This window comes from Oncorhynchus nerka, linkage group LG22 (genome assembly GCF_034236695.1).
Source record: "Oncorhynchus nerka isolate Pitt River linkage group LG22, Oner_Uvic_2.0, whole genome shotgun sequence".
NCBI classification, from domain to species: Eukaryota; Metazoa; Chordata; class Actinopteri; order Salmoniformes; family Salmonidae; genus Oncorhynchus; species Oncorhynchus nerka.
This window is the reverse complement of record NC_088417.1, coordinates 36,726,829-36,798,917: the sequence shown is the minus strand read 5'-3', so window position 1 is coordinate 36,798,917 and position 72,089 is coordinate 36,726,829. Positions and strand designations below refer to the sequence as shown.

The following is a 72,089-nucleotide window of genomic DNA, read 5'->3' as shown; positions in this document are numbered from 1 at the left end:
ATATGGGAGAGGTGAATGTCGAGAGCCATGCGTCCTCTGAAACACAACCATGCCAAGCCGCCTTGTTTAACCCGGAAGCCAGCCGCAGCAATGTGTTGGAGAAAACACTGTACAACTGGTGACCAAAGTTTTTGCACACGGCCCACCACAAGTACTCGCTAGAGCGTGATTGGACAAGAACTCCCCCAGCTGGCCAACCCCTCTCCTAACCCAGATGACTTGTGTGTACCCCTAATGGGTCTCCCAGTCACAGCCTGCTGCGACACAGCCGGGGATTGAACCCGGGTCTGTAGTGACACCTTAAGCACTGTGATGCAGTGCCTTAGACCATTGCGCAGCTCAGGAGGCCATTTATTTATTTGAATAATTTTCTAGATCAAGGATATCCACCTGTAATCCACCAACACATTTGAAAATACATTACAATCCTAATCAAAGTATTATTTAATTTTTTTAAACCTTTTTCTGAATATTGTAATAACATGATGTTCTACTAGACACATGCCTTTCTCTATGTACATGGGTGTGTGTAATAATGTGTACATCACCCGACCAATATGACACCCCCAGGTGCGATCCCCACATTGAGAAGGTTCTGGAGGCGGTGACCCACTACACCCCTTGCTATATGTAGGAGACAGAGTTTATCTTTGACCAATCACAGGAGGAGAGGAAGAGGATCAGCAATCAAATCATATCAAACTTTATTTGTCACAATACTGTGAAATGCTTACTTACAAGCCCCTTTCTAGGGCTAGGCATCCTGCTAGCGGGACAACTTCCGGTGAAACTGGAGGGCGCGCAATTCAAATAAATAATAATACAAATTATGGATATTAAACATTTAGGTACATATAAGTGTCTTATATCAGTTAAAAGCTGAGAAAAAAAAGAAAAGAAAAAGCCATTGCTTAAAGAAAAAAAAAGTAAGCAAACACGTTTGGTGTTCGCCAAAAGGCATATGGGAGACTCCCCAAACACATGGAAGAAGGTACTCTGGTTAGATGAGACTAAAATTGAGCATTTTGGCCATCAAGGAAAATGCTATGTCTGGCGCAAACCCAACACCTCTCATCACCCCTGGACCCACCATCCCCACAGTGAAGCATGATGCTGCCACCACCATGCTGTGGGAATGTTTTTCATCGGCAGGGACTGGGAAACTGGTTAGAATTTAAGGAATGATGGATGATGCTAAATACAGGGAAATTCTTGAGGGAAACCTGTTCCAGTCTTCCAGAGATTGGAGACTGGGACGAAGGTTCACCTTCCAGCAGGACAATGACCTTAAGAATATTGCTAAAGCAACACTCAAGTGGTTTAAGGGGAACATTTAAATGTATTGGAATGGCCAAGACAACGCCCAGACCTCAGTCAAATTGAGAATCCGTGGTATGACTTAAAGATTGCTGTACACCAGCGGAACCCATCCAACTTGAAGGAGCTGGAGCAGTTTTGCCTTGAAGAATGGGAAAAATCGCAGTGGCTAGATGTGCCAAGCTTATAGAAACATACCCCAAGAAACTTGCAGCTGTAATTGCTGCAAAAGGTGGCTCTAGTCTTATTTCTTGTTTGTTTCACCAAAAAATATTTTGCAAATATGAATGGCTGAACTCAAATGTGCTGGTTAATGAAATACCTGTATTTATGGGAAAATTGTATTTTGTTCTTAAATTATATTATAAAATGGAATGGTAGAGTTACAGTTGAAGTCAGAAGTTTACATACACCTTAGCCAAATACATTTAAACTCAGTTTTTCACAATTCCTGACATTTAATCCTACTAAAAATTCCCTGTCTTAGGTCAGTTAGGATCACCACTTTATTTTAAGAATGTGAAATGTCAGAATAATAATAGAGAATGATTTATTTCAGCTTTAATTTCTTCATCACATTCCCAGTGGGTTAGAAGTTTACATACACTCAATTAGAATTTGGTAGAATTGGGTGAATTTTGGCCCATTCCTCCTGACAGAGCTGGTATAACTGAGTCAGGTTTGTAGGCCTCCTTGCTCGCACACGCTTTTTCAGTTCTGCCCACACATTTTCTATAGGATTGAGGTCAGGGCTTTGTGATGGCCACTCCAATACCTTGACTTTGTTGTCCTTAAGCCATTTTGCCACAACTCTGGAAGTATGCTTGGGGTCATTGTCCATTTGGAATACCCATTTGCGACCAAGCTTTAACTTCCTGACTGATGCCATCTATTTTGTGAAATGCACTAGTTCCTTCCACAGCAAAGTACCCGCACAACATGATGCTGCAACCCTCGTGCTTCACGGTTGGAATGGTGTTCTCTGGCCCCCTTTTTCCTCCAAACATGACGATGGTAATTATGGCCAAACAGTTGTATTTTTGTTTCATCAGACCAGAGGACATTTCTCCAAACAGTATGATCTTTGTCCCCATGTGCAGTTGCAAACCGTAGTCTGTCTTTTTTTACGGCGGATATGGAGCAGTGGCTTCTTCCTTGCTGAGCAGCCTTTCAGGTTATGTTGATATGGGACTTGTTTTACTGTGGAAATAGATACTTTTGTACCTGTTTCCTCCAGCATCTTCACAAGGTCCATTGCTGTTGTTTTGGGATTGATTTACACTTTTCACACCACAGTACATTCATCTCTAGGAGACAGAATGTGTCTCCTGCCTGAGTTATATGACGACTGCGTGGTCCCATGGTGTTTAAACTTGTGTACTATTGTTTGTACAGATGAAGGTGTTACCTTCAGGCATTTGGAAATTGCTCCCAAGGATGAACCAGTCTTGTGGAGGTCTGCAATTGTTTTTCTGAGGTCTTGGCTGACTTCTTTTGATTTTCCCATGATGTCAAGCAAAGAGGCACTGAGTTTGAAGGTAGACCTTGAAATACATCCACAGGTACACCGCCAATTGATTCAAATGATGTCAATTAGCCTATCAGAAGCTTCTAAAGCCATGACATAATTTTCTGTAATTTCCAAGCTGTTTATTAAAGGCACAGTCAACTTAGTGTATGTAAACGTCTGACCCACTGGAATTGTGATACAGTGAATTATAAGTCTGTAAACAATTGTTAGAAAAATTACTTGTGTCATGCACAAATTAGATGTCCTAACCGACTTGCCAAAACTATAGTTTGTTTAACAATAAATTTGTGGAGTGGTTGAGAACTGAGTTTTAATGACTCCAACCTAAGTGTATGTAAACTTCCGACTTCAACTGTATGTGTAGTATCGTTGGAGAAAGTTGTGAGTGTTAGATGTGTGGGTGCCCATGGGGCCAGATATTAGAGGTCTCCAGTGAGAGAAAGGCAGGTTGAGTTTGCCAGGGTTAGACTAGTACAGAAAGTGTCATATGCCGAAGCAGTGAAAAGACTGTGAGAGAAAGATGGATACAGGGTGAGGGATACTGAGTGTATTCCTGTGAGTAGGCAGAGAGCAAGTGAGAGTAATGGGAAGAATATGTGCTTCGGTAAGGTGGGCTTTTTAGCATTCATAGCCATGGTTGTCAAATGTACTGCGGAAATGGATCAGAAGTCACAGAAAATATAGGTTGTGGTGGCAGCGACTGAGAAGAACTTGGGATTAGTTTTTGCCAAACCAGCAGCATACCACCCTGCATACCACTGCTAGCTTGCTTCTGAAGCTAAGCAGTGTTGGTCCTGGTCTGTCCTTGGATGGGTGATCAGGTACTGCTGGAAGTGGTGTTGGAGGGCCAGTAGGAGGCACCCTTTCCTCTGGTCTAAAAAATATCCCAATCCCCCAGGGAAGTGATTGGGGACACTTCCCTGTGTATGGTGCTGTCTTTCGGATGGGGTGTTAACTTCTTGGCGCACGCATCCCGTTAGCAGGATTATTTTCGTCAACATCCGCTGAATTGCAGAGCGTAAAATTCAAATTGAATTAAAAAAACATTTAATTTTCATGAAATCACAAGTACAATATAGCAAAACACAGCTTAGCTTGTTGTTAATCCACCTGGCATGTCAGATTTCAAAAAAGCTTTTCGGCGAAAGCTATCCAAGCGTTTATGTTAGGACATCTCTCTCAGCAGACAAAACATTACAAACAGCTAGCAGCAAAGTAGATTGGTCACGAAAGTCAGAAAAGCAATAAAATTAATAGCTTACCTTTGATGATCTTCGGATGTTTCCACTCACAAGACTCCCAATTACACAATAAATGTTCCTTTTGTTCCATAAAGATGATTTTTAAATCCAAAAACCTCAATTTGGTTGGCGCGTTACGTTCAGAAATCCACAGGCTTGAGCGGTCATGATGGGGCAGACAAAAATTCCAAATAGTATCCATAAAGTTCTTAGAAACATGTCAAACGTTTTCCATAATCAATCCTCAGGTTGTTTTTACAATAAATAATTGATAATATTTCAACCGGACCGTAGCTTTTTCAAATGGAGTGAGAGAGAAAATATCTGCTCCAAGCTGCTCGCGCATGCAAAACTCTACTGGCACCCAATCATCCACTGACGCAATGTTATTTTCTCTCTCATTTTTCAGAATATAAACCTGAAACTATGTCTAAAGACTGTTCACACCATGTGGAAGCCATAGGAAAAGGAATCTGGTTGATATCCCTTTAAATGGAGGGAAGGCATGGAATGAAACAGAGAGGTTTCAGGAAAAACAGCACTTCCTGGTTTGATTTTCCTCAGGTTTTCATCTGCAATATCAGTTCTGTTATACTCACAGACAATATTTTGACAGTTTTGGAAACTTTAGAGTGTTTTCTATCCTAATCCGACAAATATATGCATATTCTAGATTCTGGGCCTGAGAAATAGGCAGTTTCATTTGGGTACGTTTTTGATCCAAACATCAAAATACTGCCACCTACACTCAAGAGGTTAAACGGGTGTCCTGACTCTCTGAGGTCATTAAAGATCCCATGGCACTTGTCGTAAGAGTAGGGGTGTTAACCCTGGTGTCCTGGCTAAATTTTTTATCTGGCCCTCAAAACATCATGGTCACCTAATAATCCCCAGTTTACACTTGGCTCATTCATCCCCCTCCTATACCCTGTAAATATTCCCCAGGTTGTTGCTGTAAATGAGAATGTGTTCTCAGTCTACTTACATGAAAAATTTAAAAATTACTAGGATTTACTGTAGAACAGTTGCAGGGGGTGTTGAGTGGTAGTGTTCTGTCCTCTCAGACAGTTGGTCTGGAGTAGGGTTATATAGTGGAATGGGGTGTTGTTGTTATTATTATAAAAAAAATAGAGAGGGTTAATAGTTGCCTGTGAGAGCCGGAATTCTTACTGGTTGGGAGGTGATCAAATACTTATGTCAAACAATAAAATGAAAATGAATTACTTAAAAATCATACAATGTGATTTTCTGGATTTTTGTTCTGATTCTGTCTCTCACAGTTGAAGTGTACCTATGATAAAAATGACAGATCTCTACATGCTTTGTAAGTAGGAAAACCTGCAAAATCTACAGTTCTCCCCACTGTATGTTCTTGGTAACAATAACCACCTGGCACTGCTGAAACATTGATGCACTTCAAATAAAAAAATACAGCCTCGAGTACCCAAAGGTCCCGAGGTTGAGAACCACTGAACTGACATCATGCTGACTTGTCTTGTTAGTGACATGGCACTTTTCTCACACTACCGCGTTGTCTCCGTACTGCTGTGCTGTATGTTGCTACTTGGCTACTTGTAAGCTCTAAAAAATAATGAGTCTCACACTCTACATATAAAATCATCAATAAAAGAAATGTTCCTCTCACTTTCAACTGCGTTTATTTTCAGCAAACTTAACAGGTGTAAATATTTGTATGAACATAACAAGATTCAACAACTGAGACATAAACTGAACAAGTTCCACAGACATGTGACTAACAGAAATGTATTAATGTGTCCCTGAACAAAGGGGCGGTCACAATCAAATGTAACAGTCAGTAGCTGGTGTCGCCACCAGCTGTATTAAGTACTGCAGTGCATCTCCTCCTCATGGACTGCACCAGGTTTGCCAGTTCTTGCTGTGAGATGTTACCCCACTCTTCCACCAAGGCACCTGCAAGTTCCCGGAAATTTCTGGGGGGGGATTTGCCCTAGCCCTCACCCTCTGATCCAACAGGTCCCAGACGTGCTCAATGGGATTGAGATCCGGGCTCTTCGCTGGCCATGGCAGAATACTGACAATCCTGTCTTGCAGGAAATCAGCCATACTGCTCGTTCTGTGAGTGGTGAAATTGTCATTCTAGAGAGTCGGATGGTTTGGTGTCGTGGAGGGCAGGTAGTTTGACCCCGGTGATGCGTTGTGCAGACCTCACTGCCCTCTGGAGAGCCTTACGGTTATGGGCGGAGCAGTTGCCGTACCAGGTGGTGATACAGCCGACAGGATGTTCTCGATTGTGCATCTGTAAAAGTTTGAGAGTGTTTTTGGTGACAAGCTGAATTTCTTCAGCGACGCTGCTGCGCCTTCTTCACCATGCTGTCTGTGTGGGTGGACCATTTCAGTTTGTCCGTGATGTGTACGCCAAAGGGACTTAAAACTTTCTACCCTCTCCACTACTGTCCGGTGTATGTGGATAGGGGGGTGCTCCCTCTGCTGTTTCCTGAAGTCCACGATAATTCGACGATAAACGCGAATCCAACCATCACCCCTGGTGAGACAAAACCACGACTCGTCAGTGAAGAGCACTTTTTGCCAGTCCTGTCTGGTCCAGCGACGGTGGGTTTGTGCCCATAGTCAATGTTGTTGCTGGTGATGTCTGGTGAGGACCTGCCTTACAACAGGCCTGCAAGCCCTCAGTCCAGCCTCTCTCAGCCTATTGTGGAGAGCCTGAGCACTGATGGAGGGATTGTGCGTTCCTGGTGTAACTCGGGCAGTTGTTATTGCCATCCTGTACCTGTCCCGCAGGTGTGATGTTCGGTGAACCGATCCTGTGCAGGTGTTGTTACACATGGTCTGACACTGCGAGGACGATCAGCTGTCTGTCCTGTCTCCCTGTAGCACTGTCTTTGGCGTCTCACAGTACGGACATTGCAATTTATTGCCCTGGCCACATCTCCAGTCCTCATGCCTCCTTGCAGCATGCCTAAGGTACGTTCACGCAGATGAGCAGTGACTCTGGGCATCTTTCTTTTGGCGTTTTTCAGAGTCAGTAGATAGGCTTCTTTAGTGTCCTAAGTTTTCATTGTCATTGTCATTATTGGATAAAAAAACGTGCCCGTTTTAAGCACAATATTTCGTCACGAAAAGATGCTCGACTATGCATATAATTGGCAGCTTTGGAAAGAAAACACTCTGACGTTTTCAAAACTGCAAAGATATTATCTGTGAGTGCCCCAGAAATGATGCTACAGGCGAAACCAAGATGTAACCTCAAACAGGAAATGAGCTGAATTTTTGAAGCTCTGTTTTACTATCGTCTCCTTATATGGCTGTGAATGTGCTCTGAACGAGCTTATGCTCTCTGCCGTTCGTCCAAGATGTCTGCAGCATTGTGACGTATTTGTAGGCATATCATTGGAAGATTGGCCATAAGAGACTACATTTGCCAGGGGCCCGTCCGGTGTCCTTTGTCTATGTTGGTGCGTAATTCTCAGTGGCAATCATTTTACCATGCGATACAGACGGAGAAGCACACTTCCAGGAACGATACATCATTGAAGAGATATGTAGAAAAACACCTTGAGGATTGATTCTAAACAACGTTTGCCATGTTTCAGTCGATATTATGGAGTTTGGCGTTTTTATAACTGAATTTTCATTTTTTTTTGGTAGCCAAACATGACGCAGAAAACGGACCGATTTCTCCTGCACAAATAATTTTTCAGGAAAACTGAACATTTGCTATCTAACCTCTTCAGTCGACCCTCTACTTTTTTGAACATTTTGTTAAAAATCGCGCAACATTTCAGCGCCCTGCTACTCATGCCAGGAATATAGTACGTTCATATGGTTAGAATGTGTGGATAGGAAACCCTCGGACGTTTTTAAAACTGGTTAAATCACGACTGTGGCTATTACATAACATGCGTTACATCGGAAAGCGCAGGAAAACCTGATCACAGAAAATGGAAATAAATATCCTTGCGCCACTTCCAGCAATTGTTAACAGTGAGCCGAATTAGATAAGACCGAGCATTCAACTCCCACAGCATCCCCATGTTGTCTAGAGTCTTGTGAATTGAATCATCTTTGATTCTTGGTTGAACCGAAAGAGGGGCACGACTTACCTCCGGTCTCCGCCCAGATCATTCCGGAAGAGCTCTCTCCTGAAATTTTTTCCAAGACGACAGCTAATGATTTCTACATCGCCTATGGATGATTTTTATCGCTTATTAACGTTTACTAATACCTAAAGTAGCATTACAAACGTATTTCGAAGTGTTTTGTGAAAGTTTATCGTCTACTTTTTGAATTTTAAAAAATTACGTTACGTTGTGAAATCGCTGTTTTTTTAGTTTATCACAGAGGCTACATATAACGATATCTTGGCTTTATATGGCCCGATTTAATCGAAATAAAGACCCAATAGTGTTTATGGGACATCTAGGAGTGCCAACAAAGAAGATGGTGAAAGGTAATGACTGTTTTCTATTTTATTGTGCGGTTTGTGTAACGCCGAAATGCTAATTATTTTGTTTACGTCCCCTGCTGTGCTTTTCTGTTGTAGTGTATTGGTGCATGCTATCAGATAATAGCTTCTCATGCTGTTGCCGAAAAGCATTTTAAAAATCTGACTTGTTGCCTGGATTCACAACGAGTGTAGCTTTAATTTGATACCCTGCATGTGTATTTTAATGAACTTTTGAGTTTTAACTAATACTATTAGCATTTAGCGTAGCGCATTTGCATTTCCAGAGCTCTAGTTGGGACGCAAGCGTCCCAAGTAGAGGCAAGAGGCTAACTGAGAGTCTCCTCATTGAAAACATCCGAAGTTCTTCAAAGGTAAATGATTTATTGAATGTTTTTGCTGGTTTTTGTGAAAATGTTGCCTGGTGATGCTAACGCTAAATGCTAATGCCTAATGCTAACGCTAAATGCTAAATGCTAGTTTTGCTATGGTAGAGAAGCATATTTTTGAAAATCTGAGATGACAGTGTTGTTAACAAAAGGCTAAGCATGAGAGCTAGCATATTGATTTCATTTCATTTGCGATTTTCATGAATAGTTAACGTCGCGTTATGGTAATGGACTTGAGGCTGTAGTCATGATCCCGGATCCGGGTTGGCTCGACGCAAGAAGTTAATTGCCTACCGTCTGTAAGCTGTTTGTGTCTTAACGACCGTTCCATGTTCATTAGTTGTTTATGGTTCATTGAACAAGCAAGGGAAACAGTGCTTAAACCCTTTACAATGAAGATCTATGAAGTTATTTGGATTTCTACGAATTATCTTTGAAAGACAGGGTCCTGAAAAAGGGATGTTTCTTTATTTGCCAAGTTTGTAAACTGTTAAGGCGGCACAGTGATGCTGAAACTTTGGTGATTTATCCAGTAAAATAATGGAGTTTATATACAGTATATAGTGTTCGACTCTATTTTTACAGCTTACAGTTTATTCGTCTTATGTCAGCACCTCTCCACTGATAAATTTGCTCTGGGTGTAGGCCAGCTCATGTTTTTATTAGGCTACTTGGCTACCTGCCAACATTTTGCTTTTTACTTTTAATAACAGATTAATAAAACTATGTATTCACCAATGTCTTAGTTTTGTCCTCACTCAACCTTTTTCATTAAACTTTTTCATCCCAGTTGCTTTATCTGGACGTGGATCTGCAGAACCTCCACCAGTCGAAAATACTTTTTTGTCTTTTGAAGTTCTAGTTATGAAATCTATACAGCCTACTCAATTTTATTAAATTTTATAGCTACTGTTTACAGGCTCAGCTATCCCCATTGAGACGTGTCCGTGCCTCGATCTAGGTTGGGCAAAACTAAACATGGCGGTGTTCGCCTTAGCAATCTCACTGGAATAAAGACCTCCTCGATCCCTGCCATTATTGAAAGAGATTGTGATACCTCACATCTCAAAATAGGGCTACTTAATGTTAGATCCCTCACTTCCAAAGCAGTTACAGTCAATGAGCTAATCACTGATCATAATCTTGATGTGTTTGGCCTGACTGAAACATGGCTTAAGCCTGATGAACTTACTGTGTTAAATGAGGCCTCACCTCCTGGGTACACTAGTGACCATATCCCCCGCGTATTCCGCAAAGGTGGAGGTGTTGCTAACATTTACGATAGCAAATTTCAATTTACCAAAAAATTGAAAACAGACATTTTTGTCTTTTGAGATTCTAGTCATGAAATCTATGCAGCCTACTCAATCACTTTTTAAAGCTACTGTTTACAGGCCTCCTGGGCCGTATACAGCGTTCCTCACTGAGTTCCCTGAATTCCTATCGGACCTTGTAGTCATGGCAGATAATATTCAAATGTTTGGTGACTTTAATATTCACATGGAAAAGTCCACAGACCCACTCCAAAAGGCTTTTGAAACCATCATCAACTCAGTGGGTTTTGTCCAACATGTCTCCGGACCTACTCACTGCCACAGTCATACCCTGGACCTAGTTTTGTCCCATGGAATAAATGTTGTGGATCTTAATGTTTTTCCTCATAATTCTTGGCTATTGGAAAACCATTTTATTACGTTTGCAATCGCAACAAATAATCTGCTCAGACCCCAACCAACGATCATCAAAAGCCGTGCTATAAATTCTCAGACAATGCAAAGATTCCTAGATGCCCTTCCAGACTCCCTCCAACTAACCAAGGACATCAGCATACAAAATTCAGTTAACCACCTAACCGAGGAACTCAATTTAACCTAGCATCATACCCTAGATGCAGTCGCACCCCTAAAAACAAAAAATATTTGTCATAAGAAACTTGCTCCCTGGTATACAGAAAGTACCCGAGCTCTGAAGCAAGCTTGGAAAGACAGTACCGTGCAGTATGAAGAGCCCTCACTGCTAATTGATCATCATCCAAAATGTATTTTTGATACTGTCGCAAAGCTAACTAAAAAGCAGCATTCCCCAAGAGAGGGTGGCTTTCACTTCAGCAGTGATAAATTATTTGACGAAAATAACTTATTTGACGAAAAGATCATGATCATTAGAAAGCAAATTACTGACTCCTCTTTAATTCTGCATATTCTTCCAAAGCTCAGTTGTCCTGAGTCTGCACAACTCTGCCAGGATCAAGGGAGACACTCAAGTTTTTTAATACTTTAATACTATATCTCTTGACACATTGATGAAAATAATCATGGCCTCTAAACCTACAAGCTGCATACTGGACCCTATTCCAACTAAACTACTGAAAGAGCTGTTTCATGTGCTTGGCCCTCCTATGTTGAAAATAATAAACGGCTCTCTATCCACCCGATGTGTACCAAAGTCACTAAAAGTGTCAGTAATAAAGCCTCTCTTGAAAAAGCCAAACCTTGACCCAGAAAATATAAAAATGATCAGCCTATATCGAATCTCCCATTCCTCTCTAAAAAAAAAAAAAAAAAGCTGTTGCACAGCAACTCATTGCCTTCCTGAAGACAAACAATGTATACGAAACGCTTTAGTCTGGTTTAGACCCCATCATAGCACTGAGACTGAACTTGAAGGTGGTAAGTGACCTTTTAATAATGGCATCAGACCGAGGCTCTGCAACTGTCCTCGCACTCCTAGACCTTAGTGCTGCTTTTGATACCATTGATCACCACATTCTTTTGGAGAGATTGGAAACCCAAATTGGTCTACATGGACAAGTTCTGGCCTGGTTTAGATCTTATCTGTTTTTACCTCTTAGTGATGTCGTTTGGAAACATAACGTTAACTTTCACTGCTGTGTGGACAACCCACAGCTGTACATTTGGATAAAACATGGTGAAGCCCCAAAATTGCCCTCCCTGGAAGCCTGTGTTTCAGACATAAGTAAGTGGAAGGCGTCAAATGTTCTACTTTTAAACTCGGACAAAACAGAGATGCTTGTTCTAGGTCCCAAGAAACAAAGAGATCTTCTCAAATAAAACTGTGAAGGACCTCGGCATTACTCTGCACCATGATCTCTCTTTTGACGAACATACCAAGACTGTTTCAAGGACAGCTCTTTTCCAAATACGTAACATTGCAAAAATCAGAAACTTTCTGTCCAAAAATTATGCAGAAAAATGTATACATTTTTGTCACTCCTAGGTTAGACTACTGCAATGCTCTACTTTCCGGCTACCCGGATAAAGCATCAAATAAACTTCAGTTAGTGCTAAACACGGCTGCTAGAATCTTGATTTGAACCAAAACATTTTTTGATCATATTACTCCAGTGCTAGCCTCTCTACACTGGCTTCCTGTTAAGGCAAGGGCTGATTTCAAAGTTTTACTGCTGACCTACAAAGCATTACATGGGCTTGCTCCTACCTATCTTTCCGATTTGGTCCTGCCGTACATACCTACACGTACGTACGCTACGGTCACAAGACACAGTCCTCTTTACTGTCCCTAGAATTTCTAAGAAAACAGCTGGAGGCAGGGCTTTCTCCTATAGAGCACCATTGTTATGGAATGCCTATCCATGTGAGAGACGCAGACTCTGTCTCGACCTTTACCTCTTTATTGAATACTCATCTCTTCAGTAGGTCCTATGATTGAGTGTAGTCTGGCCCAGGAATGTGAAGGTGAACAGAAAGGCATTGGAGCAACGAACCACCCTTGCTGTCTCTGCTTGGATGGTTCCCCTCTCTCCACTGGGATTCTCTGCCTCAAACCCTATTATAGTCACTGGCTTACTGTTGCTCCTCCATGCCGTCCCTAGGAGGTGTGCGTCCTCCTACACACTTCTCACATCTAGGAATCTCCCTCCTACACTGCTGCTACAACGTGCCCATAAACAAAACCTCTCACTGGATAACTTACACTTCCTAACTTGACCTTGTCGGGCAAAGAATCTCCAAACAGCAGGCATCACAGACACCGGGAATCTTCAATTTCAACGGATCCTCCTCAACACTTAAAGCCACACCTGTTATCACTCCTTTCAAAGGCACCCTTTTCACTCCTTTCAAAGGCACCCATTTCTTGTCCCTAATCGCATGATCCAAAGCACCCTTTCCTTCTGAACTGAAGTGTGGTTTATACTACAGGTGTGTTCGTAAATTTAATCAGGAGTGCCATAGTATGCTCTGGGTGTTCGTCAACTCAGATGTACCTTTCGTAAATTTAGAGCGTTTAGAGAGCTCAATGGACACTCTGGTCGAGGAGTAGAGTTGATCCGAGCATTCTGTGCTTACAACAGCAGCCAAGCACCCAAGCTACCTGGCTAACGTTGGCTAGCTTGCTAGCTGCTTCCAGACGCATATGAGAGAACAGCTCACTCTGACCATTTTACTCACTCTAGCAGAGCTGATTAGGCTGTTTTTATGTTATCCAGAGCATTGGTGACTGCAGCTGTGCTGCTAGCAACAATTTAACCATGCTTTTTTTGCCAACGTTTACTGACACACTGACACTGACATAGTCAATGGGTCTTGAGCGTTCATATATTTACAAGTTATTCTGAACTCTGGCACACTCAGAGGAGAGTGCTCTAAAATCGGAGTAGATAGCCAGAGCGAATTTACCAGCTATGTCAATCAACAATTGTCGCAGTGACATCATGAATATTCTATTGAAATGGTTACTTGCATAATGGAGTCTTTTTTTTTTATTGTTAAGACATCTAGCTAGATAAACAATGAACCATAATCCCAACTCATGATGTTACTACCCTGCATGAATCTGCAGGTAGCAAATAATCCAGGTTCAATGTTGGCTAGCTAACATTAGGCTATAACTAGCAAAGGAAATTGCTCTGAGATACGAATAATATTACTACACAGATTATACAATTAACGTTAGCTAGCTGACCTAACAACAGCAGTCAAGCACCAAAGCTAACTGGATAACATTGGCTAGCTTTCTAGCTACTTCTAGACACAAATGAGAGAACATCTCACCCTGACAATTTTACTCGCTCTAGTAGAGCTGATTCTTACATCGGCATAACCATCAAACAGGCCTCCTGAGTGGTGCAGCGGCGGTCTAAGGAGCTACATCGCAGTGCTCCAATTTGTAAGTCGCTCTGGATAAGAGCGTCTGCTAAATGACTTAAATGTAAATGTAAATGCTTGAGGCATCACTACAGACATGGGTTCGATCCTGGGCTGTGTCGCAGCCGGCCGCGATTGCGAGACCCATGAGGCGGAGCACAATTGGCCTTACGTCCTCCAGGTTAGGGGAGGGTTTGACCTGCAGGGATGTCCTTGTCCCATCGCGCTCTAGCGACTCCTGTGGCGGGCCGGGCCGGGCACTGACACAATCGCCAGTTGTACAGTGTTTACTCCAACACATTGGTGCAGCTGGGTTCTGGGTTAAGCAAGCAGGTTTTCGAGAAGCATTGCAGCTTGGCAGGGTTGTGTTTCAGGGGGGACGCGTGGCTCTCGACCTTCGCCTCTCCCAAGTCCGTTCGGGAGTTGCATATACAGTTCCAGTCAAATGTTTGGACACACCTCCTCATTCCAGAGTTTTTCTTTAAAACATTTTTTTTAAATGACTTTAGTCTTTCTTTTTTTTTACTACAATACTTGTTTCATGTGTTATTTCATAGTTTTGATGTCTTCACTATTATTCTACAATGTAGAAAATAGTCAAAATAAAGAAAAACCCTTGAATGAGGTGTGTCCAAACTTTTGAATGGTACTGTAAGCAATTCAAAAGAGAACATTCTCCACATTAAACAATAGGGAAAAAAAGAGAAGGCAAAACACTCCATGTCCTTCGCCAACATGACTAGCCAAATATTTGAATCTCATACGTCAAGTCTGCCAGTAAGAGGCAGGGGGACTTTTCCAAGGAACTTAACATAGCAACAGTTAAAGTCACAGGCCGATCCAAGTAAGAAACAAAGTTACTAATATTGTACAGGCTGCTTTATGGGCTTGAACACGCAGCATGGTCAGCATCTGGCCTGACCGTCTGTCTAACACTCTTAGTGAGAGAAGGGTGCTGCCGTATTCTTCCCAGTTCTAACCGGATCCTGACTCAGCGACTACAAAGGCAGTGAGAGTAATGGGTGGGCACCTGATTCACATATAATCTGGCCCCTCCAAGTAGCCATAGGCCCCTTGAATCAGCCGGACCTTTGAGGTGTCATGAGTCTGGGGCTAGTGATGCGTCTGGTCTGGGTGAGGGGGGCAAGAGCCTGGTTTTATAGAGTGTGAGTCGAGTTTAGGGGGTAAACACTGTGTGTGTGTGTGAGGTTTAGGGGCAGGGGGTAGGGCTGGTTGACTTACGCATGGAAAATACAGTTATGATGTGTTCTCCTTTCCAATATGTATTTTAGTCAAAGGGTAGCCTTAACCTTAAGGGACACTCAAGTAAGAACAGACACACACTCCTGGTCCACCCTCACACATGCACCCACACAGGCATATCAAAACAAAGAACAGTTTATTAACATAAGACTGCATATGGGGCGTAGAAATCCCCTGATTGTGTGTGTGTGGAAGAAGCTTGTCATGAAGCCACCGGCTTTCGGAAACAGTTTTTAAAGCTGTCTGGGTTCCCTGCCCCGTCACACACCACATCCAGCTGTGCAACAGAACGTTGCTTCCACCCTCCCCCACCCATCCCCTCTTACTCCCCACCCGCTGCCTCTCCTCTGCTCCACTCTCTCAATCCTCCACTCGGAAACAATGAGGCTACGCTAGTTTCGGGGCTGCGCTGGCCTTTCCAGCAGATCTTATCCTTCCACTGCGTCTACAGTAAAGTGAAGTCATCTCGGTGTGGTCACCATCGCTAAAAGGTCAGGGATTTAACAGGTTGGATAGATGGGTCATAAGGCTCTGTCTCTCTCATTCTCCACTCTGTATGCATTTGCATTAGTTCAGCCTGACTTTGTGTGCCCGTTTGTTTATACTGTAACTAACATTCCGCACTACTCTCAGACAGACCATATACCCCATCCATCCCTTTCCTTATTTGACGTTAATAGCTCATCTTAGGACAGAAGAGATTTAGATGATGACATTTGTACAATTAATGAACAAATCAAGTGTTTGTGTTTGTTCATCGAGGAGATTTACCGAACAGTCCAGGGTGACTCACATAGCTCACATTTTTGAAGAGCGTTGCATAAATACCAAGAAGCAATTTCAGTCTACAGAATTGTTGGTAACTAGCACGTCTCCCAAACCGCTTAACCGCACCCCTGTCCGAGTTATACACTTAACTCTGCTTAGAAATAAACATTTAGCTGAAAAACATTCATTATGATGTTTCTCCATTTGGGTGGGGTTTCATCTGTGTTAAACGGCCAGTCAGACACACATTAGACGCGCCTCTCACTTTTCCAACAGAGTGGGAGTCTGAGAATACAATGTCTATTTAGGTCAGGTGTATCCTAAACGGACTGCGAAATATAATCACGGCTAGTTTAAACGGATGGCCCGTGGGCCATGACACCCTGTACATATAAACACACTGACGCCTCAGAAGAACAACTAATACAGTTGGCAAAGGTAATAATTGTTACTATTCCACAAATGTACACTAGGTGGACTTAAAGTTTTAATATAGTCAGTGTACATTTCCACAGCGAGGCTCATAAAGGACATTGAGGTGACCCTGGAGATTCAGAACTTGAGTTCAAGTTCAAGTCCAAATTACATCCACATATCAGTTAATACAAACTGAAATCCAGTATATTCATAAATTGGACAGCCACGGGACCTATACTGAGCCTGAACCTACATCTTGCTTCAACAAACCTCTGCTCCACACTCACACTCAACATGCCCTGACTTTCTCTGTCCAGCTACCTCTTCCCATTTATGTCTCTCTCAGGATGGAGAGATTGCCTGGTCCCAGATCTGTTTGTGCTGTATAGCCAACTCCTAAGGTTGTGGTCATGCGAACAACCATGGGAGTTGGCTATACAGCACAAACAGGTCTGGGACCAGGCTAGTGGAGAGAGAGGGGAAACTTAGACACTGTCTGGCTAGGCCCAGTGACGGTCAAACCTTAGCCACGGGCTCTCCCATGCGTCTGGATGGAGGAAGGAAAAATTATGCCGCACTAGAGGAGCACACATCTGGTAAAAGACTTACTCATCACTTTCTCAGGGTGAATAAAACTCCAACCCCCCCAGGTGAATAAAACTCCAACCCCCCCCATGCCACTGTCACCACCACCTCATCCCAGTTCGTTGGGGATTTGATTTTAATTGGGTCTGCTCAACGCCCCCGCCGCGACGGTGAGGAATGCCGTAACTTGAGTGTTGCTGGACTCTCGGCATCCTTCTCCCGGTTATATCTCCCCTGGCGTGGAGACGGAGTGAACCAATCCATCACACATGGCCGTGGCCCCTCCGTGCCATCACACACAAGCTGAGCATAATAATAATGATAATAATAAAAATCGTCATCATTCAACTCTGTACTGTTTCTACTCCATCTTGTACAAAGTACAATACAAGGTGTTATGGGAACTATAACAGATACCTCACCTCCACATAACCTGCTGTCTCCCCGTGCTCTCTCTCTCTCTCTCTCACACACACACACACACACACACATACACATACACATACACACACACACACACACACACACACACACACACACACACACACACACACACACACACACACACACACACACACACACACACACACACACACACACAAGCCACCATCCTTCTCACCCCCACCCTCCTCTCAGCAACAGGGTGTCACACACAGGCAGCTGTAGCCCCTGGCTGGCTTGAGGACCTCCTGTCTTTTGCCATCTGACATGATACGGCCAGCGCTACGTTGAGCTGCTCTATTGGCCCATCACTGTCCGCGGAGGACGAAGTCTCTTCTCAAGACTCTGAGGCAGTAAATTTGTCAGGAGCGGAACGATGTGCTGAATTCACCTATTACGTGTTTCATAAAGTTGCAGAGGTCCTGCTGCTACAGCTCAGAGTGGAAGGAAATGACCCCTAACCTTTACGAGAGACAGTGGCGGACAGCAGCCAAACTGCGAGAGAGACAGAGAGAGAGGGGGGGGGGTTAGAAAAAGTGAGGGAAGTAAAGAACGAGGCAGGAGGGGGAGAAAGAGGACAGACAGGTTGATGGAGAGGGAGAAATATAGAGAGGGGGAGAAGGAGTGGATACATAGAGGGGGAGAGTAAACTTAAAGGAGAAGGAATGAGTATGTGGTTGAAGGTACATCATATGTCCACAAGAGGGAGTAGTGCCATATATAGTGATCCTTCAGTTAGTTTAGAAGTTATATATTATAATACACACTGTAGATTAGGATATTAAAGTGTTCAACTGTAATGTAACACTAAACACATACAAATGTTTACCTGCACACAATTTTCCACATAGTATAGAGCTGTGTAAAGGTCTAGAACTACAATTAAATTGAATGCAGTACATGTAATCAAAGTCTTTGATTTGGAGCATACTGTTAGCTCCCCAAATGCTCCAAAAACAGTTTATTTAGAGTTTTCACATAGCCTTAGTTAACATGAACAATTCAGATGCTAATTTGAGCATAACACAAGATGGTGAGTCATCGTAGCCAGTCACTTTCCAGAGCTGTTACAACTGCAAGTAAATTTCCATTGATCAAGATCAATGTCTTATTTGATAATATACTAGGGATGACTTTGCATGACTTGGAGTAGATTTTTTGATACACGGACGACTCACACTAGCCTTCTGCTTTGCCTTTGATGATGTCACTCCGAAGAGTCGGAGTCTGTCTATGTCACTGAGAATCCCAGACGTCTGACCTCAACTTATTAAAACAGGACGTTGACCCTGCGGTCACTTCCTGGTGAATCGGCAGATGGGGCGAATGTCATACAGTTGTAAGGAAAAAAACTGAACCTGGGATGATGAGATGATTATCCCATTCACGTCAAACTGACGAGAAATACATGAAATACAATGACACAACATACAGCCATCTAAAACATGGATTGATGCATTGTGGGGTTTGAGTGTTTTGCCTGGGGCTTACCAGTGACCACAAATGTACATTCCTTTAAACAAAGCCCTAATATGGTACGCTATCTAACCCTTGCAACCAGACAAGGCAATCATGTCCATCTTCAAAATGAGTTGAATGTTTCAACTTAAATCTTTAGAGTCTAAGATGTTGGGAGAGGGGGGGGGCTAAGCTGACAAATGGAATTGTTTTAAGCTCATACTATGGATCAGTTAGCTATTTGATTAAGAATCTTATGGGATGAATCGACTCTAGTTTTTATTATACATGTAAAAAAATATATTTATATATTTACTGATCTTTCTAATATCTCTCTGATATAGGACAGACACTTCAGAACAAACTTATTTTTATCAGTTGTTCCATGTAGTGAATCTGTTATTCAATGCGTTTGTATGGGCGCGTATAAGTAAGACCAAATAAACATTTAATCAAATCAATTTTTATATATTTTTTGATACATCAAGGTATATTACAATTCAAAATCAAATAGCTAAATGATCCTTGGTATGACCTTCTTAAAACAATTCCATATAGCTTAGTAGAACCCCCCCCATCCCCGACTTAGCCAGGGCTTAGACTATAATGGGTTAAAGAGTTTCAACTTGTCACACACTCTAAACACATGCATACAAGCAAGCCATATCAGAACTTCTTATTGTACATCACTACAAACCAATGTCTACAATTCTATAAGACAAATTATTCAACAACCACGTGGTTGAATTTAACAGAAGTGAGAGGGGAATGAGCAACAAAGGATAAAACACATGTTCAAAAGTAGTTCATCAAATGTGATAGAAAAGGTTTGCAAGCCTTCCACTGTGAGGCACACAGCACAACCCCAAATAAATAAATAAAGGCAAAGTTAGTGAAACACATGAGTCAGAAGTAGTGAGTTAGTAAAGGGTGGGATCAGGAGGGAGGAGGGAGGTATAATTACGGTAAGACACAGGGAGAGGTACAGAAGGAGAGAGAGAAAGAGAGAGAGAGAGACAGCAAAGAGAGCCCTGCCCACTCTCACAAAACCATTCAACTTGTGCACAGTGAGCACTCACAGACTCCTACAGAGACCTACTCTTCCCTGGGGTAACCTTCTGAGGACGACTGACATTCCCACACAAAACCTCCCAAGGATCAGACATCATCTCCACTCCAGCACCGGCAGGACCATCTTCGGTCCACACCTCTCCTTCTTCAGCCATCTCTCCTTTTTAAACACAAGGATTATTCTTTTTCGTTCTCACTTTTAGGTGTCACTTTTTAAACTTTTATTCCAAGTCTTACAGCACTGCTGACTAAATTTATTTTTCCAGAGCTTACCTTGTCTGGAGGAGTTTTTAAAATCTCTTTTGGCAGAAGGACTGATATTTTTCCCCCACTCTCATCATTTCGCCTAGTAGTTGGTGCTCGCTGCGCTGCTCTCTACGTTGTCCCGGCAGCAGACCTGTCTAGTCCAGGATGTCTCCTTTGCCCCTGCTGAGTGGGATGTTGCTACTCTTTGCCCATAGCTGTGGCGGGGCCGGCTCTTTGTCCGTGGCGATGGGTGGTGGCCAGACGCCACCACAGACCCAGTCCCAGCTGGTGCCGGAGGTTACCGACTGCCCTTCCTGCGCCCTGGCGCGGCTCAACGAGGAGGAGGATGGCAGCAAACCCGAGGTGGTGGAGGCAGTGAAGAGGCACATCCTCAACATGCTGCACCTACAGGTGCGGCCCAATGTTACGCACCCGGTGCCCCGCGCTGCTCTGCTCAATGCCATCCGCAAGCTGCACGTGGGAAGAGTGGCCGAGGACGGCAGCGTCCAGATCGAGGATGGGGGCCACGGGCGCCCAGATGCCGCCGACATGGTCGAGACGACTGAGATCCTTACCTTCGCAGAGGCCGGTGAGTGCCACAGGTGTGTGTGTGTGTGTGTGTGTGGGGGGGGTGATCGAGCATGAACGTGTGTGAAAAGAGAAAAGGAGAGAGAGCGATAGACAGAGCAACATGGAAGGTCCTTGTCTAAGGAGGCAAAAACAGAAAAGCAGCCTTGCTAAACGCTACAAAGGCTATAGGACTGTAACCCAGTTCGGCAGGTTTGCAGACCTAATTCTTTGAAACGACAGGCTCTCGACCTGCTTAATTCCACCTGTGTGAAAGAACAGTTTAACCTGTTGACTCTACCCAGAGAGCTGCTCCCACCCCCACACCTTCCCCTGCCACCCCTCCCTTAAGGTCCCTAATGACCCCCTGCTGCTTTTAAGAATACACAATTATCTGCTTAGAAAGCTCCCAGGCTTGTGTTCCTTAGCTCCCGTGTGAAGTTATTCAGAGTAGTGCAGTAGCAGTCGCCGGGAGACCGAATGAGTGTTTTTCTTAGAAATGGCAGCGACAGCGAGAATAGAGAGAGAGAGAGAGAGAGAGAGAGAGAGAGAGAGAGAGAGAGAGATTAAAAATAAATGTAAAAAAGGCTCCTCAGGTTAAAGAAAAATAAACTCTTATCCAGGTACTGACTCTACTCGGTTTTCTTCTTCCACAGGCGGGTTTAAAGCCTGCTGTCGGGTGTAGAGTGGTGTGTTCAAAGGTGCTGTCAAACCTATGATGTGTAGGGAGATCTGAGTCTGCTCTGACTTAGATAGCCCAGGAGGGGAACATGGAGTATAGAAAAAGCTGAACTGTGTCGGGCACAAGAACCATGTTCCTTTTCCTCCCATAGCAAATTATGACTGCCATTGGAGATGTGGAACATTTTACAGTACAGTATTTTGGAAAGGGCTATTCGGTTCGGAAATACAGTACTGTGCAATTGGTGAGGTGATCTTGAGTGCTCATGAATCTCTGTTGGAGCAAGGGGGGAGTGCTTCAATGAGAGTGTAAAGGATGTGTACTCCAAGTCATGACTGGCATTTGCAGTGAGTTCACAAGGACTTGACAGATTACATTTAGCGAACTACTGCAGTAGGCCTACACACACGCACACAACTTATGTTTAAAACCAATGGTCCGACACACAATGAAGAAAATGAGAATGTCCTTCATTTTGTGAAGTTGCTGTTCCTGTTATGTGATAAAAACAAACAAACAAGAAGGTAAAAGCAAAGAATTCTAGAAAAACGATGTATATTTTCAACGTAGTCTCTTCCCCTATATGGGTAGTTAGACCCAACTTTCCAACCTGTCCATTAGGAATTCTCTAAATATTCATTTTAGAATATGCAATTTGAAAGAGTTCTCAAGTAGCTATAACATGGCATTGAAAACAACATTTTTCATGTCAGAATTGGGGGAAATAACCATTATTTATTTATTGATTGATTAATGCATGTATTGAGGTTGAGAAAACAGAGTCAAGTTAAAAAATAAAACAGTTTACCTCACTTCATTAGAAAATGCTAGCATGCTGATTACTGGAGCCAGGTTCCCTCCCTGATGTTCTCAACAGCATACACTTGAAATAAATGAACAGTTGAACCATTTAGGAAAACCTAAGTGAGAGTATGCACTATGATTAAACAAATGTTGATGAATTACACATGCAATTGTAAGGCATCTGCAATAGGATTATGAGTTTGCTCAATTAAAATGTCAACACACAAACTTTCTGTTGTGAGCATCAACATATTTTTCGAACAGTGTGTCACCATAAATACCACGCCTCAAGCTTACATCAATATGACAAAGACAGACCTAATATTATTATACCAAAGCCTTAGCATAATGATCAGGAAGCCGACAAAAATATACACTACCGGTCAAAAGTTTAGAACACCTACTCATTCAAGGGTTTTTCTTTATTTGTACTATTTTTCTACATTGTAGAATAATAGTGAAGACATCAAAACTATGAAATAACACATATGGAATCATGTAGTAACCAAAAAAAGTGTAAAAAAAAAAAAAAAACATGTTATATTTGAGATTCTTCAAATAGACACCCTTTGCCTTGACTACAGCTTTGTACACTCTTGGCATTCTCTCAACCAGCTTCACCTGGAATGCTTTTTCAACAGTCTTGAAGGAGTTCCCACATATGCTGAGCACTTGTTGGCTGCTTTTCCTTCACTCTTTGAGGTTCGACTCATCCCAAACCATCTCAATTTGGTTGAGGTCTTTGGATTGTGGAGGCCAGGTCATCTGATGCAGCACTCCATCACTCTCCTTCTTGGTAAAATAGCCCTTGCACAGCCTGGGTTTGTGTTGGGTCATTGTCCTGTTGAAAACCAAATGATTGTCCCACTAAGCCCAAACCAGATAGGATGGCGTATCACTGCAGAATTCTGTGGTAGCCATGCTAGTTAAGTGTGCCTTGAAATCTTAATAAATCACTGACTGTGTCACCAGCAAAGCACCCCCACACCATAACACCTCCTTACAGTGGGAAATACACATGCACATCCATACACATCCATTCACACACACATTCTCACAAAGACCCTGCAGTTGGAACCAAAAATCTCCAATTTGTTTCTTGGCCCAAGCAAGTCTCTTCTTGTTATTTGTGTCCTTTGGTAATGGTTTCTTTGCAGCAATTCGGCCATGAAAGCCTGATTCACACAGTCTCATCTGACTTGAACTCTGTGAAGCATTTATTTGGGCTGGTAACTCTAATGAACGTATCTTCTGCAGTAGAGGTAACTCTGGGTCTTCCATTCCATTCCTCATGAGAGCCAGTTTCATCATAGCGCTTGATGGTTTTTGCAACTGCACTTGAAGAAACTTTCAAAGTTCTTGAAATGTTCCGTATTGACTGACCTTCATGTCTTAAAGTAATGATGGACTGTCGTTCGCTTTGATTTTTTTGAGCTGTTATTGCCATAATTTGGACTTGGTCTTTTACCAAATAGGGCTATCTTCTGTATACCCCCCTACCTTGTCGCAACACAACTGATTGGCTCAAACGCATTAAGAAGGAAAGAAATTCCACAAATGAACTTTTAACAAGGCACACCTGTTAATTAAAATGCATTCCAGGTAATTACCTCATGAAGCTGGTTGAGAGAATGCCAAGGGTGTGCAAAGCTGCCGTCAAGGCAAAGGTTGGCTATTTGAAGAATCTCAAATATAAATTCGATTTTGATTTGTTTATCACTTTTTGGTTACTACGTGATTCCATATGTACTATTTTATAGTTTTGATGTCTTCACTATTGAAAATAAAGAAAAACCCTTGAATGAGTAGGTGTTCTAAAACATTTGACCGGTAGTGTATGTGACATTTGTAATTGAAAACATATCTCACATTTTTTGGTTATGCTTATGCCTACATTTGTCATTGATACATCTCTTGGCTATGCTTTCCCTAGGTTTGCAAAGCTACCGTTAACTTACCAAAGTTACCAGAATATTTGGTCACTTTGGTCATTATAATTGAATAACTTTTACAAAATGTATTCATTTATAGTATTACTATATATATATATATATATATATATATATATATATATATATATGTGCCCATAGTGTTCATGAGTTTCTAGTGCATAGACCACATGGTTCAATAGAAAATATCCCAGTTAAAAATAAAAGCATCTTATCAACAGTAGTATTATTTTCAAATAACTTTGCAAGTCTTCCAACTCTTCCAACTGCTGTTTTCAGTACTGCCACCGCTTTGGCACCAAAAGATTTACAACAAAGGCATATTGACATAAGAGAGTCAATAATTTTAATTAACATGAATACAGTCATAATGATCATAGCCTGTAAGTCACCTTAAGAAAAGAGGGTTCCTCAAGGGCTCTTTGGGAAGAGTGAGGGTTCTATGTTTAACCATAACACCTCAAAGAACCCATTGAGCCCTTCAATAGTTCTTTGCAGTTCAGAAAAGGGTTCTTTCCTCTTTTAGTAATTATAATATAAATGTAGGGGCGGTGGCTCATTTTAATATTTTGTGGCATGGTTTTCTCACAGCTCCATTTGTTGAAAGACTCACGTATGGCTTTGCGTCAATTGAGAACTGATGTCTAGTTTAATGGTTCTCAAACTTCTCCTCAGGGAACCCCAGCCATTCCAAAGCTACCACAACTGATTTGAACTTGTCAATTAACAGAATAATAAAACCTATGGAATTTTAACAATATAATATGGCTAACCGAAAAGAACACTATATGTTTCTTCAAAAGGTCATTTCGATAACTTTAGGAAAGGGATCTTTATAGCACCATGAAGGTTCCATTTAGAACCTTATGAGCATGGCTCTTTATAGAACCTTTAAAAGGCTATTTATAGCAGCAAAAAGGGTTACAAGACAAATAACCCTTATTTGGCACTATATAGAACCATTTGTTTTTAGTGCATAATAATCTATTCTCTGAATTCAATTTGTGATGAGAATTTGATTTGGCCTGACATTTAGTCACATTATCATTATTCAGAGTTGCTTCGACATCAGAGGGCTACTAAAGAAATCTCCTGTGTGGGACTCCTGTGTGGATCACTATTGAGTTCCACATTCACATTCGCTGTACTTGTTGGCTTATATATATAAAAAAAACATAATAGTCCCTTTTACTCTAAATAGGCATTTGAATTAACTTTAGATTAAAAGGGAAGAGTGGCACTTCTGCTTGGGGGTCTTTAATAATAAATACAAAAAACTGTAAATAACTAGGGTTAAATTAACCACGCAGCAGGGGCATTCTGCTGCATATAATTGCTTCATTCAACAGAATATGGGGCCCAATAATTATTTTGGGCTGTTGGGACAGTATCTCATGAAAGAGCCTTGCTCACTGTGTGGAAAGTGCTGAGTGCTGGTAGTGCCAATTTCCTCTGCAGTCTGTGCTCACTATACCCTTCAACCCCCCTACCCATGGAGTATAGCAATTAATTAAACATATCAACAGTGAAATTCTGATGTCCACATTTATATCCACATTTATCTTCTGGTAGCTGTGTCTCTTTAATCGCACCGCTGTCTCTGGACACCTTAACTGGGCTACATAGACTAACTATAGTGACTGCTAAGATTTGTTTGTGATTTAAGAAAAGAAGCACACTTTCTCATGAGACTGAATATCATCAACATGTACATTTGTATGCAAAACAGTTATTTTCTGCCTATTTGGTGTAAGTTAACTAATAGTTCCATTAAAATGCCCTCATCAGTCATGTATTTTACGTATCCAGCACTGCCATCAGTTATCAAGCTCAAGCACTCCTCTCACAAGGACTTTGAGGCTGAGAGGTCACATTCCACATCAATTACAAAAGAGTCTCACCTCCTAACCATGTCGCTCCAATAATAGTTAATTACTTTTAGATTGTAGTACAAAATAGCAGTCAATGGAAAGTTATTGTACTGTAGCCTAAATTGGCAGTCTCCTTTTTTGGCTTGTTAACCTGCATGGTTGACAGGTTTAACTACTGTTTGATTTTGTCTCCATTTGGTATATAATGCAAATGAACCATCAGTGCTGCTTAAAAGCAAAAGACAAAAAAGACATTTGCTGTTTTTTTCCCCTCAATGCTGCCACCACCATTCATTCTTGTGCCGTGGCCAGAGCAATTAAATATGTTTTGGAATGTGACGCCAAAGCTCTTGACATCACCAACGGAGTCTCTTCTCTGATCTCTCCAAATGAATATCATGCTGCCGAGGCCTACTCCAAAAGGGTGTCAAGAAAGTGTCCCGACATCGAGTCAGACGAAACCTTTATGGTTCATAGAGACTATTCTAGCTCCTTAACAAAGCCCAGACAAACAGAAAAGAAACAGCAGCCAGTATCTTCAGGCAATAGTAAAAAGCAAGGGGAAAGAATGTGATAAATGTGGCAACTTTGTAAATACTTTCACATATCTCTGGGCTGGTCAAATAAAAATAAACCGACTGGTGGATGATGCCTTTAGGATCCGGCTGGGAGTCCGGTGTTCTGTTGTGTTGTGTAGCTTTTCAAGCAGGATAGGAGGGCATCCATGTTCCCATGAAGGCCATGGTGCCTCACTGAGAGGGAGACAACTAGAAGCCTTGGACAGGTCTCATTGACTTCCAATTCATATGGGCCCAATCACTCCTCACCTCACCTCTCCACTTTGACAGCCCATGTGTGGCAAGGTTTCTTCTTGCACACTACCTACACCACAGTATTTATTGGCTTGATTCAGCCACTAACATCTGTGAACAGATATTAACCAGCAACAGAGTAAGCAGGAGAGAGGGATAGGATCAGGTTTACAGGTTAGTCAGAGCTTAGTCAGATCTATTGTATCTTCACATGAAGTCATTTGTTGTGACTGAACCGTCTTCTGGTCAAATGTGTGGCATGATTGCAAATCGTTGGGTGCTTCTCCATCTCCTTCACTAATTACTGTTGTCATTGGAAATTTGAATAGAGGATTTGAATGGAATATTCTTGGCAAACCAAATAATATATATTTGGGGGGATTACAACCCTCATTTAAATAATTACAACCTGGCATTAAAGAGCAGCTAGATAGACAAAGTCTCTCACTCTCCCAGTCTCCAAAGGTTAGGAGTCTGAGGAGGCTGTATTTCTCCCGACTTTGCTCATTGTTCTTGGGAGTGCCTTGGCCTGTGATGCCTGGACTGCGGTGACTCAGAGCGACTGCTGCACATCTTCCTGGGCTTGGGTGTCTAATTGTGTGTACAGGGTCATAAATCAAGCCCACCGCTGGTTCATCTCCTTCCAAAGAGGCCAGCACAGAGTGTTTTTGCAAGTGAGATAGTGGAGTGTGAGAACGGAGAGGCTGAGAGTCCAAGGAAGCAAGTCAAAGAGGTTACAAGACTGATGGCACCACTGACCTTTGCAATTCCTGTGGTCAGTCGGTGGTCAGTTTATCGACTCGGCTGAGATGGAACGTATCGTAAATGCTAGTTGGACTTTTTCCAAAGGGTTCAATTTGTATGCAGATGCACTCTGTTAACCTTGCAAATAGTGCTTCTGGGAATGCTATTGGAATGATTTCAGGTACACATGAGATAGCTTGTAACTTTTTTTTTATCAGTCTATTAAAAGACAATTGCCATGAGCCCTACGATGTTTTACAAGCATTCTTAAAATGTAACTGCTTCAATTTGGTGGTGATAGCATCTAACATACATCCTAATGACATTCATAGAACACTGGGTTCTTTGCACAATGGCTCTCCAACATTCCTGGAATGTCTTGAGACCCACATATGGTTGTGTTAGAGCAGGCAAGTGCACCATTCAAGAGAAATCAATATGGAAAGAATAAGGTTGATTGGCACTTTCAGAGAAAAATGCTGCTACAATTCTGTTATCATTATGATGATATTTTTGAAGAAATGCATTAAAACTATTACTTATCGAAATAAGTCAACAACAACAAAAAAAGTGGTTATATATTATGCTGTCCAGGATACAGTAAAGCCATAATAGTTTTGTGCTTGATTTAACAAATCAGAACTCTTTCAAAGTTGCAGCAGGCAAAGAGGCAAATGTGAAAAAGACACATTTTTCAAAGAGTACTCTGTTTAGTCTGCTCTGAAAGTAGGTCTACTAACTAGTGGACGGAGAGTTGGCAGGTATTAAAGCTGCTACAACTACCTCCAATACAACTGGCAGATCACGGGTTGCAGAAACATCGGATACATGTTGTATCGGATTGAGTTCATGTGAATCAATTGGTCAATTTTGTTTAACTCTTATCAAATAATGCAATCAAACTGTATAAACGAACTGCAATGTCCATTAAATTGGTAAACAATATACACCTCAAGAGTGTGTTATAGTGTTAGCCTTCTTGTGGGAGAGATCAAAGACCATTAGCCCTCCAAAGCTAAACTGGATTAAGAGTGAGCATATTGACTACATTAATTAGGACAGTATTTGGATAGAACAGGAACCCACCACTAATGCTCCTAAATTGTCAGTTAATTCGGGCTCCCCCCCCCACTCCCTATTCTTCTTTTGAAGGCACGCAATGGGGGAGGTGAAAATGTCATTTTCAATTTTTGTGTGCAGGACAGCTGTGCAAATTGTCTTTCTGATTGGCAAAATTCTTGTTTACTCTTCTGAGGTTATTGTACCGCTCTTTAGTTGATTCCAATTATTTTCTCACAACTTATTTCAGGCACCATGATGGGCAGCGATGCACTCAAACCCTCTTCTCAGGGCAGGTTTTCTTTGGGTTAGGGCCCCCTTGGGTTTGTACAGTCCCATTCTTTAGCCTCAGTGCAGGATTACGGAAGAACAATGACGGAGCCACCACTGGCAAAGCCAATGATTTTTTTGCCTTGTGTTTATGATGCAGACAGTTACAAACACTTGTAAAAAATCAGCCTGCAATAGAGCATGCTGGGAAATGTGATAATGATGGGAGTGGTTTTAGCTTAGCACTGGTTATTATTACCAACACTTGGGTTATTTTACACCAAACACCTGAATCAACACGAGAAACGTTACACTGACAAATCAACACTAGGTTAACTGGCCAATTTGCTGTGTCGATTCCTTCGATAATGACATCACAGCCACTCTGAGAACATTCAGCTCATTCTTGTCTAGCTTTTCTTGCATGGGACTCCAAGACCTAAGGAGCGTTTTTTAAGGAGAGGCCAGCAGAGCACAGGTGCTTGTGTACTGAGCAAGAGACAAAGGCTATAAATTAAAAGCTTAGTATGCATAACCCATCATTAATTAGCTACAAATAAGGGTAATACTGCATTAAATGTATTACCTGAAAGAGGTAGGCTAGGACATCTATATATCAGGCTATACAGTATTTCAATCTACAACAGGATAATCTATTTTGGGTGCAATTTGAATGGAGTTGATGGAAAGAGAGAAAAACTGCATTCACGCGTTCACGTATGCACTGATTGAAAGCAACAATATTCTTCGAGTGGTAAGCTATTTGAAAACTCTGCAGGTGCAATTAAAAAACAAGGTGAACCCGAATTCCAGATGGAGATGGGTAAATTAGATGTGAATTCTGTCTTTATATTACTGTAGCATAGGCTATTCTGCAGCAAATGTAGGCCTACCTGTCCCAAGAAAAAAACATTACGATGATGAGATGATACTGTAAGTCTACATGCATTGTGAACTGCGCTCCATACTGAGCTGGGCTGTCTGTCCCCACCCTGAGCATTGATTCATCATTCAGATTCATCATGCCGTAGAGAAGCCAAATTTAGACATCACATATAATTGAACAGTTCAATTTCACGCCATGCCGTTCATATATATACAATTGTTATCATTTACTGGTTTCTCGCAGTTATTCATCCCGGGAAATGGGAGTGTAACCGGGTTCCCGCCATTCAACCCTAACCCAGAGCCAAATGTAATATCAAGAAAGTGAGCTTCAAGCGTTGTTAAGACATCACATTGTAAAGATTTTCCTCTGTAATTGGAAGGGATTAGCTTGGACATTCAAAGTGATCTGTTAGGAGAAGCTTTCCAGAGGCGTGCTTGTGCTTAGGTCCCTGGACACAAGCCAGATTTGAGCCAGAGCTGGTAGATTTGGTTCACCAGCACGCCTCCCACAGTGGCACATGTCGCCACATCACAAGTGAAGTCACATCTGTCTGTGAAAACTGTAGTTATTATGGGTAATAACTGAAATCCTTCAACCTCTTGCTGTATCGCTATGTAATACTATTGTGTACTTTACAGTATGCTGGCTGTCACCAGTAAAGGTGACACAAAGAGATTATGCAACGTTGTGACATTTAAACCTCCCCAAAACATTTTTTTTTAGGAAGAGGTGAACAGTATGTGATGGACAGTGCTGTTGTGTTGTGTCTTGCTGTGTGCTTGTGAATGTGTGTGTGTGTGTGCAGTGAGTGAGTGAGTGTATACACATCGCAAAACATATTTGCATGTTGTATGCAAAATGTACCATTCTACTGTCTCTCCTGTAAACACATTTCACTTTAATGTTAGCAAAGGACATTACAGATTATTTTCAAACTGATGTGCCCACAAGTATCAATGATGAACTGAATGAAGCAAATTTGGAAAAAGAGAAACAGACTAGTGCCTTATTCTGCGTGAACTCATGTCATTGAAGTCATTAAATAAGTTATTAAATATAGAGACAGAGCCTCAAAATAAGGGCCTATTTTAAGTAATTAAATAAAGGTGAAATAAATAAATAAAATAAATGTCATGTAAGGAAATTCTAATGATATGTGTGCCATCTCTAAAGTAACTCAGTCTGATAGATGTGGCCCTATCACACCCCACCAGACTCAGATGTGGCCGGGGCAGTCCAAGAATCAGACAGCAAAACCTTTACTTACACTGAAATGAGCTCAGACTTCGCTACAATGCTTTACTAATCTAATTCTCCGATCCTCTCTCTATCCTCCTCCTCTCTAGGCGACTCCCAGGGTGCGGTCAACTTCCTCATTTCCAAGGAGGGCGGTGAGCTGTCTCTGGTGGAGCAGGCTAATGTGTGGATCTTCCTCCGGCTGGCCAAGACCAATCGCAGCCGTGCCAAGGTCACTATACTCCTGTTGCAGCAGCGCCATGGCGGAGACGGCCGTGAAGAGTCTGTGCTACTGGCCGAGAAGGCAGTGGACACGCGGCGCAGTGGCTGGCACACTTTTCCCGTGTCAGCCAGCGTCCAGGCCCTGTTGAAGGGTGGCGGAAGCATGCTCAGTGTGAAGATCTCCTGCCCGCTGTGCGCCAATGCTGGCGCCACACCCATCCTGGTGTCGACCAGCGGCAACCAGGAGCGTGAGCAGTCCCACCGGCCCTTCCTCATGGCGGTAGTGCAGCAGGGCGAGGGCGGCGAGCCACGGCGACGCCCCAAAAGGGGCCTGGAGTGCGACGGCAAGGTGCGTGCTTGCTGCAAGCGCCAGTTCTATGTCAATTTCAAGGACATTGGCTGGAGCGACTGGATCATAGCACCGGGGGGCTACCACGCCAACTACTGCGAGGGCGACTGCCCCAGCCACGTGGCCAGCATCACAGGCTCCTCTCTGTCCTTCCACTCCACCGTCATCAATCACTACCGCATACGGGGCTACGCGCCCTTCCAGAACATTAAGTCGTGCTGCGTGCCCACGAGGCTACGCGCCATGTCTATGCTCTACTACAATGAGGAGCAAAAGATTGTCAAAAAAGACATTCAGAACATGGTCGTAGAGGAGTGTGGCTGCTCGTAAAAGCCTGGCGGAGCTGGTGGGGCTTGGAAGTTGGTCTCATGCCCAGAGAGACAGAACTAAACGGAAGAGGCCCTTTATCTCTCCCTCTCTCTCTTGCGTGCAAGACACTGTCAAGACAGACTTTTATTTGGACTCAATGACTAGCTTGTTCTCCATCGTTGGCAAGTCCAGGGGGTATCTATAACTCAGAGAAATCTCTGTGGCACTTTCAAAAAAAATAAAAATAATATCTAATATATTTTTGTTACAAAACAAAGGGAGGGAGGTGAGAGGATATTTATGTGACCCAGATGCGGTGTAGTTGCTCCTTTCATGTACTGCAAGATGAGAGACCATGCGAATGAGGTGCCTGAAAAATATACAGTTGAAGTTGGAAATTTACATACACCTTAGCCAAATACATTATTTAAACTCAGGTTTTCACAATTCCTGACATGTAATCCTAGTAGAAATTCCCTGTCTTAGGTCAGTTAGGATCACCACTTTATTTTAAGAATGTGAAATGTCAGAATAATAGTAGAGAGAGTTATTTATTTCAGCTTTTATTTCTTTCATTTACATTCCCAGTGGGTCAGAAGTTTACATACACTCAATTAGTATTTGGTAGCATTGCATTGCCTAAATTGTTGAACTTGGGTCAAACATTTCGGGTAGCCTTCCACAAGCTTCCCACAATAAGTTGGGGGAATATTGGTCCACCGCACCAAAGTACATTCATCTCTAGGAGACAGAACACGGCTACGTGGCTACGTGGCTACGGCTACGGCTACGGCTACGTGGTCCCATGGTGTTAATACTTGCGTACTATTATTTGTACGTTTGGAAATTGCTCCCAAGGATGAACCAGACTTGTGGAGGTCTACCATATTATTTCTGAGGTCTTGGCTGATTTCTGTTGATTTTCCCATGATGTCAAGCAAAGAGGCACTGTGTTTGAAAGTAGACCATGAAATACAACCACAGGGACACCTCCAATTGACTCAAATGATGTCAAATAGCCTATTAGAAGCTTCTAAAGCCATGACATCATTTTCAGGAATATTCCAAGCTGTTTAAAGGCACAGTCAACTTAGTATAACTTCTGACCCACTGGAATTGTGATACAGTGAATTATAAGTGAAATCATGTCTGTAAACAATTGTTGGAAAAATTACTTGTGTCATGCACACAGTAGATGTCCTCGCTGACTTGCCAAAACTATAGTTTGTTAACAAGAGATTTGTGGAGTCGTTGAAAAACGAGTTTTAATTACTCCAACCTAAGTGTATGTAAAATTCTGACTTCAACTGTCCAAACTATGCAACTTGTCAAGTATTACAATTCATATTTTTTTTTGCCTGTTTCATTTTCTCAACTGTTTACTTTTTCAAAACTTAAAAAGAGGAAGACTTGTTTGAGTGTAGGTGGGTGTATGCGTTCATGGTGTGTACGTTCTTGTGTGTGTGAGTGTGTGTTGTTGAGAGATACTTGAAAGAAACAAATTGGACCAGATGCTGGAACCAAACATTTCTCTATGTATAATTATTATAATTTGCTATTGATAATAATATTATTGTTTGTTGTTTTTGTTACAATTTTGTTGAAAAACGTTATGAACGTTTTCAGTTTGCACTATACCAACATTCTGATCAGCCTAGTCACAAATATCAATGGTATTCTAAGAGAGGTTAAAAAGCACTTATGAATCAAAACATCTATAGAGCACATGAGTGTAAAATAGAGATAACGAGAAAAAAAGACGAGTAGATGTAATTTTGAGAACACATAGATGTATTATTACAGCATTTTTTGACCACCAAAGAGTTTTTGTAAGTATTGCCAACCGTCATTGTGAGGCTGTTACAGATCACATGTCAGCATTAGCGTAGCCTAACATCGGTGCCCAAACATTCCTTCTGCTCCTGCACAATGACTTAATTTCCCACAATGCTTCACTCTAAGCTATACTTTTCACAATACTATCTTGTTGGAGAGCAGCATATTATTATGTTATTATTGTATTATTATTTTATTATTATTGTAAAAGCACTTACTGTAGGCCAATTTGTCATGTTTTGGCAGAAAATGAATGTCTCCATTGAATTTGGAAGTCTGAAATATTTTTCCTGAAATTCTAGTTAAAATAGTTTCATATTTCAAAATATCTCGCCAAATATTGGAGGTTCATCTTACACCAAGTAAAAGTTTTTGTTTGGAGAGTTGGTTTCTTTCACTTGCCTTCGTACAACATTGTACATGGTCCAATTTCTAAAATGAAGCAATTAGAAACTTTGGTAACACTTTTTTTTACCAGCTAATTATTTACAAAGTATTTATACTTTATCTTCTTTGAGATTCATTTGACGCAAGCTTCAATATGTAACATTTGGTACTAGTTAAAACAGTGAGTTACCAGTATTATGGATATCTATTTCAATGTTGATAGTTTAGAAGTACAAGAAAGTATCCATTGCACATAGTTTCTTAGTTAGTACCATGTAAAGTGTACCAGTTTAAATTGGGCTGTAAAATAAATGATACCAAAATATTCCCCCGCAAAGTGTTGTCTTGGAGTATAGACTAATTTAAGAAACACATTCATGTACCATACAGTGTGCATTAATGCATACAACATCAATAGAAAAAGTGGTTGTATTTGTTTTCATTTTCTTTTATCAATACAAAAGAATTTACACTGAAACAAGTGGACTTAGAATAAAACATATATTTTTTATTCTGTATATATTGAAATGCAAATTCCAATATGTTGCATTGCTTTGTTGTACAAATCCAAAATGTGCTTGTGGCAAAGTTTTTTTATTTATATTTATATTTTATTTGTTTCACTTCACCATTAAAGTTTAAAGGATGTACACTAAAACAGAAATGTGTTGTTTCTGGTTTTATGCAGTTTCTGAAAAGGTGTTCTACGCATGCTCAGTCCAGTATAATTCAGTACATTTGACCTTGTGCACGAGTACACACGCACGCACACGCACACACACTCACACACACACACATACACACACAATTATGAAATTAGTCTCAGAGAAACTCAACAGAACAGCTTTGCTTTCCACAGAATTGTTTCATTTGATTTATTATTATTAGTGTTGAGTTAAGACATTGGTTAACCCATTCACACAAAACACCAATGAGAGCAACATGAAAACCAAGGACAGGCAGATGTTATGGAGAGGATATTTTGCGAACAAAAGCTTGCATGTCTACTTACTCACACAGCATATGGTGTCTTTCGTGAGTAGAACTCAGCCAGCTCAGTTTACATTGATGAGGTAAGACAAGAGCCGAAACAAGCGAGACAACAGGGTTATGGCTAGGAAGGAAATGGCCTAGCCATGAGGACAGCCTTGTATTTCCTATCCACTAACCACGGAATGTGATGTAATGTGTGTGTGTGTGGGGGGGGCTCACCATACACATCTACTCACACAACGCATAACATTAGAAGGACTTGCAGATTCCTCTTCTTAGAAGTGGAAAGAAACACTAATAAAGCCAAATTGGTCTTTGTCAATATGACATAAAGCTGTGTGTCAGGCAGACTGTTTAAAAATAGAGCCGCCCCCACCTAATGACAAGGGGGACACCAAAATGGCTTGCAGATGATCATACTTCAATAGCTGAGGATCAGAGGGCCAGCAAAAGCCACAGAAGGGTGTTCCCTTTGGGTGAGCAGAAGTTGTGGACCACAGCCTTTTGATGATCATTCATGTAAGACGCTTAAACCGGTGTGTTGTGCAAGTCTTTGCTGTTGTGACACAGCTAGTGGTGAAGGTCTGAACCTCAAACAGTGCAGATCCACCATCCTCCACTTCCTGTTCAAAGTATTGTATTCTCTCTTTCCTTAATAATACCCACACATACACAGGAGCACACACTCACGCTCCCAAACACTGGCAAAGACAATACAATACAATGCAACTTACATAACAGTGGGTGTAAGAACATTCAAAGGGTCAAAGTTTTAGGAAATGTATTTTGTGAAGTGTGTAATAAAAAAAAGTGTGTATGTGTGTGTTGTGTCTATGCATTTTTGACTATTGAAATGTTTGAATCCTTGTTTGAATACTTCAAATTACTGTAATATTATGTGTGGATTCAAGTAAAGTATTTAAAGTGTGTGTGTGTGTGTGTGTGTGTGTGTGTGTGTGTGTGTGTGTGTGTGTGTGTGTGTGTGTGTGTGTGTGTGTGTGTAAGGAGGTGTGAACTTTGAAGTGAGATTAGACATTGTCTTCTACCGAGAGCAACATTTTCATGCTAATTGGCACATGATTTCACAAAAAGACGCTAATTGACAGACAAGTCATTTAATGTAAACCTCAGCACTTCTGAAGCTGACATAGAGCATGTCTCCCAATCAGCAGCAATACTTTCTAGATGAAGGTTATTACTTTCAATCATCAACTAACGTTACACTTTTGCGACAGCTGCTAAATGGCTGTCAACCATTTGTTCGCTGTGGTAATAGATCTACATGTAATCTGTGTTTTCCAGGTACATTTCATATCAATCAAAGCACATCGTTATTTGATTGCCTAGACTGGGGAGAGTTTTAGGTGAGAATAATGTGCCAACCATTCAGCACAATCAGCCTGCAGTCTCATACTGCTGAATATGGACTATTGTCTTTGGTCGACTCTAACATACACTGAGTGGACAAAACATTAGGAACACCAGTTCTTTTCATGAACTAGACTGACCAGGTGAATGCTCTGCTCCCTGTTAAATCCACATCAATCAGTGGAGATGAATGGGAGGTGGCAGGTAAAAGAAAGCTTTGAGACCATTGAGACATGGATTGTGTTTGTGTGCCATTCAGCGAGTGAACGGGCAAGACAAAAGATTGAAGTGCTTTTGAACAGGCCATGGTAGTAGGTGCCAGGCGCACCGGTTGTGTGTGTCAAGAACTGCAATACTGCTGGATTTTTCATGCTCAACAGTTTCCCGTGTTTATCAAGAACGGTCCACCATCTTAAGGACATCCAGCCAACTTGACACAACTGTGGGAAGCATTGGAGTCAATAATGGGCCCAGAATCCCTGTGGAATGCTTTGGACATCTTTTAGAGTCTTTTTGAGGCTGTTCTGAGGGCAAAATTGAGTGCAACTCAATATCAGGAATGTGTGTTTTGTACACTCAGTGTATGCAGTCAGTATATGTTATCAGAATCTATTTGATCTTCAGACTGTTGCATGTAGAATCCTCAATCATCATTAGGCTTATTTTATTTTAGTGTCAAAAAAAGGTGGTTAAATATGGGTATAAAAAATATCTTTCAGATGTAGGACAGACACTTCAAAACTTTCTTCCTTCTGTTTTGCCACTTATGAACATGTTATTCAATGCGTTTCTATGGGCTAAGAACAGTAAGAGCAAATTCAATGTTTAATCAACATTTTTTGTATATATATTTCTTTATACCTACAGAGGTCCTAAAATTCTAAATCAAATCGCAAAATGATCCATGTTATGACCATCTAAAAACTATTCCACATGTTAACTTAATGGGACCCCCCTCCATCGAAAGGCTTAATTAAAAGATTTTCACAATGTTGCTGCCGTCTAACTCACAATGATTTTTCATGATGGTTAGGTTGTGCACGAAAAAACAGGAACTCAGTGTTGCAGGATGAACGACACCTGATCAACTGCATTTGCGATCTCCTGACAACACCAATTTGCATGTCTGAATTTTCTGTCATAGCTTTTGCACTTTTCATGCAGTGTAAACAAAACTAGAAGTGTCACGTCCTGACCTTAGTTCCTTTTGTATGTTTCTATTTTAGGTTGGTCAGGGCGTGAGTTGGGGTGGGCATTCAATGTTTTTGTTCTATGTTGGGTATTTCTATGTGTTTGGCCTGGTATGGTTCCCAATCAGAGGCGGCTGTCAATCGTTGTCTCTGATTGAGAACCATACTTAGGTAGCCTGTTTTCCCACTCTTGTTTTTGGGTGGTTGTTTTCTGCTTAGTGTATGTCACCTTACAGAACTGTTTTGTTTCGTCCATTTCACTTTGTTATTTTGTTTTGTGCGTTCGTTCAAATAAATTATGACGGATACTTACCACGCTGCATATTGGTCCAATCCTTCTTACTCTTCCTCAGACGAAGAGGAGATTCATTACAATGATGGAGTTTTTGTAAAGATGATGTCAGGATAAATTGCATCATTGCAATAAGACTGTATATGCAGTCAAAACATATTTGTCAATTTAATCCTCAGAATTGTTTCGTTTTTCAGACATAAATATCTAAACCACTTCTTGAACCCAACTAAACCACAGCCTCTGACCTATTTCCTTTTGTACGGAGACAATAAAAGAACCTTAAAGTGTCAACTGTTATCTTCAGGATGTTACACATGCTGCACAGACAAATGGAGCCAGTAGAGTGAAATTAGAATGGTTAGATAGCAAGGTAACTTTTAATATGGTTCCATAAAAAAAACAATTGAAAATAAAATATGTGTTGTGTGTTGGGGTTGTGCCGCAGAGCATCATCGGAATTGTGTTGTGATGATCACATCCCTGCCTCCCGTCTCATCATTATTGAATTGTTACAAAGACCTGGTAAAAATAAATGAGACATAACACAAAATTGGCTGTTATTATTCTGTCTTGAATAAGTTTTTTTTTTCAAGTTGAAAACTTATTTTCCGTAGTACAGTCTAGGCTAATGTTAGCACAGTGTATTGCTAGGAAAAGCAAGTGCAGCATCGAGTTAGTTAATCGAGGGAGTTAGCATCATCATAGACAGCAGAAAAGGAGTAAAGGAAAGGCCATTTATTCACCTGTGAAGATGAGTTTGAAATGAAAAACCGCTAGAGGACTGAATTTGAGGATGAAACATAAGTGCTTGAAGTGAATGAAGATCACGTGACTGAGGAAAATGTTACCGTGGTTGAGGACAATATTGAAGTGAGTGACAATCAGGAGCCTATTGAGAAATGAAAAATGGCTGGAAACATTGGACAGTTTCACGAAATATTGAGCATTGGAGCTTCTACAGAATGGTTTGAATATTGTGTTCTTGCAAATGACATTGATAAAGAAAAAATGGTGCCTACATTTATTTTGGTGTTATGGGGCCAAATAGTGAAAGGACACTTTTCACTAAAGCCACTAATTATTGTTGAATGGTTTTGGTTCCACAAAATAAATCAAAAAGAGGGAGATTAAGTGACAATCTTTGCTGCTGTGTTAACGAAACTATAAGAGCACTGAGTTTAATTATGTTCTAAAAACATTTTTATTTAACCAGGCAAGTCAGTTAAGAACAAATTCTTATTTACAATGGACGGCCTACCCAGCCAAACCCGGATGATGCTGGGCCAATTGTGCACCGCCCTATTGGACTCACAATCACAGCCTCATTACTGGAAAGGATGAAAATAACCATCTCCAGAACTTGGATGCGACCTTATAGTGACTGAAGGACTGCGAGTTCATAAAGATAAAATGTGCATTCTTCCACTCATTGGTTGAATACCTCGGACACATCCTCGATGCGACGGGGCCTTCGGGCCTTCACAAAACTCCATCCAAGGTCAAGGCTGTCTTGGATGCTCCAGCTCCACAGAACGTGAGTCCAATTAATATGGACGCTTTATCCCGAGCACAGCAACAAAGCTTAAGCCGCTGCATTAGTTGTTTTTTCAGGACAAAGCATGTAAATGGACAAAACAATGCGAGGAGGCATTCTTGAAAGCCCAAAAAACACTCTTGAAATCTGAGGCACTAACACACTTAGACCCGTCATTGCCCATCCAACTGGCTTGTGATGTTACTCCATATGGTGTGGGAGCAATCGTGTCCCATATCATGCCTTCCGGTGAAGAGAAGCCAATCGCTTTCACATCGAGGACATTGAACAATGCAGAAAGTAACCACACAGAGATATAAGTGAAGCCCTAGGCATCGATTTTGGAGTGCATACATTTCACCAGTATCTGTACGGGAGGAAGTTCACCCTTCTCACAGCTCATTATCCGCTGATGAGCATCTTTGGGCCACATACTGGAATTCTGCAGAAGCAGAATTCAAAGGTGGGTTTAGTTGTTGTCAGCACCCATTAACTGACATCAAATACCGCAAGTCAAAACAGCACTGCAATTCAGATTGGCTTTCCAGGCTATCATTACCTGACCCGGTGTTATCTGGAGTAATAGACATCATTATCCAAGGTAAAGCCACAGGGGATGCTCCAGAACTGAAAACCTTACCTTTCCAGAACTTAGCTGTCAGTACAGTCCGGTTGTCTGCTGTGAATGAGGAGAGTTATCATTCCTCTTTCACTGAGGAAACCAGTGTTACAACAGCTACTCTCAGGTCATTGTGGAATGGCTTTCATTAATTAAGAAAATTGCACAAAGCTACTTCTGGTGTCCTGGATTGGATGGAAGCATTGAGGAGAAAGAGAAGAACAAATGATCATGTCAGAAGGTTCCCAACGTACCTCATCTTGCACATCTTGATCTGTGGGATTGGCCAGAGACCTGACGAAGATCCTTGCAGGGGTGAAACGGTGTGTGTTTGTTCATAAAGGTGCGTGGTGGAGCTTACGAGTGTGCAGGCTCTATTTCTTTCACAGAGTCTTTTTTAGGCCCCACTAAAGGATGTGCGTTTGATCACACTTGACTACATAACTTAGCATGTTATGCAATTGAGGAATACAAAATATTACTAAATTTCATGATCTCCTAACTTAGCACTGTTCATCCACTGAGAAGTTAGCCAATTCGCAGTTTGACATCATCACCAACAAAGTTGCAACGTGTTCGGTCCTCTTTCGGGGCGATATGAACCTTATCAGTGTATATTCTCCATTTAGCCTTCAACAGCAGAACACTTCCTCTTCATTGGCAACAATGATCCGAGCTGCAGGAAGCCCCTGAGGTGTATGTTCGTATGAGTTTGGATGTACACTGTATCCATGTAATCTCAGTATCCAATGGAGACAACTATTATCGCAGGACTGTTCTCTTAGAACACTTAATCACCAGGCCATGTCCTTCACCAGGCTGCGCTCCACTGGGCACACCCCACTGGGCACACCCCACTGGGCACAGAAGTCAGTTCAATGTCTAGTTTTGATTTACATTTGGTTGAGTTGTCAACTAACGGGAATTCAAAGTGAAATAAAATAATTCTTCACCATGTCATTTAGGTTTAAAATTCCCTTATGCTGATGACTGCTTTCAATCCAATCAGTTTTCCACATTGTTTCAACGTCATCACAGTTAATTTTTTGGTTGAAATGACGTGGAAACAACATTAATTCAACCAGTTTTTGACGAGTAGGACACTCCCGCTGGTCTCAGAGGCACGTGGTTCTTGTCTGTACCTTTTGCAACATGACATTTATTACACTTCATTGGTTACTTGGGACTGTCCCCAGGCCAAGATTTTTAGGGGACTCTTGATTTATTTGAAGGTCTGCTTGTAAACTGCTTGTAGACCAACACTGTCTCACATTATTTAGTCTGTGATTCCATCAGCAGCTCACTACGGATACTTTGCACAAATTATATGTGTGTGTATTTTTTTGTAGATACTGTATGTGCGTATTTGCACATATTCGGACAAGTTTAAGTTTAGGTATGCCAAAAACTTCCACAAATGGACATGTTTATATACAGTCCCAGTCAAAAGTTTGGATACACCTACTCATTCAAGGTTTTTTCTTTCTTTGTACTATTTTCCACATTGTAGAGTAATAGTGAAGACATCAAAACTAAGAAATAGCATATATGGAATCATGTAGTTAACAAAAAACTGTTAAAATATATTGTATATTTGAGATTCTTTAATGTAGCCACCCTTTGCCTTGATGACAGCTTTGCATACTCTTGGCAATCTCTCAACCAGCTTCATGAGGTAGTCACCTGGAATGCATTTTAATTAACAGGTGTGCCTTGTTAAAAGTACATTTGTGGAATTTCTTTCCTTGTTAATGCGTTTTAGCCAATCAGTTGAGTTGTGACAAGGTAGGAGTGGTATACAGAAGATAGCCCTATTTGGTAAAAGAGCAAGTCCATATTATGGCATGAACAGCTCAAATAAACAAAGAGAAATGACCGTCTATCATTACTTTAACACATGAAGGTGAGTCAATAAAGAACATTTCAAAGACTTTGAAAGTTTCTTCAAGTTTAGCATTACCTCTTGTCAGCGTTGTGTGTATAGGTGGCAGGGAAGTCAGGCGCAGGAGATTCAAAATGGAGTGTAAATGGAGTCTTTTAATAAATGTCCACAGAACATGCTCCATAACACTAAAAGTACAGACATGAACAAACATGGGTACGAGGACCCGTCGCGCACCAACACAACAATAAACAACACTGACAATAAAACAATCTCTGACAAAGACATGAGGGGAAACAGAGGGTTAAATACACAACAGGTCATGAATGGGATTGAAAACAGGTGTGTGGGAAGACAAGACAAAACCAATGGAAAATGAAAAATGGATCAATGATGGCTAGAAGACCGGTGACGTCGAACGCCGAGCACCGCCCGAACAAGGATAGGCAACGACTTCGGCAGAAGTCGTGACACCTCTGCTGCGGAGGATACGTTCATTAGAGTTAAGTGCACCTCAGATTGCAGCCCAAATAAATGCTTCACAAAGTTCAAGTAACAGACACATCTCAACATCAACTGTTCAGAGGAGACTACGTGAAACAGGCCTTCATAGTCTAATTGCTGCATAGAAACCACTACTAAATGACACCAAAGAGACAAAGAGACTTGCTTGGGCCAAGAACCACGAGCAATGGACATTAGACCGGTGGAAATCTGACATTTGGTCTGATAAAACCAAATTTGAGATTTTTGGTTCCATTCGCCATGTCCTTGTGAGACGCAGAGTAGGTGAACGGATGGTCTCTGCAAGCGTAGTTCCCACTGTGAAACATGGAGGAGTAGGTGTGATGGAGTGGGGGTGCTTTTCTAGTGACACTGTCAGTGATTTTTTTAGATTTCAAGGCACACTTAACCAGCATGGCTACAACAGCATTATGCAGCAATACACCATCCCATCTTGCTTGCGCTTAGTGAGACTGTCATTTGTTTTTTAATAGGACAATGACCCAACACACCTCCAAGCTGTGTAAGGGCTATTAAACAAGGAGAGTGATGGAGTGTTGCATCAGATGACCGGGTCTCCACAATCACCCGACCTCAACCCAATTGAGATGGTTTGGGATGAGTTGGACTGCAGAGTGAAGGAAAAGCCAACAAGTGCTCAGCATATGTGGGAACTCCTTCAAGACTGTTGGAAAAGCATTCCTCATGAAGCTGGTTGAGAAAATGCCAAGAGTGTGCCAAAAATTCCAAGTTGTCATCAAGGCATAGGGTGGCTACTTTGAAGAATTTGTTTAACACTTTTTTGGTTACTATATGATTCCATATGCATTATTTCATAGTGTTGATGTCATCACTGTTATTCTACAATGTAGAAAATAGTACAAATATAGAAAAACCCTGGAATGAGTAGGTGTGTCCAAAAGTTTGACTGGTACTGTATATATTCATTATAAACAATGTTGTAGCACTCAAAAATATAAACAGAGATTTTCTCTACCACTCAGGCATCATTCCATGATGAACAGGCCAGGTATACTGCCATTTTCCTGTCACATGATGCCTTCCTCTCTATGTACCCCACCATGATTTTCTGTGAGCTCACAAATCCATTAAAACTCTAGTGAATTACGCACTGTCCATGCTTTAATAGAATGGTGGATATACTGAATGGCTTGTTGTTTTATATCCATGGCAACTTCCAACAGTCCACTAGGCCAGTGGTTCCCAACCTTTTTTGCTTACTGTACCACCATCTGAATTTTGCTCTGCCCGGAGTACCCCTGCAGTACCCCTCATGTGCATTTTACCAGTGAACCTATGGTCTCATGGGTCAACTCAAGTACCCCCTGTGGATAGGCCAAGTACACCCAGGGATCCTTGTACCTCTGGTTGGGAACCACTTCATTAGGCGAACGCAGATACCTGTTACCATCTAGTACAGGGGTCTTCAAACGTTTCTTGCCCAGGGACCACTGCTCAAACAAACATGATAAAAAAACTTTACACTTCATAAAAGTACACTCAGAGCTTAGAAATGGAATTATAATACACTGTAGTTGATGGAAACATGGGAAAGTAATCCCACTAAGGAGAACTGTAGGGGAAAAATGCACTTGAATGTTGTGCTGAAATTGTCACACCTGAAAATAGTTCATAGTTCATATTTGCAGATCACATACAAGTAATTAAGGCACATGAAAGTTCACGTTCAATAAGGAATTTCTGCAACAAAAAACTAAACAAAATGAATTTCCTTTCTTTTCCAAACACCCATCTGTTGCCTGCACTAATGAAAACGGCCCTCTTGCCTGCAGTTAGGACAACTCTCTTCGTTTGCCTTAGAGGTTGCGTTGTCTTATATAGACTCACTGGACCCCACTTGGACACGTGTCAGGCTCCAACATCTCATCCTCTATTGGGTTTTATTACAGATGTGCATTGGATTTACAGAAGGGTCCATTTCAAAACACAAATTGGACAATTATACGCCATTGTGCTTAACATATAGGATAAGTATTCTGAGTCAGGGTTTGTTGGATAATCAACATCCTGGTCACAAATAATATGTATCTTTCCAATTTCAACTCTGAAGTTGCTGGGAAGAAACCTGTTCACTCAAAGAGTTTTTGAACACTTGCAGTGGGCTCTTAATGAGCTTCAAGGGGCAATAGAGGTAATGACTTCACCAGAGTTTGCTACCCTGATTCTGCTCTGCAGAGCTGGACATGTGAGCAGATACCCCATCACACACACAGACTGGCATCTGAGTTGCCCCCCGTGCTATCAGGTGAAGCTGATATAGTTGCCAGTGGCCCTGTCCTCACCCTGTGCCGAGAGACTCAACAACGGGGCGACGTCAGCGTCTGACCCTGGCCCAACAGTAACTTTGTGCGGAGCGTCTCCAGGGAATGGCAAGGCAGGAGAGAGAGCTATGTCAAGGCTGGCGCGAGCTTAATCTACTGCCAAGCACCCAGGGCGAGAGAGCCTCATTTAGAAGTGCTGATTTGAAGGGGGAATAAAAGAAAAGCGATACTGCTATGATTTTTGTTCCTTGGAAAAAAAAAGATGGTTTTGAGGCAGCAAACTCATGATCCAGCATAATCATAGGCGGACTGTTGGTTTCAAGGCTGAGAGGGAATATTGCCAAAACTGTCGCTGTGGGCTGATTCTTTTTGTGTGCAAATCGAACAATATTGGAGTGAGAGCGGCTTAGAAATCCAACACTTACTTCTTTGTTTATTTAGTAAAATTAGAGCGACACCACTCAGACTTTACGACTCCTTCGTTATCTTGACAATAACCTCCCCACACATACTCTCTCTCTCTCTTCCTTTCTTTCCACACACACACACACTTTCACACATAGTTTCAGGCTGCAGGTTCAGAGTGTCCCGTTTGTTATTTGCGATTGTGGCACTGATAGCTGACATAAGAAGCTGTGTGAGGGATAAGAGCGGCAGGTTTGGGAAATATAAACACAAACACTCATGTGGTGCTCTCAGGTTCGACAGTGAACCAGCCTAGGGTCATCAATCACGAAGTCCCAGCCTGATGAAAGCCCGAAGGCTCCAACATATTTTTTCCCAAATGGATCCAGAGCACACACTGGCACAACAACAACACAGTCGTTGGCCATTTGTCGCCATTTAATGATAATCCTGGCAGAGCAACATTGTATGGGTGAAAATTGAATTCACCATCACGCACTGTCTATTTGTTGGTCTTGTACTCTCATGTGCTCTCGCACAGCAAAGCAATAATTATTTTAAACTCTGTACTATTCAAAGTGTTATTTTAAAACAATAGAAGATTCCTTGAAAGGGTTTCGCTCTAGAGGCCTTCACAGGTCCAAAGGTTGAACTCGTGAATGGACCTGGGGCGTTCTCATCCATTTTGAAAGTACATTATATTTTTTAGGAATGTAAGTGAAGTAAAAGTAAAATTTGTAAAAAAATATATATAAATAATAAAGTACAAATACCCCCAAAAACTACTTAAGTAGTACTTTAAAGTATTTTTACTTAAGTACTTTACATCACTGGTCTTGACTGCATCAAACAGGCAGAAGCTAGTTAAGCTAACCAGCTAGCTAGGCTAATTGATGCTGCATGAGCGTTCTCGTCCTATACATTTACAAACAACAACAACTCTATTCAGAATATAATGTAGCAGCCAACCTGTTGGCTCTTGTCACGTCCTGACCTTAGTTCCTTGTTATGTTTCTTGTTTATGTTGGTCAGGGCGTGAGTTGGGGTGGGCATTCTATGTGTTGTTCTAGTTTTGGTTTTCTATGTGTTTGGCCTGGTATGGTTCTCAATCAGAGGCAGCTGTCAATCGTTGTCTCTGATTGAGAATCATACTTAGGTAGCCTGTTTTTTCCCACTTGATTTGTTTGGTAGTTGTTTTCTGTTTTGTTCACTCTCTTTGTTGTTTTGTTATTCAGTGTTCAGTTGATTTATTAAATATTAACAAGGACACATACAACGCTGCATTTTGGTCCGATCTTGACTACTCTTCCTCCGATGACGAGGAGAACCGTTACAGCTCTTTGTCGTTGTAGCCTATCCTTCTCTTTTAATTCCATCATTTTAATTCAATCTTCCTCCATTAATTAGTTATCTACAAACTTTTTTTCTATAATTATAACCTGTTGCCACTTTGATGACTAATGATTGGCCAACAACAATTAACACGGGCCACTCTCGTGAAAATTCAAATCAAAAAAGGAAAGTTCAGTAGCATAATCTCTCTCTCTCTCTCTCTCTCTCTGTCTCTCTCTCTCTCTCTCTCTCTCTCTCTCTCTCTCTCTCTCTCTCTCTCTCTCTCGCTCTCTCTCGCTCTCTCTCTCTCACACACACACACACAGATCCGGACCCATGGCATTATTTAGGATTCTGGATCCGGACCTTCTCGGGTATAGGTGGATCCATAAAGACCTCATTAACCTGGTTCAACCATTTTAAATTAAGGACATTTAATGACATGGCCATTACACTTTCAGATTCTTTAATGCCAGTGTCACGATGTGGAATTTGTGCCAGCTAGCTATCAATTGTGTTGAATTCTTTGCTCTAAGTACAAGAAAGTATCCATTGTTACCACATAGTTTCTTTTTTAATATAATGTTGGCCGTAAAATAACGTTACAGGTTTTCTCATGGATTAATTTGACTATTTTCAAGTGTCCATTTCCTGCTACTTAAAAGCAGGTGTTGCTTCTCCCAACTCTAGCCCCCTTCCCGAGACCAGGACCTGTGTGCAGACTTTTTAATTTCCTGATTCGCTATCATTTTACACTTTTGTCCAAGAGAGCCGTCAAAATAGGATTATGTTCTTAATAAAACATGACTTCAAAGTTGAGGATTTCATTCCCATGAGAGGGATACAGCTAGCACGTTACTTCAGTGTCTGAGACCTACATCACTAATCCTCTGATAGGCAGAGTGAGAAAAGCACAAGACTGGGGCCAAAATAAATGATATCTCATTCACAGATAGGATTCCTCTTTCTTTGCGCAGCCACATATCTCTTATTAGGAGTTGAGTTTAAAGTGTTTTCATTTTGAATGCTTCGGGATTTTGGCATTGAAGGCCGTTATCTACTTCCACGGGGTCCAATGAGCTCGTGGATACAATTTTGATTTCTCTGTGTCCAGTATGAAGGATGTTAGAGGTGTTAGCATGGTAGCAGATACCCGTAGCATTCCAGTCATTGCACTACATAGTATTGGCTCGTGAAACTACATGTAACTTCATACTGGACACAGAGACATACACATTTATTCACAAGTTTATCTGACTCTGCGGAAGTAGATAAAGGGACTCATTGCCGAAATTCTGAAGTATTAATTTAATACTAATCTTCCAATTTTTCGTAGCATTTGTCCCAATGTTCTAATCTGTCCATGTAGTAAATAGACTGCTGTTTTCCATACAGTAGCTATAGAGGGAAAACAAACACAAATGATAGAAAATGAAATCAATTGGATCCATAGCATGTAACGTTTATATTTTCCTTCTTTGTCATCATACTTCTAAGTCACAGCATCTAATGTTTCATTACACAATTCCAGACATATTCATTTCTAGACAAATTATTATCCATAGTCGATTACATCATCTGGCAGCCCTTACATGGAAATGAGAATCTGTTTTGATATGCTTAAGTCTAAACACATTAAAATGACAAATGAGTTTGAACTATCGCACATACACATATGCATGGGACTACACAAAGAACGCATGATAGTGAGCCAGGGATGGTCTGCTAGTGTCAATGATGCTGTGTTATGAAAACTCCAGTGGACTGTTAACAAAACACTGAAGCAGAAGCACTTCTCTATTCAACAAGGAGTTCCGATCATCGTCTATATTTTAACTTGGAAGAGTGTCCACTGTTAAAGAAAGTCCTTGAATTTAAAGTAAGACACATTGTTTTTGAGAACAATCTCGACAAGTAATGCCCGTTAAACAGTGAAAACATTTTCAGAGCAAATTACTGGGAAGCTTGCTAGCATTTTGGAGTCTCCCAACAGCAAAATCATTATTCTTATGATGTTTTGCACATGTGAAATCATGTGAAACCTTTTGCTCTCTTGTAACAAACCTAACGCAATGGTCAGTCTAAGCACTGGGCGGTAGTGCTATCGGTTTGGGTGTGTGTCAGAAATATTTTGGCTATTTTCACAATACAATTATCAGAGCAGATGCTGACATTGGTGCAAATGGGCTGGGATTTGATGAATAAACAAGTTGTGGGTGTGTCGAGGCTTGGCCCCTAACTGGCCAAGCAGAACGTGCTTCATGGCTAAATATAGTGGTTCATCCTTTAAAAGTTGCAGCGTACTGCAGCACAGCTTACATGGTGCCGAATGAATTTATTGGCACGTTATTTAAGTGTCAGGCATTGTTACAATTAATACTAGTTGGTGCTACTTTGACCACCAGAGGGCATCTTTGAGAAGCATTTGATAGCCTTCAATAGTGGCTGTACTAGAGAATTTAAAACCTTTTTTGTAAGAACATAGTATATGGGACTGATTTTAAGAAATGTTGTTTAATTCATTTGATTAAACCTCTTAACCTGTTAGTCCTATAGGGGCAGTATTTCATTTTTGGATAAAAAGACGTGCCCGTTTTAAGCGCAATATTTTGTCACGAAAAGATGCTCGAATATGATTGGAATTGATAGCTTTGGAAAGAAGACAGAAATGCAAAGATTTTCACTGTGAGTCCCTTAGAACAAATGTTTCGGGCAAAACCAAGATGTATGACCGACCAGGAAATGCACAGGATTTCTGAGGCTACGTTTTCCATGATCGCCTTATATGGCTGTGAATGCGACAGGAATGAACGGACTCTTTCTCTTGTTTCCCCAAGGTCTCTGCAGCATTGTGACGTATTTGTAGGCATATCATTGGAAGATTGACCATAAGAGACTACATTTACCAGGTGTCCCGCTAGGTGTCTGCGTGGCAATTGGTGCGCAAAAGTCAGGTCCCAGTATTTTTCCATTCAAATCTCAGAACAAACCAGGCTACAAGGACGGTGCTTTCAATGGAGAGAAATATGACAAACCACCTTCAGGATTGATTCAAACAAAGTTTTCCATGTTTCAGTCGATATTATGGAGTTAATTCGGAAAAAGTTTGACATGTAGGTGACTGAATTTTCGGTTAGTTTCGGTAGCCATATGCATAGTAACAAAAGGGAACGATGTGTCCTACACAAGAATCTTTCAGGAAAAACTGGACATCTGCTATGTAACTGAGAGTCTCCTCATTGAAACATCTGAAATTCTTCAAAGGTAAATTATTTTATTTGATTCCTTGGCTGGTTTTTGTGAATATGTTGCGTGCTAAATGCTAATGCTAACGCTAAGCTAGCTATCACCACTCTTACACAAATTAGTGATTTTCTCTGGTTCTAAAGCATATTTTGAAAATCTGAGACGACAGGATTGTTAAGAAAAGGATACGCTTGAGAACAGGCATATTTATTTTGTTTCATTTGCGATTTTTAAAAATCGCTAACGTTGCGTTATGCTAATGAGCTTGAGGCTGTAGTAACGATACCGCATGCGGGATGAGGCGGACTAAGAGGTTAAAACCTCTTAAGGATTATGCGCATTTTCGCAGCTTTTTGTTAAAAATCGCACAACATTTCAGTGTCCTGCTACTCATGCCAGGAATATAGTATATGCATATGATTAGTATGTGTGGATAGAAAACACTCTGACGTTTCTAAAACTGTTTAAATCACGGCTGTGACTATAACAGAAAACAGGAAAATCTGATCACTGAAAATGGGAAAATATATCCATGCGCCACTTCAACCCATTGTTGAATGGGAACTACATTAAATGAGGCCAAGGTTGCAAAACCTACAGCTTCCACACGATGTCAACAGTCTTGTCATTTGCCTACGATTTGTTTCTTGGTCAAACGGACACGAGGCAGTGCATTTCTTCTGGTCTCCGACCGGATATTTTGGTTGAGAAATATTTGGACATGATATCAGGACGTGGAGCTATTGATTATACATTGCCCCGTGATCATTTTGATAGATTATTAACGTTTACTAATACCTAAAGTTGCATTACAAAAGTATTTCGAAGTGTTTTGTGAAAGTTTATCGTCGACTTTTTTAATTTAAAAAAATGATGTTACGTTATCAAACTCAGTTTTTTCCTTGATTACACAGTCTTCATAGATCGATATCTAGGCTATATATGGACCGATTTAATAAATAAAAAAAGACCCAATAGTGATGTTTATGGGACATCTAGGAGTGCCAAGAAAGAAGCTCGTCAAAGGTAATGAATGTTTTATATTTTATTTCTGCGTTTTGGGTAGCGCTGGCTACCGCAAAATCTGTCGTTTTAAGTGGCGTTGCAGTACTTTGGGGGTGCATGCTATCAGATAATAGCTTCTTATGCTTTCGCCAAAAAGCATTTTACAAATCTGACTCGGTAGCTAGATTCACAACGAGTGTAGCTTTAATTCAGTACCTTGTATGTGTATTTTAATGAAAGTTTGAGTTTTATCAAAAACTATACGTGGCGCACTTGAAATTTCTGCTGATTTGATCCCCACAGCGGGAGCTAGTCCCTAACACCTCTTGCGACGAGCAATCCCGTATCCGGGAGCGTAATCATAGCCTCAAACACATTAGCATAACGCAGAGGACATAAATACCCCTAGAAACTTTTCCTATTCATGAAAATCGCAAATGAAATGAAATAAATATATTCAAACACAAGCTTAGCCTTTTGTTAACAACACTGTCATCTCAGATTTTCAAAATATGCGTTACAGCCAACGCTAGACAAGCATTTGTGTAAGTTTATCATGGCATAATGCTATGCTAGCTCTGTTAGTAGCAGGCAACATTTTCACAAAAATAAGAAAAGCAACCAAATTAAATAATTTACCTTTGAAGAACTTCGGATGCTTTCACTCAGGAGACTCCCAGTTAGATAGCAAATGTTCCTTTCTTCCAAAAATATTATTTTTGTAGGCGAAATAGCTCCCGCTTCTTCATCATGCTTGGCTGAGAAATCGACCGGAAAATGCTACAACTATAACGCCAAACTTTTTTCAAACTTGCTCCATAATATCGACAGAAACACAGCAAACGTTGTTTAGGATCCATCCTCAAGGTTTTTTTAACATATATATTTGATAATATATCCGTCGAGGCAATTGGTTTCTCATAAGCAGCGATTGGAAAAATGGCTACCTCAGTATTTTACGCAAGATTTTCTGCGGGAGACACCATGTGACCACATGCTATATATGGTCCCTTACGGCCATTCTTCAATGGAAATGCCTAAAAAGATGTCACAATGCTGTAGACACCTTGGGGAATACGTGGAAAACGTAAGCTCATTCGTAGCTCATTCACAACCATATAAGGAGTCATTGGCATGAGGCGGTTTCAAAAAATGCAGCACTTCCTGGTTGGATTTTTATCTGGGTTTCGCCTGTAACATCAGTTCTGTGGCACTCACAGTCAATTATATGCATAGTCGAGCATCTTTTCGTGACGAAATATCTTGTTTAAAACGCGAACGTTTTTCATCCAAAATTTTTAATAGCGCCCCCTAATGCATAACTGGATCCGCTCCTTTTTTAAAATTTTCGCCTAAAATGACATCTAACTGCCTGTAGCTCAGGACCTGAAACAAGGATATGTATATTATTCATACAATTTGAAAAGGAAACACTTTGAAGTTTGTAGAAATGTGAAAGGATTGTAGGAGAATATAACACATTAGATCTGGTAAAAGATAATACAAATAAAAAAAATAAAAAATTGTACCATCATCTTTGAAATGCAAGACAAAGGCCATAATGTATTATTCCAGCCCAGGTACAATTTAGATTTTGGCCACTCGATGGCAGCAGTGTACGTGCAACGTTTTAGACTGATCCAATGAATCACTGCATTTCTTTTCAAAATGATGTATCAAGATTGCCCAAATGTGCCTAATTGGTTTATTAATAACTTTTCAAGTTCAAAACTGTGCACTCTCCTCAAACAATAGCATGGTATTGTCACTGTAATAGCTACTGTAAATTGGACAGTGCAATAATTTAAGATTTCTGCCAATATCAGATATGTCTATGTCCTGGGAAATGTTCTTGTTACTTACAACCTCATGCTAATTGCATTAGCCTACATCAGCTCAACTATCCCACTGATCCTGATGAAGTTAATATTATGGTGTTTCTAGTCTAAGAAAAACAAAAAAAACTTTCTGATAGGATGTAGCAGAAGATATGGCGCTGTACAACGTGATGGTCGAGAGTAGGCTACAGTACTAAAAGTATGACATTTCCACACCCTAATTGTATAATTATAGTCCACAAATACCCAAACGGAGATTCAGTGAAAATTAAAATGTCAGTGATTTATCAAGACCAGTCCCCATGCTTGTCTCAGAGCAGTAAGAAATGGTGCTAAAATTGCTTCAAATCCTATTGTTTCTAACTTCAATGTGCTAATTTAAATAAATAAGCCCTCACAACTTTTACCAGCACATTACTCAACACTAGTTATACTCATTTCGCCTACGGTAGGCCTACAGTATATCGGAAAATAGTGTGTGGCTGCTTCAAGTTGTGTATTTACGGTCTTTTATGTATTGCCTTGGAATCTACTCCAATTATAATGTTAGTCCTTTATAGTTTGTTAAGCTACTCTTCTTCCATGCACATTTGAGCAGTGTGTGTCACAGTTGGATAGGCTGTGTTTCCACTGTCGAAATTCATGCCATAACTACAGTAACTGTATTACCGCTAAAACTATCCCTATCAGTGCTGCATGAAATTATTATTTTCATCATATTTTTTACCCCTTTTTCGTGATATCCAATTGGTAGTTACAGTCCTGTCCCATCGCTGCAACTCCCATACTGACCTTGGAGAGGCGAAGGTCAAGAGCCATGCGTCCTGCAAAACACATCCTGCCAAGATGCACTGCTTCTTGACACACTGCCTGCTTCACCCAGAAGCCAGCCGCACCAATGTGTCAGAGAAAACACTGTACCGCTGCCAACCAAAGTCAGCGTTCATATGCACCCAGCCCGCCACAAGGAGTTGCTAGAGCACGATGGGACATTGACATCCTGGCTGGCCAAACCCTCCCCTAACCTGGATGACGCTGGGCTGCCTCATGGGTCTCCTGTTTGCGGCCGGCTGCAACAAAACTAACAACCAACAGTTTGTATGTTCAAATCCCAAGTGAGGTTGAGACCCAAGCATAGAGCATAGAGCATCATATCAAATCAAATCAAATCAAATTGTATTTGTCACATACACATGGTTAGCAGATGTTAATGCGAGTGTAGCGAAATGCTTGTGCATTGTCGGAACTAGAAGCACAAGCATTTCGCTACACTCGCATTAACATCTGCTAACCATGTGTATGTGACAAATACAATTTGATTTGATTTGATTTGATATGATATGATGCTCTATGCTCTATGCTTGGGTCTCAACCTCACTTTGGATTTGAACATACAAACTGTTGGTTGTTAGCTATCTGAAGTTTCTTCTGCACCACCAGGTCTGTGAACATCTTTGAGATTGGCTTAACATTTATTGCCAAGAATACGTTTCTGCACTTTGCCTAGTGTTGCAGTAAAATAAAAGTAAATACAGCATATACAACAACTTGGTGTTATTTCTATAATATGACAGATGATAGAGTACAGTATATACGTATACATATGAGATGAATAATGTAGGGTATGTAAACATTATATTAGGTAGCATTGTTTAAAGTGGCTAGTGATATATTTTACATCATTTCCCATCAATTCACATTATTAAAGTGGCTGGAGTTGAGTCAGTGTGTTGGCAGCAGCCACTCAATGTTAGTGGTGGCTGTTTAACTGTCTGATGGCCTTGAGATAGAAGCTGTTTTTCAGTCTCTCGGTCCCAGCTTTGATGCACCTGTACTGACCTCGCATTCTGGATGATAGCGGGGTGAACAGGCAGTGGCTCGGGTGGTTGTTGTCCTTGATGATCTTTATGGCCTTCCTGTGACATCGGGTGGTGTAGGTGTCCTGGAGGGCAGATAGTTTGCCCCCGGTGATGCGTTGTGCAGACCTCACTACCCTCTGGAGAGCCTTACGGTTGTGGGCGGAGCAGTTGCCGTGCTCTCGATTGTGCATCTGTAGAAGTTTGTGAGTGCTTTTGGTGACAAGCCGAATTTCTTCTGCCTCCTGAGGTTGAAGAGGCGCTGCTGCGCCTTCTACACGATGCTGTCTGTGTGGGTGGACCAATTCAGTTTGTGCATTAACACCTTAATTTAGCGGTAAAAATACAGTAACTTGTTGTAGATTTACCATATTTTTTATGCAACTAGACAAAAAACTCCAGGGGACAATGACACAAACCGGGGACTAGACAAAAGATGCAGTGGACCATGACGGTTTACGTTGAATTAACATCAATTATGTCTTTTAAAGTAAATATTCTTAATTAAGTTTTACACTTGTGCTCAAATTTTGTCACGTGTAGTTTCATGATATCACACATAGAAATGTTACTATCCCCATGTTGTCACATTTATTTCACAAATGTTGTCATGTGAAGATTCATATTATCATTGCCTCACGTTTTCACATATTATCACATTAACTAAAATTACATGTGATCACATGAGCTCTGATGTGTCCACGTGGTGTTTTTTCCATAAGGGATAGCCATGCCAATTTGAGTCAGTAAGGATGATACATTCATGGAAACAATAATTACAAACAGTATGCTACGGAATTTTACAAAACTCAGTACAGTCTGCAAAAGCCTGCATCATCACTTGTATATAGCAGAGGTGCTAAAAGCCTTTGCCTTTCTCATTCATTAGTTCTGCACTGAATGACGTGGGTGAAAGTAGAAAAGCACATCATCCGAGAAGAGTGATGGGCCATGACCCTGGCCTTTATGTGCCAAACAACAGGTCACTGTCACCAAACAGCTACTTGTTAGGGTTGTGTGCGTCATTGAAATTCATTGTTATATTCAATTGATTCTATAAATGTCTTGTGCAAAGAACAACCTGTGTCATATTTGTCCAATATTAAAGAATAGTCTAGTTTTTAATGTCTTAGCAGTGTTCTTTCTGAGGTGAAAGAGTGCACAATCTAATTTGGCGACCCTCTGACAAGACCATTAAAGACCTGTTGCTCGTTTATGAATGTGTGTATACTCAACAGCAGGTTTTCCAGTACCTGAAATTTATACAGTAAAAGCAAGCTTCATCATTATAAGAGCCATTATGGATTTGCAAATCTGTACTTTTAATTAATGGTACAGTGCATTTGGAAAGTATTCAGATCCCTTGACTTTTTCCACATTTTGTTAAGTTACAACCTTATTCTAAAATGGATTTAAATAGATTTTTCCCCTCATCAATCTTAACACAATACCTCATAATGACAAAGAAAAAACAGGTTCTTATAAGTTTTAGCAAATGTATAAAATAAAAAACTGAAATATTACATTTACATAAGTATTCAGACCCTTTGCTCAGGACTTTGTTGAAGCACCTTTGTTGAAGCACCTTTAGAAGTGATTACAGTCTTAATTCTTCTAAGGTATGATGTTACAAGGTAGTCCCACCTGTATTTGGGGTGTTTCTTCCATTCTTCTCTGCAGATCGTCTTAAGCTCTGTCAGGTTGGATTGGGAGTGTCGCTGCACAGCTATTTTCAGGTCTCTCCAGAGATATTTGATCGGGTTCAAGGCCGGGTTCTGGCTGGGCCACTCAATGACATTCAGAGACTTTTCCTGAAGCCACTCCTACGTTGTCTTGGCTGTGTGGTTATGGTCATTGTCATGTTGGAAGGTGAACCGTCGCCCCCAGTGTGAGGTCCTGAGCGTGCATGAGCAGGTTTTCATTAAGGATCTCTCTGTGCTTTGCTCCGTTCATCTTTGCCTCGATCCTGACTAGTCTCACAGTCCCTGTACTGAAAAACATCCCCTCAGCATGATGCTGCCACCACCATGCTTCACCGTAGTCATGGTATTGGCCAGGTGATGAGTGCTGCCTGGTTTATTCCAGACGTGAAACTTGGCATTCAGGCCAAAGAGTTCAGTCTTGGAAGTCATCAGACCAAAGAATCTTGTTTCTCATAGTCTGAGAGTCGTTTAGGTGCCTTTTGGCAAACTCCAAGTGGGCTGTCATGTGCCTTTTACTGAGGAGTGGATTCCGTCTGCCACTTTACCATAAATGCTTGATTGTTGGAGTGCTGCAAAGATGGTTGTCCTTTTGGAAGGTTCACCCATCCTCACTAAAGAACACTGGAGATCTGTCAGAGGTTCTTGGTCACTTACCTGACCAAGGCCCGTCTCCCCTGATTGCTCAGTTTGCCCGGGAGACCAAGGCCCGTCTCCCCTGATTGCTCAGTTTGCCCAGTTCTAGGAAGAGTGTTGGTGGTTCCAAACTTCTTCTATTTAAGAATAATGGAGGCCACTGTGTTCTTGGGGATCTTCAATGATGCACAAATGTTTTGAACCCTTCCCCAGATCTGTGCCTTGACACAATCCTGTCTCTTAGGTCTACGGACAATTCCTTCGACCTCATGGCTTGGTTTTTCCTCTGACATGTATTGTCAACAGTGGGACCTTATATAGACAGGTGTGTACCTTTACAAATCATGTCCAATCAATTAAATTTACCACAGGTGGACTCCAATGAAGTTGTAGAAACATCTCCATAATGTTCAATGGAAACAGGATGCACCTGAGTCTCATAGCGAAGGGTCTGAATACTTATATAAATAAGAGTTATTTCTGTTTTTTGTTTTATATAAATTTGCTAACATTTCTAAAAACCTGTTTTTGCTTTGTAATTATGACTGTTCTCTCTGCTACCGCATAGCAAACGGTACCGGACTGCCAAGTTTAGGTCCAAAAGGCACCCTAACAGCTTGTTCTGGCCCCTGTAGTTGGGTTTGAGTTCCTTTTAGCTATTGTGTAAATTCCATTGTTCACCACTTGGGGCCCCTGTCCTGTGTTGATGTGTGTTGTTTGTTTAATATCCTAAACCCTGTAGAAGAAGAATTGTTTATGTTCCAAAATGGTGAAAGTCACACTGATGCAGCTGCAGGCGTTATCAAACTCCATCCTTCTAGCTATCATTTTGTAGAAGCATTGTCTGTAAGTAAAAATAATCATAACACATTTGGCATTCAATTCATGATGATATTATGTACGGATGATCGCTTTATTAATGAAATGTAGGAATCTTCTTGATAGCCTCATGGATATCTGTTTAGTGCATTTGATCTGTCTGTTTTGGGGAATCATTTACATCCGATTTATTGCATAATACTGCATATTTCTATGTTTATGAAGATGTATACAAATACATGCTGTGCTATTATTGAGAATTAAGCCTAGTAATCAGCTAGCATACAATAAGTCATACTCATTGTTCTTTTCTTTCTATATTTCAGTTTTACTCATTTCAGACACTATTACTGTACCTATGAAGCGGTGGCAATAAATCATCCTTCAACACTACAGTAGCTGCACCGAGTCTATCTATCTGCTAAGCTTAAGAAGGGGACTCTTTTGAGAGGGCAGAATAATAAAAAGACATCTGTAACATTGATTGCATCCTCCGGTAGACAAGACATCCAGTTGACTACTCCTTTGCACACATCCAAAGCAAGATGTCAGCTTCTGAACATGCAACCAGTGCAACCAGGTCAGAGTGTTCTCATTCATCTATGTCATCTAGACGCTCCTGCAGGTCTACAGCAAGCTTGGCTGCATAAGAAGCTTGTGTCAAGGCAAAAGCAGTACTAGCAAGATCATCATATTCCCAGAAAGAAATAGAGGTGAAGGTTAAGAAAGCCCAGCTTAAAGTGGAGGAGACCTGTCTGGAGGCCACATTAGAGGCTCTTCAGCATGAAAATGAGGCAAAGGCATGTGTTTGAGACAACAGTGGATGCAGCAGAACAGATTCATCCCACCATTCCCTTGAGAGGACTAAGAGGTATCTACAAGACCAGCAAGTCTACATGAACTGTCATCAGCCACAAACATACAAGGGAGTCGGAACGCTAGATGTCGATGTTAGTTTCCTCCAGCAACACAAACCCTATCCCTCCCACAGCAAGCCGGCGCAGAGCTCACAACCACAACCACATATTATCTCTCATGCCAGCACTAACACCGAAGCACCAGCCACCTTAGACTCCAAAAGACTCACTGCATGCCTAGACCCACTTATAGGGGACTAAGCAGGTGATGACGGCCAGCCACCTGGTGTAGAATGACATGAGTCCAGTGGGGCACATTCTGATTGTGCCGTGTTGCTGACCTGGTCGAAATTCCTAGCACGCCATGACCTCCACACAGCCGTGACAAGCCAGAGAACTACTGGGCTTGGAAGTCAACTTTCACCAATGCCATTGAAGGCTCGGCCTGAAGCCTAGTGAGGAACTTGACCTACTAATCAAGTGGTTTGGACCAGAGATCGCTGGAAATAAAGATAAAACAATGGCACAGTGTTAGCTTCCAACCCTTCTCATTCTTCTCCAGTGTAATCCGTCCTGAAGCAAAGATGAAGAATGACCCAAGCTTCATAACTTCCACTTCCGGCCAACTACCATCTAAAGGATAGATATTCTCAATGAGAACGGCAAGAGCCCCTATCACAGTGCACAAGACAGAAGTGAACAATGCCATCCAAAAAGATTAATCTGAGATGGGTGACCCTAACAAACATTGTTCTATCCACAAAAAGCCACACACCCTGTGAACGTGTAGAGGAAAAACTCCTTGAAGAGAGGAAAATGTTCCTTAAAGAGAACTCTGATGCCTTTGGTGTGTCTCCTCAACCGCACACCAGGCGAATAACTGTAAAGCTTTCATCCGGTGTTCAGACTGTGGAAACGACAGGACACATTGCTGCTCTTTACGTGGGTCCTGCTCCTTGGTCTCAGAAAGAAGCCATCAGCTCCTCCATACATCATGGCGGGGAGGAAGACGAGTCTTCCTGCTCTCCAGTTGCCACTTCCACCTGCACTGAGGTCTGTGGGGACAACACCCATGGAAAATCTTGATCCAAGATCTGTCTTGTTAACCTGTTACTCCTACCCCCTACTTTTTTGAACATTCTGTTAAAAATCGCGCAACATTTCAGCGCCCTGCTACTCATGCCAGGAATATAGTATATGCATATGATTAGTATGTGTGGATAGAAAAAACTCAGACGTTTATAAAACTGGTTAAATCACGGCTGTGGCTATAACATAACGTGCGTTTCATCGGAAAGCGCAGGAAAAACTGATCACTGAAAATGGAAAAATATATTGCTGCGCGACTTGAACCCATTGATAAAGGTGAACCACAATTAATGAGGCTGAGGTTGCAGTACCTACAGCTTCCACACGGTGTCTAGAGTCTTGTCATTTGCCTACGATTTGTTTCTTGGTCAAACAGATGCAAGGCAGCGCAGTTCTTCAGGTCTAGGACCGGATATTTTGGTTGAGTTTCTAGCTGGACATTTTTCCAGACGGACAGCTATAGAATATACTTTGTCTTGTGATTAATTTGATCGCTTATTAACGTTTACTAATACCTAAAGTTGCATTACAAAAGTATTTCGAAGTGTTTTGTGAAAGTTTATCGTCGACTTTTTGAATTTTAAAAATGACGTTACGTTATGAAACGCTGTTTTTTTTCGTTGATCACACAGTCTACATATAACGATATCTAGGCTATATATGGACCGATTTAATCGAAAAAAAGACCCAATAGTGATTATGGGACATCTAGGAGTGCCAACAAAGAAGATGGTCAAAGGTAATGAATGTTTTCTATTTTATTGTGCGGTTTGTGTAGCGCCGAATATGCTAATTATTTTATTTACGTCCCCTGCGGGTCTTTTGTGGTGTTACATGCTATCAGATAATAGCTTCTCATGCTTTCGCCGAAAAGCATTTTAAAAATATGACTTGTTGCCTGGATTCACAACGAGTGTAGCTTTAATTCAATACCCTGCATGTGTATTTTAATGAACGTTTGAGTTTTAACTAATACTATTAGCATTTAGCGTAGCGCATTTGCATTTCCAGAGCTCTAGATGGGACGCAAGCGTCCCGAGTAGAAGCAAGAGGTGTCTACCCAGAAGGTCAGCCTGAGAAAAATATGAAAATGTATGCCATTCTGGACGACCAACATAATAAGTCCTTAGCCAGATCAGCTTTCTTCAAGATGTTCAACGTAGCCGACGACGCCTCACCTTACACCCTCAAAACATCTGCAGGCATCTCAGAGACCATGGGCCTGAGAGCGAGAGGCTTCATTGTGGAATCAGCTGAATGAAAGGCCTGTTTACCTCTTCCCATACTCATTGAGTGCAATGAGCTTCCGAACAATAAGGCTGAAATCCCTACCCCAGATGCTGCAAGGTACCACCCTGACCTCTTAAACACCAATATACCTCCCCTGGAACCTCAGGTTGAGATCCTGCTACTACTAGGGAGAGACATCATCCAGGTCCACAAGGTGCTAGAACAGAGCAACGGCCCTTGCACACCCACTTCGCACAGCGCCTAACCCTTGGCTGGGTGATAGTGGGATATATCTGTCACGGAGGGGCACACAAGCCTTCAACAGTCAATGCCTTCAAGAAACATTCTTGAGAATGGGCGCCCCAACCTCATGAGTCCATGTCTCAGCATTTTCCAGGTCAAGGAGAGCTTCAGCCATACACCCCAGCCTCAAAGCTCTGCCACCCATCCCTGAAGCTAAGAGAAATGTCAGCAGACGCAGTAAGTCTCATGGGTGACTCTGTATTCTGTTACACAAAGGACAATGACAAACCAGCTCCCTCAATGGAGGATCTCGCCTTCCTGAAGATGATGGAGAAAGAGATCCATCAGGATGCATAAAACAGCTGGGTTGCTCACTTTCCGTAGCCCTCGACAACGCCTCCCCAACAATCGCACACAGACCAATAATCGCCTCACTTCACTTGCACGCACGCTCAAGAAACGTCCAGAGATAAAGGATCACTTCATTGAGTTTATGTGCAAGATCTTTGAGAATGAGCACACTGAAATTGCTCCACCCTTACAAGCTGATGAAGAGTTCTGGTATCTTCCAATTTTCGGCCTGTTTCATCCACAAAAACCCGGACAGATAAGAGTGGTATTTGACTCCAGTGCCCAGCACCAGCTTACCGGTCCCAACATGAACAACAGTCTGTTTGGGTACTACTGCGGTTCAGAAAAAAGCGTGTGGCTGTGACAGCAGATGTTTCACTGTTCTGTGAAGACCATCAGAACTATCTGCGATTTTATTTTACTAGGCAAGTCAGTTAAGAACAAATACTTATTTCCAATGAAGGCCTAGGAACAGTGGGTTAACTGCCTGTTCAGGGGCAGAACGACAGATTTTGTACCTTGTCAGCTCAGGGATTTGAACTTGCAACCTTTCGGTTCTAGTCCAATGCTCTAACCACTAGGCTACCCTGCCGCCCTATGGTACTGCACAACGACCTGGAGGTTGAAGATGTGGAGTACAGGATGCGGGTCCACGTCTTCCCCAGCAGTGGCCATGTATGGGCTCAGAAAAGACACCTTAGAGGGAGAGAGGGATCATGGAGGAGAGGCAAGGCACTTCGTCGAGAGGAATTTTTATGTCGACGACAGTCTTATATCCCTACCCACAGAGAAAGACGCCATCACTCTTCTCCACCATGCTCAAGAGATGTAGACCCTCTTCAACTTACGCTAGCAAAAGTTTGCCTCTAACAAGGCAGATATCATGAGTGCCTTTTCTCCAGACGACCTAGCTAAAGGGCTGAAGGACATATATCCGGGCATCGACTTCCCTCCTATGCAGTGAAGTCTTGTGGTGAGCTGGGACATCGCAGAGGATATGTTCACATTTCAGGTGTTCTCTGCAGAGTAACCATACACTAGATATCGAGTCTTGTCAACGATCAACAGCCTGTTTGAGCCACTTGGATAACCTCTCTGGCGTAGGGGGCAGTATTTTGACATCCTGAAGAAAAGCGTGCCCAATGTAAACTGCCTGATACTCAGGCCCAGAAGCTAGGATATCATTGGTAGATTTGGATAGAAAACACTCTAAAGTTTCTAAAACTGTTAAAATGATGTCTGTGAGTATAACAGAACTGATATGGCAGGCAGAACCCCGAGGACAAACCACCCCCCCAAAAATAATTCAGCTTACCACTATTTTCAATGGCTAGTATTTTAATAATAAGGCCAAGTCCTCCTATATTGCAGTTCCGAGGGCTTCCACTAGAGGTCAACAGTCTTCAGAAAGAGTTCCATGCAAACGTTGGTTGCCTTGTTTGGAAACGTTTATTAGTAACGTTTGGGATTCATTTTGAATGCATTTTGATGGAGGGAAACTGAGTGGAATATTGACTAAAGCGCGCCAGCTAAACTGAGTTTTTATGGATATAAAGGACATTATCAAACAAAAGGAAATTTTTGATGTAACTGGGACCATTTGGAGTGCCAACAGAAGAAGATCATCAAAGGTAAGGCATTTTTTATAGCGCTATTTCTGACTATTGTGTCGCACCTGCCTGGTTGAAATATGATTTTCATGCTTTTGTATGCGGGGAGCTGTCCTCAGATAATCGCATGGTTTGCTTTCGCCGTCAAGCCTTTTTGAAATCTGACACAGCAGCTGGATTAACAAGACGTTAAGCTTTATTTTGATGTATAACACAGATATTTCCAAGAATGTTAAATATTTGAATTTAGTATTTTTGAATTTCTCACTCTGCAATTTCACCGGATATTGGCCAGGTTGGATGCTACCGTCATGGGACGGATAAGCCACCACAGTAAGCATTCAAGGAAGGTCTCTACTCTGAGAGCTTACTATGGAGGCCTGCGACTGGGATGCTTCTCTCCCAAAATACAAGTTCAAGGAATGGAAACTTTCGAGAGACTCGCTGAAGGAGCTTGAACTGGTCAAGATTCCCCGCACATACACCTCCACCTCCCTCAGCCTCGCACACAAGAAAGATATGACTGTTAAACAGCAATCACTAACATTGAGTGGCTGCTGCCAACACACTGTCATTGACACTGACCCAACTCCAGCCACTTTAATAATGGGAATTGATGGGAAATGATGTAAATATATCACTAGCCACTTTAAACAATGCTACCTTATATAATGTTACTTACCCTACACTATTCATCTCATATGCATATGTATATACTGTACTCTAGATCATCGACTGCATTCTTATGTCACTAGCCACTTTAACTATGCCACTTTGTTTACTTTGTCTACATACTCATCTCATATGTATATACTGTACTCGATACCATCTACTGTATGCTGCTCTGTACCATCACTCATTCATATATCCTTATGTACATATTCCTTATCCCCTTACACTGTGTATAAGACAGTAGTTTTGGAATTGTTAGTTAGATTACTTGTTGGTTATCACTGCATTGTCGGAACTAGAAGCACAAGCATTTCGCTACACTCGCATTAACATCTGCTAACCATGTGTATGTGACAAATAAAATTTGATTTGATTTGATTTTGATTTGATTTGATTTATGTGCATCTTCTGTGATGGATCGCAGCAGTAGCTTACCTGAAGACCACCGATTCCAGTGGGAACATAGATGTCAGCTTCATCTTTGGCAAGGACAAGCTCGCACCACATCCTGAGATCACTGTTCTAAGACTTGAGCTGTGTGCTGCTTTTCTACCTGTGGAAATAGCAGAAGCAATCATCAATCGATGAGATTGATATCCAACTTGACGCTGTCAAATTCTACTCTGACAGTAAAGTAGTCCTGGGTTACATTCACAACAACTCCAGGCGATTCTATGTGTATGTAAACAACAGGGTACAGTGTATCAGGAGATCAACCAACCCGGAGCAGTGGAAGCACGTTCCTACTGACCAGAACACTGCTGACCATGCCTCAAGATCAGTCCCAGCAGGAAGCCTGAGTCACAGCACTGGGTTGACAGGACCAGCTTCCTTGCTCAGTCACAGGTGACTTTGGATCTGATGTTGAGATCTGCCCCTAAGTTGCTTGCCACGCCACCATCTCCAGTAAGAAGTTCGACCCAAGCACTTGAGAGTTCTCAAGCTGGCGAGCACTGACACATACAACAGTTTGGCTTGTGCACGTTGCTCACTCCTTCAAACAAAACAGCAGCTGCAAAGGAGGGCACATCTGTGACAAACACTGCTCCATCGAGGACCTGGATCAGGCCAAGACCATCATAATACGCAGTCTGCAACACAGCACCTTTCAAGAGAAAATGGAATGCATCAGAAAAGGTAAAGCTGTTCCTATGCAAAGCCCACTCTTCAGTCTGTGCCCCTACATCGATGATTCAGGCCTACTGAGGATTGGAGAACGCCTGTCCCATGCACACCTTGGCCAAGATGAAATCAACCCTTTCCTCCTCCATAAGAGTCATGACACTACTCTACTCATCCGCCACCACCACGAGCAGGTCCACCATCAAGGGTGCCACTTCACTGAGGGTGCTTTGAGAGAACCTGGGTTCAGCACACTCTACCAATGCGTCATTTGCCGCAGACTCCGTGGGAAGATTGAATCTCAGAAGATGTCTGATCTGTCCGTAGATCGCCTTAGCACTAACCCTCCCTTTTCCTTTGTTGGATTGGATGTGTTTGGGCCATGGATCACATCTTTGGATCTGCACATCACACCAGAGGTGGCCTAGTAAGCGCTGGGCTGTGCTGTTCACGTGTATGTATGAGCACCAGGGCTATACACATTAGAGTCATTAAGTCAGTGGACTCCTCAAGCTTTATAAATGCTCTGCGGCAATTCTTTTCTATCAGAGGACCAGACAAACAAATCAGGTCTGACTGTGGCACAAACTTCATCGGGGCTTGCAGAGAGCTAAAAATGGAGGCCGTTCAGAGTGACAAGCAAGGTCAAGAATACCTGAGCGGAAGTCTAAGCCATTGTGAATGCTCGTCTACTGGTTCCTGTGTCTACGGATCCAGACTCCCCCCTCAACTTGACACCAGCGATGCTCCAAACCCAAAAGTACGCTGCTGTTACCCCTCCACACGGGGAATTCAACAAGAAATACCTCTTCAGACGGCAATGGAGGCAAGTAGACAGCCTTGACGACACATTCTGGCCCCTTGGAAGAAAGAATATCTTCCTTCCCTGCAGAGTCGTCGGAAGTGGTAAAATGAGAAGCCCAACCTTCAGCCAGGAGACATTGTGATGCTAAAAGACAGCCAAGCAAAAAGAAACAACTGACCCATGGGCATCGTCAGAAAGACCTTCCCCGGCAGAGATGGAAAGGTGAGAAAGGTCGAAGTCAAGACAGCAACAGAGGGGTCATGCAAGACCTTCCTGTGTCCAGTCTGAGGCTATCCTACTCCTCTCTCCTGAGACTGATAAGTAACTTTGAAGTTCTAACCTACAGTCGTGGCCGAAGGTTTTGAGAATGACACAAATATTAATTTCCACAAATTTGCTGCTTTAGTGTCTTTAGATATTTTTTGTCAGATGTTGCTATGGAATACTGAAGTATAATTACAAGCATTTCATAAGTGTCAAAGGCTTTTATTGACAATTACATGAGGTTGATGCAAGGAGTCAAGATTTGCAATGTTGGCCCTTCTTTTTCAAGACCTCTGCAATCCGCCCTGGTATGCTGTCAATTAACTTCTGGGCCACATCCTGACTGATGGCAGCCCATTCTTGCATAATCACTGCTTGGAGTTTGTCAGAATATGTGGGTTTTTGTTGGTCCACCCGCCTCTTGAGGATTGACCACAAGTACTCAATGGGATTAAGGTCTGGGGAGTTTCCTGGCCATGGACCCAAATATAGCCACTTAGTTGTCACTTTTTCCTTATGGCAAGGTGCTCCATCATGCTGGGAAAGGCATTGTTCGTCACCAAACTGTTCCTGGATGGTTGGGGAAGTTGCTCTCGGAGGATGTGTTGGTACCATTCTCTATTCATGACTGTTCTTAGGCAAAATTGTGAGTGAGCCAGCTCCCTTGGCGGAGAAGCAACCCAACACATGAATGGTCTCAGGATGCTTTACTGTTGGCATGACACAGGACTGATGGTAGCGCTCACCTTGAGTTCTCCGGACAAGCTTTTTTCCGGATGCCCCAAACAATTGGAAACGGGATTCATCCGAGAAAATGACTTTACCCCAGTCCTCAGCAGTCCAATCCCTGTACCTTTTGCAGAATATCAGTCTGTCCCTGATGTTTTTCCTGGAAAGAAGTGGCTTCTTTGCTGCCCTTCTTGACAGCAGGCCATCCTCCAAAAGTCTTCGCCTCACTGTGCGTGCAGATGCACTCACACATGCCTGCTGCCATTCCTGAGCAAGCTCTGTACTGGTGGTGCCCCAATCCCGCAGCTGAATCAACTTTAGGAGACAACCCTGGCGCTTGCTGGACTTTCTTGGGCGCCCTGAAGCCTTCTTCACAACAATTGAACCGCTCTCCTTGACGTTCTTGATGATCCGATAAATGGTTGATTTAGGTGCAACCTTATTGGCAGCAATATCCTTGCCTGTTGAAGCCTTTTTTGTGCAAGCAATGATGACGGCTCATGTTTCCTTAAAGTTAACCATGATTGACAGAGGAAGAACAATGATTCCAAGCACCACCCTCCTTCTGAAGCTTCCAGTCTGTTATTCGAACTTAATCAGCATGACAGAGTGATCTCCAGCCTTGTCCTCGTCAACACTCACACCTGTGTTAACAAGAGAATCACTGACATGATGTCACCTGGTCCCTTTGTGGCAGGGCTGAAATGCAGTGGAAATGTTTTGGGGGGATTCAGTTCATTTGCATGGCAAATAGGGACTTTGCAATGAATTGCAATTCATCTGATCACTCATCATAGCATTCTGTAGTATATGCAAATTGCCATCATAAAAACTGAGGCAGCAGACTTTGTGAAAATTAATATTTGTGTCATTCTCAAACCTTTTGGCCATGACTGTACATAGTCTTAATGGTTAATGGTGGCATCCTTACAGACACCAGCCGGGGAGTGTGTTGAAGTGTGTTGTTCATTTAATATGCTAAACCATGTAGAAGAAGAATTGTTTATGTTCCAAAATGGTGAAAGTCACACTGTGGAGCTGCAGATGTTATCAAACTCCATCCTTCTTGATGTCATTTTGCAGAAGCATTGTCTGTAAGTAAAAAATAATCATAACACATTTGGCATTACATTCATGATGATATTTTGTACAGATGATCATTTTAATGCGATGTATGAATCTTCTTGATAGCCACATGGATATCTGTTCAGTGCATTTGTCATGGTTTGGGGAATCATTTACATCTGATTTAATGCATAATTCTGCATATTTCTATGTTCATGGACATGTATACAAATACATGCTGTGTTATTATATAGAATCAGCTAGTCTAGTAATCAGCTAGCATACAATAAGTCATACTCATTGTTCTTTTCTTTCTATATTTCAGTTTTACTCATTTCAGTCACTATTACTGTACCTATGAAGCGGTGGAAATAAATCGTCATTCAACACTACAGTAGCTGCACCGAGTCTATCTATCTGCTAAGCTTTTAAGAAGTTGACTATTTTATGAGGGCAGAATAATCTTCTACCCCCAAGCCATAACACTGCTGAACAATTAATCAAATGGCTACCCAGACTATTTACACTGCTACTTGTTACTTGCTGTTAGCATAAGGCCTCGCTATTGTGATTTTGTGTTACTTTCTTTACTCTAGTAAACAACATGGTTGGTTAAGGGCTTGTAAATAAGCACTTCAAAGTAAGGTTGTATTCGGCGTATGTGATAAATACAATTTGATTGGGAAGTAAGGTACAAAGAGAATTACAAACATACGACTGAAATTAAAACTGTTGATGTTGATTTATTGGCTGGATTTATACACATTCACTCCCAGTTATCTCCTCTTATTCTCTATACAACACACTCTTTTGCTGTACTGGGAAAGTCCTGGGAATTTTTGATGGAGCCTGGAAGACCCATGCATCTGGAGTAGTGCTCCTGGTCTGGGAGAAGGTGGATGGCTTTATTGGAAGGAAGCTGCCACAGACAGCTTCCTTCCTGCCACAGACAGCTGCCATAGCGAATAAGGGCTTTCTCAGGGCCCTAAGCAGCCAGATGGCAAAGCGCTAGGCTTCGGGACAGATTTCGCCAGAATTTCCCAAAAACCTTTTGGACATAGTTACACATTCAACCATAACCTTGACATTTGAGTGCCCCAGAGCCTTATATTACATTCACAGGTCAAACGTGGAGACTCACATCCAGATATAGGCCAATAACAGATGTTTCAACTTATTTAGATTTGAAGTTTCGTAAGATGCCAATTCAAAATGTTGAACCTGTTTGGGGAGAGTAGAAGACGGAGGAAGAGCTGTATGTTCCCACTGTTTGATCGCAGCCCAGTCCATTTTTCTGGACTGCGATCAGAGGGGATCCGGCCACATTGGAACGGCCGACCACAAGAAGAGAGAATAACAGTGGCATAAATTGACAAAACGTTCATTCATAATGACCAACAATAACAGATGGATCTGTTATGATAAATAATGATGCTCCTTTATGCTCCTTTGTTGGGCACATAAGATGAGTTACACCCTAACAGACCCTGTTAAGGTAAATAGCCCAGACACCGCTGACCTATGGGGGGGGCACTGGTACAATTGTACCTAGTGAAACGGCCCGCATGGAGACGGTAAGACATTTCCTGTATCCATGGTGACAGTGAAGAGTATAAGACAGTTAAGGTAAACACAAACAATGATATGTTGTGTTGTCCTCTGCCCATGACATGGAAAAGCATGAAGAGTTTTTTAATTAGGCAGATTAAATAAGTTTTGATGAACTTCACATGGTGGTTATGTGCACGGTGATGAGCTTGCGTGCAAATTTCCAACACATATCAAGGGTATTATTTGTATGCTGGTGGCGTCATAATCAGTGCTTGGCTGGCAGTTATCAAACTAAAAGGATTTTGCTCTTATCCATATCTCATCATGTAACCATTGTGTCATGCCTCTTCAAATCCCTCTGGGGCTGAAAATGATGAGTCAAATCCTATATCATCACGTGAAGGGCGCACTTGGCTTTGCAATGATGCGCGTCACAGGTGTTGTTTAAGTATTCAGTGATATATGCAATCATTTGCTTTGTCTCATGCACAGTCCCAATTATCAGTGCTTGAAGTGTGGTGCCTGTACTCATTTTAGGTGTCAGTACACATATATATTGTACAGTGCCCGTGTTCATATTTTAGAGAGAATATTATATTCTATTGCATAACATTTGAGGTGCCTGTACAATGCACTAGTATGCTTGAATAGTTTGTAATTGGGCCAAATAGTTGTTTGGTAGTATAAATTCACTGTACTTACCTTTAACTACCATTTCCCGAAAGTCTGACTCTTCCCACACGCCAACTTGTGTCTGGTTATAATTAGATATATTCTCCAGACTTGTACGGAGATCTTTGTGGGCTATACTCGGCCTTGTCTCAGGATGGTAAGTTGGTGGTTGAAGATATCCCTCTAGTGGTGTGGGGGCTGTGCTTTGGCAAAGTGGGTGGGGTTATATCCTTCCTGTTTGGCCCTGTCCGGGGGTGTTATCGGATGGGACCACAGTGTCTCCTGACCCCTCCTGTCTCAGCCTCCAGTATTTATACTGCAGTAGTTTATGTGTCGGGGGGCTAGGGTCAGTTTGTTATATCTGGAGTACTTCTCCTGTCCTATCCGGTGTCCTGTGAATTTAAGTATGCTCTCTCTAATTCTATCTTTCTCTCTTTCTTTCTTTCTTTCTCTCTCTCTCGGAGGACCTGAGCCCTAGGACCCTGCCTCAGGACTACCTGACATGATGACTCCTTGCTGTCCCCAGTCCACCTGGCCGTGCTGCTGCTCCAGTTTCAACTGTTCTGCCTATGATTATTATTATTTGACCATGCTGGTCATTTATGAACATTTGAACATCTTGGCCATGTTCTGTTATAATCTCCACCTGGCACAGCCAGAAGAGGACTGGCCACCACACATAGCCTGGTTCCTCTCTAGGTTTCTTCCTAGGTTTTGGCCTTTCTAGCGAGTTTTTCCTAGCCACCGTGCTTCTACACCTGCATTGCTTGCTGTTTGGGGTTTTAGGCTGGGTTTCTGTACAGCACTTTGAGATATCAGCTGATGTACGAAGGGCTAAATAAATCAATTTGATTTGATTTGATTTGATATGTATTCTAGACCTTTCTTCTGATACAGTAAATGTTCCCCCAAAAAAATATTTTTTATTTTACAGATATAGGGATGAAAAAAATATTTATCCACAATTTGTTCTGTACAAGTCTGGACCAATAGTGTCTTAACAGAATGAAACCAAAATATTGAGTCTGATTTCATCCAGTGTCCTGAAGAAATGGATTTGCATGATATGCAAATATGCACATATTTAATGAGATATAGCCTAAATGCATATTTTAATACAATTATTTCAGAACAATTGTAAGATTCAACTGGTGAAAGTTGATTATTATATGATTAAGGGTAAAGAATAATCCTATATGGGTGTAATCCCTGGCCTTAAAAGTACATCAAGATATGTAGCCACTTTAAAGCACAACTCACTTAAATATAAGTGATTCATAATAAATGCATGATAAAAAACGAATCTATTGACAGACACATATATTTAACCTCTTAAGTCGACCCTCTACTTTTTTGAACATTCTGTTAAAAATCGCGCAACATTTCAGCGCCCTGCTACTCATGCCAGGAATATAGTATATGCATTTGCTTAGTCTGTGTGGATAGAAAACACTCAGACGTTTAAAAAACTGGTTAAATCACTGCTGTGGCTTTACCAGAACGGCATTTACATCGAAAAGCACAGGAAAAACTGATCACTGAAAATGGGAAAATATATCCATGCGCTACTTGATCCCATTGATAAAGGTGAACCACAATTAATTGACTGAGGTTGCAGTACCTACAGCTTCCACACGGTGTCTGGAGTCTTGTCATTTCCCTTCGAGTTTTTTCTTGGTCAAACACATGCAGGACACCGTATCTCCTCCAGTCTAGGACCGGATATTTTCGTTGAGTTTCTAGCCGGACATTTTTCCAGACGGACAGCTAATGATCTTTACATCGCCTCCTGATGAATTTTATCGCTTATTAACGTTTCGTTTCGTTTATCACACAGTCTACATATAACGATATCTAGGCTTTATATGGACCGATTTAATCGAAATAAAGACCCAAATAGTGTTTATGGGACATCTAGGAGTGCCAACAAAGAAGATGGTGAAAGGTAATGAATGTTTTCTATTTTATTGTGCGGTTTGTGTAACGCCGAAATGCTAATTATTTTGTTTACGTCCCCTGTG

The 72,089-nt window shown here is 41.6% G+C and overlaps 1 protein-coding gene across 1 annotated transcript; it reads left to right on the top strand.

The window, feature by feature from the left end:
• The first annotated feature begins 19,961 nt into the window (after positions 1–19,961).
• Positions 19,962–34,935, top strand: LOC115104599 (inhibin beta A chain-like). The gene is made up of 2 exons (XM_029625958.2): positions 19,962–20,886; positions 31,291–34,935. The coding sequence occupies exons 1-2, from the start codon at positions 20,463–20,465 to the stop codon at positions 32,079–32,081; spliced, it is 1,215 nt and encodes a 404-aa protein (XP_029481818.1). The 5' UTR covers positions 19,962–20,462; the 3' UTR covers positions 32,082–34,935.
• Positions 34,936–72,089: the final 37,154 nt, after the last annotated feature.

Coding starts and splice junctions, on each gene's coding strand:
- LOC115104599 (XM_029625958.2), top strand. CDS start 20,463: ATGTCTCCTTTGCCCCTGCTGAGTGGGATGTTGCTACTCTTTGCCCAT. Junction 20,887..31,290: donor CCTTACCTTCGCAGAGGCCG/GTGAGTGCCACA, acceptor CCTCCTCTCTAG/GCGACTCCCAGGGTGCGGTC.